The following is a 72089-nucleotide window of genomic DNA, read 5'->3' as shown; positions in this document are numbered from 1 at the left end:
TTTCAAAGAATTATCAATTTGCAATATTAATCTCATCCACAGTTAGTAAAGTTACAGCGTATGCTGATGACATTGTCTTTTACGACGCAAGTTCAGAAAATTAAAAAAAACTGTATTAACTGGTGCAACACTCCAGAATAAAAGAATTAAAAATAATGTATTTATCATTTTACATGATGATATTAAAATCCCACAACATTATCTTGTGCATTCTTATCGAAATCTTCTTGCCGTGGCAACTGGACTTGAATTTCTTCATTCGAAAACATTTCTTCAAGCCCCAACCCTAGCAGTTTTATTTGGAAATTCCTCACAGGTCATTAAAAGTGAAGAAATTCAAGTCCAGTTACCACGACAATAAGATTTTGACAAGACCTCACCGTGACCTAGATGACTGGGAACCTCCACAGAAGTTATTTTGTGGAGTTACTATTTCAAATATGGGAAATTACAAGAAATGTCTCTATATCCTGCTAAAAAGCCTACCACGAAAAATAAATACAAAACAAAAAAGGTGAGATATATTGCTCAAAAAAGATAAAGGGAATCACTTAATCAACATAATTTAACTCCAAGTCAATTACAATTGTGTGAAATCAAACCGGAAGCAACGCTGATTTGTTTTGACTTGTTTTAAGGACAATATATCAACATTGGATCAACCTGTCGTGTGTTTTTACACTTTCATTTTGACTCCAAATCCAAACCTCCACATTTTCATACATTTGATTTCCATTGATCATTTTTGTGTGATTTTGTTGTCATATTTCAACCATTCAGATCTAGAATGTGTTATTTTCATGTTCCCTTTATTTTTTTGAGCAGTGTATATTTTGTGCTTCCTTTATCCAACAAAATAAATAGCAAAGCCTCAACACAACTGAATGTTTAATTATATTTATTTTTTTACACATGGAGTCCCTCGGTGGTCCATTTTGGATCTGCTCTTATTTTCCATTCTCACCGAACGATTGCGGAGTATGTCAACGGGCTGATTTTCTGCTATCATTTTATGCTCCATTTAGCTGGGGAAAAAAAAAAAAAAACGCCTGAAAAATACAAAAGCTGTTTTTTTTTGCGTTCTGCTCTAACAACCAGGAAAATTCACAATAGTAAAAAACAAAATGGTTGTCATTTATCTGATCTTACCTTTATCTAACATGAAAAATGGCAGCAAAAGCAGCACTAATGCAGGGGTTATCGCAAAAGACGTATGTTGGAGTCTAAATTCATTTTGTTATATCCTTAATTTTCCTTTTTTTGTCTCTCTCTCTCTTTTACCACCATATAATCCCCCATCCCACCCACTGTGTTTCCAAATGTCAGCTATCTGCAGCGGGAAGAAATAAAACCTATCTTATCTTATCCAAAGAAATAAATCTCAGCCCGGGATTGTTATTTCCAGGGTCTCCGGGTCAAGGATTTCAGTGTTTTGAAGCACTTTTACGCTCAAAGTTTTCTCTTTGCAAACCGAGGAGGTTTTATGTCCTTGTTACGACCTCTGAAAAACTTATCAGAAAAGATGGGATCGCTGAAGAGTGGAAAAACTGCAGTGTTGATCCAAATAGAAACCCCAGAAATGGACAAGAATGACTTGACATGTGGGGATAAAACAAAAACAAATATTTGAAGTGAAATGACATGAAATTAGGAACAACTGAGCCACAAATTACCTGAATAGAAAAAAAAAAGTGTTTTTTTTTTTTAAAAGTGAAACAAAAGCGAGTGCCCACCACTAGGGGGCAGAGTCACTCCGTCCCCCGATTGGACCTTTTCAAAACGCCTCGCTCAGTCAGGTCTGACCTTTACGGCCTGCAGTGGCGGCGTCTTCGACGCGGAGTGGACGATCCCTGCCGAGTTCCTGAAGATGACCTCGGTCCCGAATCCACGCCATGGATTGAAATGGCACGTTTGAGACCCGACTGAGAGGAATAAAAGATTTCAGTGTTAGGATTCTTCTCCGTCATCGTTATCATCAATTAATTAATATTGCATTTTTTGAAAATGTCTGCATACTAAGACAGTTCGGGAGTGGGGAATGTCAAAGTCAGCATTTTGGGGAATTTCTCCACAGATATATACAAAGGAATCTAGAAGATGTCTCTCACTCTCCCATGGTGACATGGAATGAATAAAATTATAATAATAAAGTGCACATTAACGGTAACGTGCACACAGATATAATCTACTTGCAGTGACGTGTAGTCAGTAGAGGCAGGGGAGGCCGAGCCTCACCTGTTATCATGGAAAGAAAAAAATTAAAATAAAAAAATGAAAAAAATATTATATTTATTCAGTGATTTGTACTATAAAGTTATTTTCCACTTAACTTCCCCATTTTTAGTTTTTTTTTTTCATAATCGCTGAAAAAAATTTTCCTTTTAGCGTTCAAATATGAAGAAGAGACGTGCGGTGACACAGCAACCAGCCAAGCCTCACTTTGGATTGCACAATGATTCTGCTAATTGTGCTGGCATGCTATTAAAATTTTCAAACACTTTTATTGTATGAACTAAATTTCCATAGTTTAGCTGATGTGTATAATGTTTTTCGTCAACGACTGTAACCTGTTTCTTGTGCTGACCAATCATAAAACGACTGCAAAGAGACATTAAGTGAGGCACGCAGTGACGCTGCCTCATGTTAGGGGGCACCGCTGATCCCAGGGATCCTTTTTACTACTTGGCTACAGAAAAAATAGAATTAGCAATTGGAAGCTACAGTAAACGTCAGTGCCTCACCAACCATGAACCTCACCACACGTCACTGTTTACTGGTACTGAGGTGAAAAGATGACAGATCTAATTGTATAAAAACCTGAAATGTATGAATATATGTCATTTGTCATTCTGTACTCTTTAGTAAGTAATACCACACAATAGCAGGTGAGAAAATCAAGTGGAATTAAATGCATTAAAAGTCAGTATATAGAATGTAGTACAATGGCAGCATGATGGATTTCACGGAGACTGTGCAAAAATAGCAATAGTGCAATATATTGTCAGATATGTAATATAAAGTAAACTATTTTTGATAGTATTGATTGATTAAAGGTTTTATTCATTCATTATCTATAACGCTTATTCCAGCTGTCACTGGGCGAGAGGTGGGGTACACCCTTAGCCTGTCACCAGTCATTGTCATTAAGAACAACAATGATAATACTATTAATAATAAAGATCATATTATTAGATAATTAGAGGTTTAAAGTCTCTGTCCTCTGATTACAAGCTGTTGCCATCCAGCCGTAAGTACACAGTCCCAAATTGTAGGACAAATGGGAACCGACACTCATTTATAACCAAATTTATCAGCCGCCTCAACAGATTATTATAGATGAGTCAAAAGCCAAACATGTCTCGCGTGCACCTCATCCCTCGCTTGAAAGTATATGTGTTCCTGTGATGGATTTGTTGCTGCTTTGTTGTTTTCCCTGTTTTTCCTGCTGGCTGTAAAACAAATCGCCCCTCACGGGGACAATAAAGTTCAACTTTAACTTTAAATCAGGTGGATTTTTAAACCTACATGTTGATAAGTTCAAGTCAAACAATCTAATTTGATAATCATGGATTTTATTAAGAAAAAAAATTATAGGAGCTCTCAATCATTATATTTACAAAGTCAGTAAATGATCCTTCAAAGTGTGCGCTGGTTGGTTTTGTCTTTTTGGAAAGGGGTGTCACATGTGAAACCCCTGCGGTCCCCTACAGGGGGAGGGGAGCATTGGTGCCGGCGTGGCGTTTTCCTGTGCATGGAGACCCTACAAGTCCAGTAACAACTCGCGTTTTGATCGCCATTACCCTGGGAAATGTAGTCTTACTTGACTCCCGCCTCCATCTACGCTGGCACACAGCAGAGGTCTGAGCTCAGGTTGGACCGATTTTGCCCCAAAGACACAGTGCAGCTGCTGGGAACAGGGTCAATGTTGGCTGTGTTAGCCAAAATTAATTTACAGCTCAATGCCAATTTATCCTTCACGTGATTTACTTCCTTGTTTTTGGTAAACACGGACGCGTACCTGACTCAGTCTACACTGTCATGTTGTTCTGATCTTGGTCCCTTACCATCATGGTCGTGGTCTTCTATTGGTCGTCATGTTAGGACTTGGTGGTCTTGACCAGCTCTTACTGTAATAACAGAGTACAGATCCACCACATAGGAGCAAATGACCTTCCAGGTCTTTTGTTCTCCTGTCAGATATTTGTTGGAACTCTGTAAGTGCATTTTTGGCAGCTTTTGTATAAGTAACGTTTCATCTGCGGTAGTCACAAGTCAACATACCCAAGAGAAAGAGCCGCCTCGAGCCAATCAGAAATAAGGCGACCTCTGCTTGAGAGACATGGACCGGTTTTGGGGGATGTCTTAAAAAAAAAAAACGTTGGGCTTGAAACGCAGTTCATCTGGGCGACTTATCAGGTTGGGTGATTGTGAGGATGCTGTGAGGGGAAGTTGAGCTCCCTGGTGTGAAAAGAGGAAGACGTATCTACAAAGACCAACTGCTCACTTGGGAAGCGACGCTGGGAGCTATCAGGCTACTAAGTGGCGCCGCTCACCAAGACAGACAGGAGCAATTTGGGAGTAGTTAGCTCGAGCCTCGCTTTCTGTGCAGGAGTCTCCATGTTCTCCCCCCTGCCCACGTAGGTTCTCTGGCTCCCTCCCAGACCAAGAACATACTTTAGGTAGATTGAAGTGGTTGTAAATGAGTGACGGGTCAGATGCCTCTCACTTGACAAGTGACCGGCCCAGAGTGAACCTGGCCCCTGGAGCAGTTTTACTTCACATGTATGCTCAACTCAAACTCATGCTGCATTAAAACTACTTTTACAAGGACGATTGATCCAAAATTTACTTTAGAAAATAGAATTTGTCTGTACCTTCCCATGTGTGAGAACCTGCTTGAGAAATGAGAGGTCTACCTGTCCCCTCAGTCTCTTCTGGTCTGAGAACGTGACATGAGGTGGATCGACAGATGCTTGAATACGGCATTGTCAAAAGACATATCATTGGATGATGTCATGGCCCTCACCAGCTGCTCCACCGAGTCAAACTCCATGAAGACGTCCTTGATCACAGCCTTGATCACGTTTTCCATCTTGGTCAGTGACTGAATGGCATCCAAGAAGGGGAAGGTGATCCCCACAAGTGCCTTGTCCGACAGGCGTATGATGAGTGTGAAAATGTCACTTATTTGGAGGGATTGTTTATATTTCTTTGGTAGCCCGGAGACCAGTTTCATGATCAAGGTGTGCATGAGGTTGTTTGCAGATTTCCTCCTGGTGGGTTTGGTGTGCTCGAGGGACGTCGAGGATGTCGCGGTTTCTCTCGGGGTCTCTCTCGCGGTCTCTCTCGCGGCTCGCTGGGTTGTTTTTGCCGCCGGCGTCCCCCTCCTTGACGATTTGTATGACAAGCTCTTCCGCTCAGAGTATTTTTTGATCAGCTGCCTTTTAGGCAGAGACATACATGGAGCTAGAGTGGATTTCTGAGGATATTTCTTCACACTGTCCATCTGCACTTGTATGTTTTTATGACTCATAGTCTTTGGACTCAACAGTTGTTTTTGTTGTGATGTGGCGAGATCGTGGGAGGACTCCGGCATGATGGCAGCCTCGGGAGATTCTGCGACAGTAGGTAAAGATGACACTGGCCCAAGGGTGTCCATGCCATCAGGTAAAGTCAAAGCCTCTGGGAAATCTATCCCCGTGGTGTCCATGTCACTGCACAAATCAATAGATTCAGAGGACTCAGAGGATGTGATGCTGTCTTCAGGGGACTGAAGCTGTGGTTTTGGCTCATCATCATCAGCTGAATCCTTGAGCTCGATGGCATCAGAATCATCGGGCAAGAGCGACGCCTCGGGGGACAGTGGAGGAATTTTGTACAAATCATCAGGACAGATGAAATTGTCTAAAGATTCTGATATGATGGTTTCCAAGCCTTCGGCCAAGGAGTCAGGAGATTCTGGATCTGTGAGTACCAAACATTCAGAGGATGAAAGATCATCAGTGGCCTGCACTCCAATGCTGGATCTATCCTTAGGGGACTCTGGCTTGAGAATGTCCGAATCTGCTGATGATAACTCCTCAAGGGACTCTGACTTGAGACTGTCCAACTCTACTGGAGAAGTTACATCCTCAGGGGACTCTGGCTGGTGAGTTTCCGGCTCTGTTGGAGGTGTGACATCATCAGGAGACTCTGACTTGGGAATATCCAACTCTACTGGAGATGTTGCATCCTCAGGGGACTCTGGCTGAATAGTCTCCAGGTCTAATGGTGTCAAATCCTCTAGAGATTTCCCAATGCCATTAGAGTCTTCAAACAAGGTCAATGTTTCAGGTGACAGGTGCCCTTCAACTTCCAATTCAAGCGTTGTCAAAGCCTCAGGAGACTGTTTATCAACAATGTCCAATTCTTCCGGAGAGATCAAAGCTTCAGGGGACTCTGGCTCAATTGTGTCTGTATCAGCGGGTATGACAATAGCTTCAAGATCCTCGGAGTCAGAACTGACACCCTCAGGGGACACTGACCTAAGTCTTTCTGAATCTATTTGTCCCATGAACTCAGTGTCGGAAGCAAGTTCCTCAACTTCAGGGCATTCTAACTTATATGTTTCCAAGATTTCAAGCATGGCCAAGTCCTCAGAAGATTTTGTTCCTGTGGTTTCCAAGTCTTCAGATGATTCAGAGGACTGTGGTTCAAGGGTATCCACATCTGGAGATAATGTTAAAGTGTCGGGGGACTCTGGTCTGATGGTTTCTAAATGTTCATCAGATATCAAATCTTCCTGAGCATCTAGGTTAACAGTTCCCGAGACTTCAGATAAGATCAGTGAAGGGAGGCAGGGGGACTCAGGCCTAATGGCATCCATGTTTTCCGTAGCCTCTGTCTGGATGGTGTCAAAACATTCATGTTCAGGGGACTCAGGCTGAATGACATCTGAGTCCTCCGGCAAGGTTGAACCTTCAGGGGATTTTGGTGGAGTGGCTCCCAAGTCTTCAGTCGTGTTCAAAGAATCAGGAGACTGTGGGTGGATTTGATCCAGTTCTTCACGCAAGTCCACACCTTCTGTGCATGAGTCTTCAGCCAAAGAAACATGGAATTGTGATTTTGTTGTTTCCATGTCTGGAGCCAGCTCTTCTAATTTAATGGGGACTGAGTCTTCAAGCAATGACAAACCGTCAGTGGAAAGTGGTACTGGGGCTTCCAAGGCTTCATGGGCAGCTGTCTCCAAAGGTCTGTCAGTAGTCTTACTTTCCAAGCATTCAGTCAAACCTTCCGAGACATTCAGCTCAGAAGTTTCAGGAGACTGTGGCCCAACGGTTTCTGAGACTTCAGGTAACGTCAGACATTCAGGAATCTGTTGTTCAGTGTCTTTTAGGCATTCAGGCATGGCCCCAGAGTCAGGAATTTGTGGGCCAGCTGTGTCCAAATCTTCAGGAAAAATTAAATCTTTGGGGATTGTTTCCAGATCCTCAGTCAAAGTCAAATCATCTGGGGCCTGTGGCACTTCAATGTCCATCTCAATCGGCAGGTCAAATGATTCAGGGGAGTCCGGTTTGGTGGAATCCGAGTCTTCGAGTAACGTTAGACTTCCACGGGACTGCGAGCTGGCAGAGTCCAAGTCTTCAGAGGAGCTCGAGTCCTTGTAAGACTCCTGCCTGTTGGATTCTGCGGGTTCAGAAGAACTCAGAAACTCCGAGGACTCTGGTGTGACGGTTGGGAACAGTTGCCTCGTGTTGTACCCGTCGAAAGAGATATCCAAAGTTCCTTCGGAGTCCAATTCATCATCGGTGATTAGATTTTTAAGCGCACGTTGACTGCCGATAAGGTCCATGGGCAGGTCGAAGGTTCCCGAGGATTCCGTGATGGTTGTTACCAAGGAATCAGTCAAGGCCGAAGCCTCGGCTTGTTTGGCGACACGCTTTTTATAAGTCCTCTGTTTGCGTAATGACCTGATTTTAGCTTTGTGAGACTGACGCGATGCGTGAACGGCCCTGTTCCAGACGCCGGCCCAGTTGTCGATCATTTTGATGCTTCGTTGAACGCTGTCCTGGATCACGTCTTTTTTCCCCATCTTCCTTCTCTTGGCCTCTCGCGGGTTTTCGGCGAATCTGTCGTCGCTCTCGGCGTGGAGCTGCTGTTGCTTACCCCCCTTCGTGCTCTTGAGGGCCTCCTGCGTCGGCAGCTCCTTTTGGGAGATTTTTATCTCCTCGCTGTTTGTCGCCCCCGATGATGGTTGTCTGCTCTTTTTTACTATTTGTTCGGTGCCCGTTCCGGTTGCCAGGCGAATAGGCGGCACTTCGTATGTGTTCGATGTCTGCGGCTTGGGGTGATGACCGCCGTCATCTTCACACCGATCACTGTCCCTTTGCTTGCTCTTCTTCATTTCAGGGGGTTTCACATTCAAGCGGACTTGCTTGCGTTTTTTTTCTCCAAATAGCAACTTAAAAAACAAACTTGTTTCACTCCTGCCCGAGTGTCGCAAGTCAGCGACGGTACCTTTTATTGCCGTCCGTCCAAAAAGACTCTTGTGTGAAGATGGGATACTGCAGGAGCGTCCTTATACGTCCTACCTTAAATCCCCGCCGTTTCGTCTGTGTTCCGAAGTGGGGGGGGCCCGCCGACGCAGCTGTGACATCACTGTGATGTCACAGCCTGATGGCGATCGACCTTCTCCGGGTGAGGCCACCAAACGCTGCGTGTTTTCCCTAAATTCGTCATCACAGGTGTGAACAAAAACGCATGATAGCGTGTCCAGGCTTCCCCTATGACATCATACTCTACACTTTTATGGTGTGTGTGTGCATGTGGAGGTAGCTCGGTGGAGCATCAGAGCGTCCACTGTCATACACCCCCACAACACACACACACACACACACACACACAAAGGTGAAGTCCCGTGGCTGTCAATTAATGTCCGTCTTCATGAGGGAGCGAGTCATCTGACCATGCCTAGAAGTTTGCTCAGTTACAAGTCAAAAATAAACTTCTTCCAACTTCTTGACTAATTCTTTTCTGATATTTCAAAGGTACTTTTAAGTAATTTCTTGCCACTTTTGGAGAACTTTCCTTTCTAGCCTTGTCATTGTTACGAACCCCAACCCCCTCGAGGGAGCAGCCAATCATGTCGGACATATGTCCAACCAGCCATCCTCTCACGCACAACCAAAAAAATCTTCATCGAACCCGCTGAAGACGAAGCAACCAGGTAGGAGAACATGGAAACTCTACACGGACGGAGCGTCTAAATCCAAAACCAAGCATGAAAAGTTTTCATGTTTTTCTTCCTCCCACAGTCCAAAAACACGAGGGTTCATCGGAAACCCTAAATTGTCTGGACGTGCAAATGACACGGTGAATGATTGTATTTCTATATGCAGGTAAATGAATGAGGGGATGGTTGTACGTTACTTATATGTACTTAAGATTATACTTAAGACCTTAAAACACTCTATAGCCTTGACTTTGAGATGAGATGAGATGAGAACAACTTTATTAATCCCGAAGGAAATTGTTGTGCCAGAGTTTCAAGTAAAAACACAACAGTAATAGACAATAGTGGAAAGGAGGAAGAATAAGAAATATAATGAAATATAAATTGTCTTAGCTGTGAGCAGTAACTACAAAGATTGAAGATTCCCTGATGACGCTTTTGACACTTTATAATTTTATTTGTATTTATTCATTTATTTATCTATTTACCTATTTATTTATTTATCTATTATTTTTTATTAATTTTCTTATGTATTTCTCGTTATTTGTATTTCTTAATCTCCCCCCCTTCTCCCCCCCTTTTTTTTTTTGTTTATACAATTTCCCACTATTATTTATTATTGTTATGTTTTACTTGAACTCTGGCACAACAATTTCCTTCGGGATAAATAAAGTTGTTGTTATTCTTATTCTCATTCTTATATATGACCCTGGTATATAGACTGCTGATTGGTCCATGGTGAACCCCGTCTGTCACCCAATCACAGCTGGGATAGGCTCTAGCGTCCCCGTGACCCTTCGTGCAGGATAAACGGTGCGGCTGATGAATGAATGAATTGAAGATGCTCACATGCTGGGATGGAGGTGTGGGAGTGTCGGCGTCCACCAGGGGGCAGAGTGACTCCATCTTGGAGCGACCGGCTCGTTTCCCTCCCGTGCTGCCGTTTCAATGTCATTCACTCAATCGGGTTCGACCTTTCCGGCCCGCCGTGGCAGCATCCCCGGTCACGGAGCGGCGTGGCGCGATTCCCACGGAGTTCCCGAAGAGGACGTTCGGAATAAGCGACTTCGGTCCGGAATCTACAGCGGGAGAGGAAAAACAAAAAAAAAAAAAAAAGGCTCTTCGTCACCTCGGTGTTTGTGGCTCGGAGCACATAAAAACCCGCGTGTGGACGGAATGTATAAACGGCTGGTCGCCGTGGCAACCACTTTACGTGCGCAAATACGCCGACGATGTCGACGAGATGCATCGGCGGCGCATTAATAAATCCAAAGCGGTCCAATTCCGGCGGAAAGTATTAAATCCATGCGGAGAATCAGTTGTTCTCCACATCCATCTCTTCTGATCGAACGGACCGAAAAGTCATTTTTTTTCTTTTCGTTCTCTTTCTTCGACATGATTATCTCCGGAAAAGAACAGGAGCTGGAAGGAAAATGACCTGAAGGTAAAGGGCACAAAAAATCTCACAAAAAGCTAAATATCAGAAGGAATATCTTAAGGTCAGAGAATGGGGTCAATATAAATTCATTCATTCATTCATTCATTCATCCTTAATGCTTATCCTGCACCAAGGCTACGGGTATCACCCTCTCATTGGCCTGGACAATTAAAAGACTCCGATGAAGCTCCTGTGTGTTTGCGGCGGAAGGATACGCTGCGTCACGGCGCATCGCGGAGCCTTCAAGGGAAGTCCTGTGAGCCTGTTATTCTTTAGCTTAGCATGAACGGGTTCATACTTACAGCAGCTTTCACACGTTAACTGAACATTAAATCCTGCGAACGGAACACGCCTGTGTCGGGTCAGCAACCCTAACCCAAAATCCCGACGCCCGCATTGGAAAAGTCGGCTCGGACCGGGTGGTCTAATGGGCCGCGATGAAACGAGCCGACCTCTGACTTGTACGCAGCGAGCGCGGCCGTCGGGGTCGAGGCGGGGGTCGTGGGCTGGGCGGGGGGGGTCAAAGGTCGACCGGAGAGGGGAAGATTTAAGTGGCGGGGTCCCGCTCAGTCAGCATCGATAACCGGGGCCGTTAATCTGGATCGCTCGCAGGGAGACGGACCCAATCGATAGTTCGACGACATCAATCAGAGTCGCTGCAGGTGGAAACCTGCCCGGCAACAAGGGGGCGGAACCTAATTTCGAGATGTTATCCAACTTTTGTTTTGGCTTGCTTTATTTTCAGGTCAGTTCTTGCAGATCTTTCAAAAATAATTATTTTCAGATAATTAGTATTATTATTTCCCGCTAATAATTCTACCGCTCATTACGGGGTTATTAGATCGTCGTTTAAATCCTTAAATTACAGAGATTTAAATCTTTTGAATTGAATTTCCAACACATTAAATCAACTTTTAGATGAATTGTTAAAGGAATAAGAGATTATTCAGATCATAAGCAACCTGCTTATTGTCAAAGACCGAGAATTTTTGTTTTCCTTTTTTGGGAGGCTTTGAGGTCTCATTTCTCCCACATGCATGTGAAATCAAGTTAATTCTTTATAAATAAAAGGGTCTATCGCCTTCAGTTTTCAAGTCAATTTAAAATATTCCATTTGAATGCACTGGAGTCTGTGCGCAGCGACGTGCACGTGCTTTATCTCTGCACATATCCGCCCCAGAACTGTTGTTTGCAGTGATTGACAGCAGGTGTACCCAGCGGTAGAAATAGCGTACGACGGCGACAAAGTAGGACCTGCTCCTGACGGCAGAGGGCCTCTAATCCAATTCTGCTTTTTTAATCTCCGGGAATCTAATCCCGGACGCCGGTCGAGACGTCGCGCGAGCCATAGACTCATTATGGTCTGTTCAGGGACATCGGCATGAATGGAGGCCAATTAAGCCGCGAGTCGGCGCCTCTTTCAGCTCCTCACATGAAAGGAGGCGAAAACGATACCCTTTCAGCTCCCGCCGATTCAAAGGCTGCCGCCGCCAATTCATCCGCTACCTTTTCTCTCCCCGCCACGTCTGCCTCAGACGCTTTGAATGTTTTTGTGTTCCTGATTATTCCTCTGCTGAGAACATCTGAACAGCTTGTCCCCTTTCCAACTTCTCCTACTGTCTCTGTAGCCTCAACCAGCAGTACCCTAATTTCTACTAGGGGAGATATCAACTTAAATTCTTCTAAAATGTTCAACAAATTAAAAAAAATAATAAATCAGATCGTTTGCATCAAGTAGTCAAGAAGTGGATCATTGCATCGAGAAGTGTTTCCAACATGTCTTCCATGTCAAACTGCAAGCTTAGACCATTTTACCTCAAAGCGCCATTGGGGTAAAATGTAGCCACCAACAGAACGCATTGATTTTAAAGCTGCACGATTTGTTCGCTGATCATCCCAGAATTTAGGACACACACACCTAACAGGCTTGGTCAGGATGTTCTGGATCGGTTATCTCCTTGTGCTTTGAAAGGAACTAAAAGATAGCGTGGATACATTTACGATCTGATGCGCCCGTTAGCTTGGAAGCTAGCAAGCCTTCTGTGGCGATCGGCTGGCGCTTTTGTCAAGAATGCAAGGGCTGGAGGTCAACATCCAAGCGGAGGGCCAGAAGGCCTCCATTTTTCAAGGACGCTCTCGATCTCCTTCAGAGGTGGACGTCAACGAGCCCGGAGAGCACCTTGACGTTAGCGCAGGCGACGCTACTCTTCAATTGTTGAAAATAGAAAATGCAACGCCCCAACTTTCATCCCTGCGTTTTTTCCTTCTCTCCGCATTGGCAGTAGAGTTTGAGATTCGTGGAGCGGCTCTGTCACATACAGCGGTCGGGAAAAAAAATATGTTGCCGTAGCAACAGATGATGTTTCAATCTGTAAGCGCAAAAAAAATTGCGCAAAAGTCACTGTATTCTAGAGGCGGCACAATGAGGAAGAAAAAAATTAAAAAAAATAAAAGAAAGGAAATAAAATAAAAAATGTATATAAAAATAAAATAAAAACTTATATACTTAAAAATAAGTAAAGAAAAATAAAAATGAGACTGTGTCATGTGACTGAGGGACTCATGCGTCATGTGACCCTCCAATTTCTACAGAAATATTAATGCTGGAACCGAGTTCAGCTTGACCTTCCTGTTTTCTTTAGGCCCGCAAATGTGTTGCTGGACGGAGGAGCTGTGTACAACTGTGTGTGTGTGTGTGTGTGTGTGTGTGTGTGTGCGCACTGCAGCCTCGAGCAGGTTGGAGGGGTGAACATCCCTAATGTGGAATGACAGCTGTAAAGAGAATGGGCTGCCAGTTGCATGGCCTGCGTGTGTGTGTGTGTGTGTGTGTGTGTGTGTGGTTGTGCGAGTGAATCTGCGCGCGTGGCAGGGTGATAATGTGTTGACTTGTCGATGCTAGCCGCGAGCTAAGAAGGGAGGCTTTCTAATGAGGAGACAGAGCGGGAGGAAAGTTTGGCTACTGCCTCACCGGCAGCGCGAGAGGTCAAGTGACAGAGAAATGTTTGCCGTCAGGACGACGCCCAAACAGGAAGTTCAAAAGTCAGCAAAAGTTTAATGTCAAACCTCTGACATCCTGCATGATCACAGAGGAGAAAGACGGATGTTGGCATCTAAACAAAGCTGTCAGAAGCTAACGATTTCCGCGGTTCAGCGCATGGACATTCAGTATTCAGAACCCTTGGACCCAAGTGGTAAAACGACGACAATGCACCTTTTTTTTTCAGTCATTGGATCCGAAATGTACTCAAGTAACGCCGTCACAACCCAAACCGGCTCTCTGAAAAGATCCTCTTGGCCTGGCGATAATTTGAAGTTAAAATAAATAAAGATGACAGCCTCAATTAGCCGTGGTGCTAACCCGGCAGCTAGCTTTGGATCGTACCGTGGACTTCCTGAGACTCTGACCAATAGTTTTGCATCATGTGACCTTCAGCAGCCTCTCACAGGGATAAAACAAGGCTCCGCCCCCAACATCTCTGTATCCAATCATATTACACAGCCGTAATCTGTTGGCAAGTAGCGCATCTTGCAAAAACATGTAACCAAAACATTTTTAACAACTTAATTTCTTGATTAGTTGTTGCTTTTATTCTACAGATTTAAATGTTTTTTAACCCCGCCCTGATTTTATGGTAATTATTCAATAAATTTGTGCAACTTTTTTGTGAAAACAAAAGAAAATAATAACATAATAACATAATAACAATAACGTACATTAGCATGAAATTGCAGCCTGAGCTTGCGAGACCCCACGCCGCCTTTTCCGGTTTCCAGGAGGCCGTTTCTTCAAACCAGGTCCGTCAGCCTACGTTTCTGCTATGCAGTCAGCGATGTTGTGTTTTTTTTTCTCTTAAAATCCTGACAGGACACACTCTGCCGCCGGGGCGGCCGCGGTTTGGCTGCAAATGACTCCACCTGCCCGGACAGACACGCGAGAAGCGTCTCGCAGAGCAAACACTGGACATAATCCCTCCTTCCCGGCTAAGACTCGCTGGCTCTGACATCTCACCGTCTCTCCCGCGACTTGCCTTCACCCTCCCCAACGCCGCTCCTTCATTCCTCCGCTCACCTTCCTCCCCCTTTCTTCAAGCCTCTCCCTGTAGCCTTCCCCTGTCCATCACACCCTCCCCAGTCACCTCACCTTGCCCCGAGTATCAGCTGGATGAAAAATAAATCAAACAAGTTTAGCTCCGGATCCCGAGGCTTTTATGCGTGCGTGTCTGGGTTGTTTTTCGGTAAGGCCTCGGCCGCCTAGCTGACGGTGGCGCGCGGGGGGGGGGGGGGGGGGCAGAACCCGGCCTGCAACCCAACATCAAGGTACGAACCTGGGTGCCGACGGCAAACGCCACGTGAGTCTTCGGAGGTTGTGAAATAATCATGGCATGACAGGATTTAACGCTAGAAAATGCACAGGAAAATTAGCCAGCTGCTAAATCAGCCAAATACAAGAAGACGATATACCGTTCTAACCCCCTTGGCCACCCAAGCCAAGCCTTTTATACAAGTCGAAACAAAGTTGTCAGATATCTTTCTATCTTCACACAAGCGTCCTTGTCAACCTGACGCCCAGAAGCTGTTGGAGCCCAACGGTTCCAGTGGCCGCACGTCAAAAGAGGGCAGTGCGTCCTACTTTATCCTTCCTCCAGACGTTGTCGTCAGTCGCGTTAAAATTGTTTATTTGGTCCAAAGTGTTGACAGGAACTATAAAAAGATGGCAGTTTGTTTTGGGCACAATCAGGTCTGATGGTTTGAAACGTTGCCCGAGTGGATCCAGACTGGACCAGGGGTGGGGCTGGAGGGGGGGGGGGGGGCGCGGCCACATTTCCGCCCGTTTCAGACAAAGGCAGATAAAATGTCGCTGCCAAAGGAGTTGGTGATTGATGGAAAAAAAAGTTAGAGAGACTCTGAAAGTGAAATTCTGCTGAACAGATTCTTTCTTTTTGCCCAGTTCAGCCCCGAACACGAAAAGGGTGGAAGAATCGATGGATGAATCGCGTCTCCACTTGTTGTCGGGCCGTCGTATATCAAACTTTATTTTGTTTCATAAACAGCGGAGCTTTCTTCATTCCACCTTTTACATCCAACTCTTTAAGACCATTTGTCCAATTGGTCGCTCCCTAAAGCTACCCAATTAGCATTAACGTTAGCTCAAATAACGTATAATCCACATCGAGAAATACATATAATACTGGTGGGTAGAGCAGGAACACAAACAGATGCTAACATAAAAAAGCGAGGCTATGCTATGCTAAACCACGCTAGAAAAGTACGACTAACAACCCCAATGAAGCTAAAGAGCTAACCAAAGTAAGAATCAAGGTGAGCGAAAAACAATCACTACCAAAAAAACAAATATTTTGATCGGGGTAAGTATTAGCATAGCACGATAACAGCTAGTAAAACACAACCCACGAGAAACTGCACGGTTGTGATACATCAGTGTGCCATTTGGGGGCCTCCACTACGCAAAACAACGCATTCCCAGAGAGCCGCTGATCAGCGAGAATGTTGTTTGACTTCTGCTAAACATGACACTCGCACCTCTCGACCGGCCTCCCTAGCGGCGCCCCTGCGGCTCTGTCCGCCGCCCGGAGTTTGTCTGACACCGATTTGACGGCCCGCTAAGCCGGCCACGACGACTCAGCTGCTCTGAAACGTCGGGAGAGATGAGCGAGGATGACGAGGAGCGGACAAGACAAGCCACTTCCGTAATGAGGCGATGACACAATTAAGTACTTCCACCCTGCTGGCTCCGGCTCGCCGCCGCCGCCGTCACCATGTCCGAGCCCTCTTTTTTTCTCTCTCGTGCGCTTTCCTCCGTAGCCGACGCTCGCCGCGATCGTGCCGGGAGATCCTGACGCGGAGCTTTTCATGACAATGTCTCGGGTTGTGACGTTCATGCTGTGTGACATTTGTTTTCCCGGCTGAAAAACGTGAGGTTCCCGTCCAGGAAACAAGGCGAGGGTTGGAGTATAAATGAAGCCCGAGGCGAGTTTTTCACGCCGCGGTTCAAAGTTTCCGCACTTCTGACCTGAATGGCCCTGACAGGGCGTCGGGCAGCGACCTTCGCCCGCGGTTTGTGCCGCACGTCTCGCACGGCTGCATCCAGGTTACTCTGACCCGTCACGTCGCAGGAGAACGTCGTTATTTTTCTCTTAAAATAGCACGCAGAAGCGCTCCGAAGTCATCTGACTTCATTTCAACGGATGCTAAATCTTTGTAGAAAGCTTTTCCAAATGGGCGTCACGGTGACGCTTTCACCTCACAGCCCGAAAACACACAGAAGTTTCATCGGAGACCCCGAATCGTCCGGATGTGAAGAATGAATGAATTATTAACCCTCTTGCGATCTTAACATTGTGTTCACTCCCCTTGTCCTACGGGTCAAAAATGACCCATAAGACAATCTTTGTACCCTAGTGGTGTACAACCCACATGGAAACATAAACAAAAAAGAAGTATCACTTTTTCTAATTATGGGGTCTCTTTAGGAAAAGTCATAAAATTTCAAGTTGGAAAAAAATAGGTTAAGGTGTTTTTTCTACAGCTAAACATGGTAGTGGGTCACTTTTGACCCGCAAGGCAACACAAGGGTTAGTTCTCTTTACTTTTCCAAATTTCTATTAACTAAAGCATCAATCATTCATTTAAAAAAAAAAATCATCGCTCTGTGTCCAAGCATTTACGGACGACATGATGTCACGCAACTCCATCGACCTTTTCCCTCGTGGAGGTCGGCGATCAGACGGCGAAAGCCGGGGAAAAGGAGCAGAAGTGACAGCGAACGCGAACCTTTGAGCGTCGGGGCTAAGAGACGGTGTCGGTCCGTCACATGTCAGTCGCGCTGATGGTTTTTGACAGCTGCACATTGCGTTAGCTTTGCTTGACAAGGCCCGAGTGTGCGTGTGCAGCATGTGGGAAATTAAATCACACACACACATTCACACATGCTAAGCGATCCGATCTGTCGGGTTGGCCGTGTGTTCGGACTGGATAAATCTAATTTGAATTGGGCTGATTATTTTCTTTCTGTCTGCACTTGCAAATATTCAAAACGAATGCTACTTCCTTGAGATGCCACTATTAAATTAGCTATGGTTGCTATGGTTACTGACACAAGTGACAGTTACTGCTTGTGCCGTTGTGGAAATCATGCGCCTTTTTCGCGTTTTTCATGCGCCTTATTTTCACGAAAGGCTCGAACGGAAAACATCACATCGTCTGCAAACAAATGCAGAGTTTGAAAAGTGTGGAATTTATTTGGAGCAGGCCAAAATGGAAAACAAGTCTGTCAAAAATTAGTCCTTCACCTTTTAGTTCTATATTTTGACATCTCAGGTGAGAATTTGATCTTTGTCCAAAAGCTGCCAAAGCAAATCTCTTGTTCGGCTGACTGTCCGACGCTGCAACTCCCGTTTGTCTTCGGACGGATCCGACTTCGAGCAGCTGTCGGGGAGCGCGGGAAGCTCTTGAGGCATCCGGTGCTCCGGAGGGAAGGGGATCCAGAGCCTCCCAGAACATCTGCCGAATCGCAGCTCAGATGGTCCGGAGCATCTCCGGAGCAGCGCGTTAACAAGTGCTGGTCTAGGGGTTAAACGTCCTGGATGATCCCGAACAGGAAACAGCTTTGGATTCCCTGAACACGAAGGCCGTCCGCCATGACGGATTTTTTTCGAATTAAGAAAACTTCCACAAGCCCTCCTGTAAGAGCCAGTAAAGTGACCATCCGCTTGCGTATTTTTTTCAAAGCAGAACAAAGATGGCGGCACCGGGGCGAGTGTCAGTTTCCTTCCGCGCGTTGTTTTGTTGACGACACTTTGAGCTAGCATCCCATGGGCTAGTCATGTGACTCAGAACCAGCAAGCTTACATTTTACCATCGTGCCTAAAATCTGATCGCAGCTCTGCTGTGCTGGAGTAGAACTTATTCCAGGACAGGTGGAATTAGATTAAAAATCCAAAGAAGAGGTTAGACCCTTGCAGAAATCGTATCTCGATTCCAACGCCAAACTGAGGGGAAGCGGAATCATAGACAGATCCCCTGAAGGCAGAACGTCCAGGGAATACACGCTGGCGCGGACGTCAAGTTATTCTCCCCGTGTTGAGATTCTGAGGATATTTCCTAAGATGAATTAAAAAAAAATCACCCGCACAAAAGTTCATCCTGGGTTCTTTCACGCACCGTTCTCATTTCAAGGCTGAGACCATCCCGGGGGATCGATACGTTCCCCGGCCGAACAAAGGCGACCGTCTCGCAAAGCACTCGGATAGCGATCGGAGCTGATCGCCCCGGGAGATGCTCAGGTTTTTCTCAAACATTCGCGTGTGCGATACACTTCCAGTTTGGGTCTCGGCGCGTATCTTTGAGCAGAAAGACGTGCATGTGTGAATGCACATGCCGCTCCGTTAGCATTAAAATGTGCTAGTTAAATGTACCTACATGAAATGGAGCATGGCAGGCCAATGGAGAGAGGTGTGGGAAGGGGCGAGGTTCAATTTGATATAAAAGTGTGATTTGGTGGGGAGAATAATCCTGAGACTTTTTTTTTTATGCCAGCTGTTTTGGGTTCTACATGTGGTTTCTTGGTTGAGACTCAGGGTTTCCTGTCGGTGAAAAGGGAATCAGGGCTATAAGAATTACTGTATTTTCTGCACTATAAGGCGCACCGTATTATAAGGCGCACCTTCAATGAATGGCCTATTTTCAAAAAAAATTCATATATAAGGCATTATAAGGCGCATATAATAGAAGCTACAGTAGTGGCTGGGGTTGTGTTATGCATCCACTAAATGGAGCTGCGCTAAACAGTCAGATAAGTCAGTCAAACTTTATTAATCGAATACAAACCAACGTTCTGACAACTCCGTTCACTCCCAAAACAAGAGTGCATTCACAATACGGTTCCGTACGTACCGGTAGCTCTCACCGGTATTTGCGCCGCCTTCGTTGACAACAATGTATTTCCAACTCCATTTATCACAGTTCAAGACGTTTCATAAAACGAAAGCACCAAGAAGGACCGCCTCTAAATTCATTGATGTTCATGTCGCTAACTAGCGCTGTTGCCTTCATTGGAACAGTGACTGTAGAGACGCTTCTACTTGCTGCTCTCTGCTCTACAAATGGAAATGAAAATGCGCGCTTCGCGCAGTCATATCCCAGCTAGCACTGCACGCTACTTCTTCTAAGGGAGAAAACGGAGTCAGTGGCTGCTTCCCGTAGTTGTTAGACCTCTTGCGGCTCAATATTGATCCATATATAAGGCGCACTGGATTATAAGGCGCAGTGTCGGTTTTTGAGAAAATTAAAGGCTTTACGGTACTTCATGATTCAAGAACTTTTTGGGGGGTGAGAATTCAAGTTCTGCCCAAAACGAACTGGAGTTCATACAGTGAGAAAAACTCGGTCGATTATATCCCAAGATCCGATTCCTGACCTTCGGCAGACGACACGCAGACCGGAGACCCTGAAGACGATGGTCCAGTGTTTCTTACAGTCCGTCTAGAACCAGTTGAGGGAGGATGAGGATGCAGGTGACATCGTCAGGAAGGGATGTCGAGGACAGGGAGGTTTACCTGAATTGAAATAGAGCAACAAGGATCTGAAAAATTACAACTCAAATCGGTGGAAAAATATTAAAAAAGACAAGATAGCATGATAGCGGGGAGTTTACAGGAGCGGCAGGAAGGTGAGTGGAGGGGCGGGATGCTAGCTGCAGGAGCGAGAAGTTAGCTGGGGAAGAAGGAAGCTTATCGGAGGAGCGGGAAAGGACCCGAGCCGAGTCAGGAGAAACAAAACAGGATATCGAACGCTGCACAGAAACGCTTCAAAATAAACGGGGAACCCTGCAGAACCTCAGACCTGCACTGGCAGAGATCTACTTCCCCCTCTTCCAGACTGCAGCTGGAGTCACGCCTATCAGAGCAAAACACGCCATCGGTGATCGGGCTTTTTGGAACCGGTTCTCAGCCGGAGCCGGTTTCTCTCGGTCTTGTCCCGGGAAGGCACGCTGGTTGCCATGGAGACAAGTGAACAGCGATGTCTAATGTGTACCCTTTGGCGACGCTGCGCTAATGTAGGATATTAGGCCATCGGTCTTTTCCATTCCAGAGTTGATACTTGGTTTGTGTTTGTGTCTGGGGGTGTGTGAGTGATGCAAGGGCACGGTAAAGCAGTTTGTTTTTCTGTTCATCGTCAACACCACTTATCCTGCTAACAGGGTCGAGACCAGCAGGAGCCAATCACAGCAGGAGGCGGGGTTTAACCCGGACAGCTCGTCCGTCAATCACAGCGCCACATATGGCGACGTCCAACCGTTAACCTTTTCACTCGAGCCTACGGACCCATGAGGACAACAGGAGAATCCAGACAGGCGGATGGAGAACATGGAGACGCCACAAATAGAGAACGGGCGGTAACTTGGGAACGCAAATGTAAACATAAGATGAATGCGAGCAGCCAATGGGACGCCTCGGAAGTCAGTCACGTGACCTCGGTCAGCTGTGAAGCCGAGCGGCACTTCTCAGCACTTTTTTTTCCACCTAACTTCACCAACTTTTCCCGCCGAGGGAAGCCAGAGATTAATGGCGGCGGGAGTTTGTGAGCGTCCTGCGAGCGACAGACGGTTCCTCGACGATTAGCGCGAAATCTAATCCCGGTTTCATTTGTTGGTGTTTTTATTTCCGATTTTCTTCTTACCAAAGTTTTAAAAAGTTCTTTCGAGGTGTTTAGTGGGGGTATTTACTTGTGTGAAGTTGAACTACCTGACCGCGGCTGGAGAATCACACCTGCGACGTTTGCACGACTGCATCGCCACCGCAGCGTTACTTGCAATAACACACTTCAGCTCATGTGTGTGTGTGTGTGTGTGTGAGATGCACTCATAAACTTCCCCCTCCGGAAAACGTGCATATATTTCCCCGCGTTGTTATTGCTCGCAAATAAAAACGTAATAAAAACAGCCCTTTTAAAAAATTCATGTGATGGTGTGGGGTGCGTGTGTGTGCGTGTGTGCACGTTACGTGTGTGTGAGGGGGTGTAGGTATGCAGCTTTATTTTAAATTATTCTGGTCATTAAGCTGCATCAGCACCTGTGTGTCTCAGTCAGTGTGTTTTGTTTCCTCAGCGTAAAATGCATTTGTATGTGCTCGTGTGCGCATGTTTGTGTGTGTATGTGTGTGTGTGTGTGTGTGTGTGTGAGCACACACGCATGAAGCAGAAGCAGACGCAGACAGATCTGTCTTCTGGGCCGGTGGAGGAAACTTGGCTGACTGATTGACTGAATGTAGGATGCGGACAGATAACTGGCTGTTGTGACCGCTGCAGGAAACACCAAAAAGAAAAAGAAAAAGTTCCTGCGGGTTTTCCGCATTTAGTCTCCAGTTAGTCAAGCTCAGTCAGGCTCTGAAAGCACGAAACGGGATTGTCCGAGACGCACCTCAACGCAGCAAAGGGGCCAGTAACGTCCGTTTTTTTCAACTCAGAGCCCTCGTTCAGCAGGCGGGAGTGAAATGGTGAATGGATCGGCATCCCGGTAGCCGCCCGCATCAAGTTCCAGACCCTGGTGCTCGCCTGCCGGGCGGTGAATGGGACAGCGCCGTCTTATAATAATAATAATAATACATGGGATTTTTATAGCGCTTTTCATGACACTCAAAGACGCTTCACAAGTAAAAACAGAAGGAACAGAACATACACAGAATTAATGGGAAGACGTCCATAATTGCAGAGTGTGGCGATGAGCGCCAGTCCAGGGACAAGCTGGAGGAGCTTCGCCGGTGTGCAGCTGAGTGTCGCGCTGCTGTGAGGAGGCAAGTGTTGGAGCTGGATGTCGGAGATGGATTTTTGGTGGAGGGAGAGATGGTGGAGCAGGAGGAGCAAGAAGATTTCGGTCGATGGAAATGCCGTCTTGCTAGGCGCCATCGGGATCCGGAGTTTCGAGAGGCTAGCTAGCCAGCCAGCCCGCCTGCTCAGGTCACCGTCGGGATCCGGAGTTTCGAGAGCCCAGCTAGCCAGCCAGCCGGCTCAGGTTGCCGGCTAGCTAGCTAGCCAGCCAGCTCAGGTCACCGTCGAGATCCAGAGTTTCGAGAGGCTAGCCGGCTAGCTAGCCAGCCAGCCCGCCTGCTCAGGTCACCGTCGGGATCCGGAGTTTCGAGAGCCCAGCTAGCCAGCCAGCCGACTCAGGTCGCCGGCTAGCTAGCTAGCCAGCCAGCTCAGGTCACCGTCGAGATCCAGAGTTTCGAGAGGCTAGCCGGCTAGCTAGCCAGCCAGCCAGCCTGCTCAGGTCGGCAAGCTAGTTTGGTAGCTTGCTGGAGATTGTCCAGGTGAGCCTTTGTCTTTGGTTTGGTTGATTGGTTGGAGAGCGGGAAGCGGCAGCCAAACGCGCCAGCGTCCTCCCGCCTGCCATCTTGCCAAAAAAAAAAAAAAAAAAATTATTATCTCCGGGATACGGTCGAGCCACATGTCCCGACCCGTCCCCTCCGATCCGGCGACCGTCCACCCTGTCGCTCAGAGCCCCCGGCCGCCGCGCGAACCGGTCTTGGCTTTTCTCGGCTCCTCAGTGGTGGAACGAACTCCCGAAAAAGGTCAGAACAGCAGCCCATCTTCCGCCGTGAGCGAAAACATACCTCTTCACCAAGCACTACCCCACTAATCGCACTTAGTCCCCCCACAAGAAAAAAAACAAAGAAATAAATGTATGTATGTATATGGTCTTGAGATGGCTATTTGGTAGATTGGTCACTCCTGACTATCTGACTACTGGTACTTTGGATCTTCAGTGACTGAATGGCACTTTTTGTAAGTCGCTTTTGATACAAGCGTCTGCCAAATGACTGGAATGTAATGTAAAAGTTCCTCCTTTTTGTGCAACTTCCTGTCTGAACAGGAAATGGATGTGAAACGCCGCCAATCGCCGTCGCGGTTAGCGGCGGCCATCATCGGAATATGACCGGCTTGCCGACCCCCGAGCTTTAACTTCCACATCCGGCTCTGCTTCTAAATTGGGGAAAAAAAAAAAAAAAAGCCCATTAAATCCCGACGCCCCTCGGACACGCGCCATAACTCCCCGTCTCCATTACGGCCCTGACGATAGCGGCCGCGTGCCGGCAGCGGGGCATCTTTATAGGGCGGCGTTGATGTATGTGTGGGGGCGCGGCGGGCGGGGTGACAGAATGAGGTTGGGGAAGGATGGACGGAGGGGGGGAGGTGAGGAAAGCGTGGAGACCAAATAAAGGGCAGGAACACTTGTTCGGGAAAGCGAGAAGATCGTCCGTTTCTAAAACGTCGTGACGTCAACAGAATGGATGATTGACGGCTGACCAGCTCAGGTGAAACCCCGCCTCTCGCCCCAGTCAGCCGGCATTGGCTCCGCCCCCGACCCCCACTACACCGGGGGAAGGACGGCAAACACGGTAAATGGCCGACTCCGTTTAAAATATCTGATTGGTTGATGGACAGAATGAAGAGCTGTGGCGAAAAGATCTGATTGGTTGATGGAAAAGGGAGGAAGGGGAGTAAATTAATCGAAACTATGGAGGGAGGAGGAGGCAAAGGAAGGTGTCAAATCTAGATTACCTGATTTCCTCTCAGCTTGGAAACGGACCGACGGCTAATTAGCCCGAGGGTGTTGCCGTGACGACGATCTGCCATCGATCGTTCTCTAAAACTTTGGCCGCGGCCGGGGGGGGAGGAGGATAAATGGCGAGCGGAGCCGCCGTCGCCATCGATCGGTCAAACGGCGGAGCGCCCCCCCGGACAAGTCGGATTGGATTATAATCCAGATTAAGAATGTCGTCTCCCTGGCGACGACCTCCAGGGGGCGCCGCGGATGACAAGAGAGAACACAAACTGGAAAGAAAGGACGGAAAATGCTAAGAAGTGAATGGAACGGTAACATTATGACCACTACTAGTACCATTGGAATGAATATAAAATAAACCTAGTTTTGCATGATTTGTTGAAAACCCAGAAACCAACACCTTCCTGACTTCCTCCTCCACTTCCCGCACGTCCTCCGCTGCGCTTCCTGTTCACCGCCAGTCCCCGTCCTTGAGGTTTTTATCTGTCGGCCGTCCTGTTGTTGACCAACCCCCACCTCCTCCTCGCCATCCCAAACCCTATAAATTCTCCCGTGCCGAGGTTACAGCCTTTATCGCCAGCCGGCAGCCGGCGGCTCCGGGAGGTTTCGGGGGTTCTCCCTCCTCCTCATCCTCCTCATCCTTCAGGATAATAAAACTCCGTGCATTCAGAGCACCGCGGCGAAATGCGAAGCTTTCACCTGCAAGAAACAAAATGACACGAATGTTGCCTGATCATCCAGGAGAGGATGGTTGAAGAAACGGGAGAAAATCTGAGGCAGAAGCGCTAACCACCCCGCTGCCCATTAGAAAATATATTTTTTCAATTCCAGTTTAAATATCTGTTTACTTGAGTTCAACGCCGATCTTGATTTGGTGTTGGTCTAATCCTGCAATGCCACACTCCGGCCTCCAGGGAAGTCCGTTTGTCCGAAACCTCCTTCTTCTTCTCTGCTGAATCCGCTAAAATTTGATTTCGGGAAGACGCCGGATGGAAGGATGAGAAGAAAAACAACAGAGTTTTTTTTTTTTAAAAAAGAAAATTGACAAAAAAAAGGCAAATATTTGTGGTATTTGTATAAAAATAAAAGAAAACGTCAAACATGAAATAAAGCCAGATTTTAATAGAATTATTTGATTTACGAAAACAAGAGTGCCAAATGCCACTATTTGTTGCCACTGTTATTTTTTTAATACATTTTTAAAATTAATAATTATAGTATTATATGTCTTTGTTGAGTTAATTTGAATATCATTTAAAGTATACGTTAAAATCATAATCATGTTCAAAAGATAAAGAGGGTAAAAAACAAGCTATTTTATGATAACAGCTTATCTTAACAAGCCGTATTATTATTATTACATTACTAAAGTTATTCTTGTTAAATATTTACTGATTTTAAATTTTTTTCATCTTATTAAATGATCACCTTTATCTCGTAAAATCTTTTTCCAGATCCTTTACCAATACATTACCACGAACGTCTGCCTTTATACTGGTAATATTCTCCTTTTTATATGAAGGTGTAATTCTTTCTTGTTATATTATGACATAAGTCCATTTATCTCAATTACTAGATGAGACTTTCGTCTCAGATTTATTCTTCGTGACTTAATACCGATAATTTTTTAAAAGACAATCGTGGTTGTTTCCCTCGGAGACCTGGGTGATTATAGTACTACGACCCGTGTACACGATCGCAGTATTAACACTTTGTACTATGATGGAGCATTTTGGGACAACGTGGCGTTCGTCCGGCCATCGTCTCGTCACAAACTCCAATTTTTTTGCAGAAAACCGCAACTTTTGCCGAAGGAAAGCGTCGCTCATCGGATCCATCCCGATATTAATACATTCACGCTGCACCGCCATCGCCCCCTTTCCCCCCCCCCCTCCGGTATTCGATAGCTATATTGTCTCTGCCTTGGCAGCACTTCTTCCCACCTTCCACCACCCCGGTCACCGCTAGGGTCACGTGGACATTTGTTGTGCTGTCAGCAGAGTGCGGCCCTCACCTCCGACCCCCCCACCTCCAACCCGCCACGGAGCGTTGGTCCGCCGGGCCTCCCGCGATGGAAATAAATCACACTTCCATAGATTAAAACCCACTTTACATTACAAAGTGCAACGGCGTCTTGGAGGACCCCCCCGATTTACCTCGGCGCTTGATGAATTCTCTCTCACCCCACCCTCAAACAACCCTCCCACACCCCCCCTGGGGGGGGATTTATCTCCCGGCGTGGACCACTCCGAAGGCCCAATAAATTACCTCCCCCTGCATGAATTAGTAAGCAGTCTAATCTATACAGGGGACATTAACCCCCCCCCTCCCCTGCCCAGGAGCTCCCCCTGGGTCCTTCTCCTTCTCCTCGCCGTGCTAAATCTCCAGGCAGAGCGAGTCAGCATCAGTCACTTCATTTATTCATGGGGGGGATGGAGGGGAGGGTCCCGGGGGCGGTGGCCCGACATGGACGAGTGGAAGGGGTTTATTAACGCGGCGTCGGGATTCGAAAGAAGATACTGTGATTAACAACCATCCGGGATGGGGTCGGGGCGGTTGGAGGGAAGGGGAGGCCGTTAAGACCCCCACTTTAGAGGCCGTAACATGGTGGGCGGGATAAATGGGTTAAAACGGGTAAAGTACCTCAGGGAAAAAAAAAAAAAAGGCTAATGCGTCAGTGAGGATTGTTAATGTGAAAACCGGCGTTCTGATCTGATCTGGGAGAACCTGGACTCTCTCTGGGTTCCCCACTTTCGGCCATAAACAGTCATCGGGTTTATTGGAGACTCCAAAATTGTCAGGGGTGATTGGATGCGGCACCTGTGATTGACAGGTGAGCCGTCACCAGATTAAACCCCGCCTCTATTTGCTAGCGACTTCTGGGATTGGCTGCCGTCTGTGATTTATGTGGACGTAGCAAATGTGTGTTTGAGCGAGTGTCCCTGTTACCGTGGTGACAGCTTTTTGTGGGAGGCTCGAATGGTCACCGGGGGTTCTTGTGCGTTTCACAAAACGCGCCAGCTCACGTTTTTTAGCATTGTGGTCGCGGGAGCTGTGCTAGCTAGCTGCCGCCCGACGTCACAGCGCGGCTAAAAAGCAAAACGCCGTTGCTCACGGTGAGACGAGTTCACGGAGTGAAAGATCACCATGGGAACGGGGGTCACGGCGACACCTTTTCTGCGGCGCCTTGTTTGTCGATGCGGAATTTCAGGTGTCGTCATAGTGACGACTCCCCACGGAGGGAATCAGCTGAACAGCATCCCTGCATCCCACCGCCCCGGCGTCCATAACTCCAGTTTCATCTCTTTTTACTGGTTTCTTTTTACGAGGATATCGCCGTCACGCCGCACAGAACTGATGTCCTGGGACTTTTTTTTTTTTTACGAGAACATTCCTCGTTTTTATGCGTTGCGGTTTTTTTTTTTCCGTTTCCGAGCCGTCTCATTGGTCACCGTGGAAACTCCCCCTCCCCCCGCTAACGTGATGCCGCATAAGGTGACATAGCAACAGCTGCCCGCTGCCGCTCGTCCATCATCGCCGCTGACGGTTTTGCTGCTATGTTTCCGGAAAAAAAAAAACAAACCCCGCCAGATGCGGTCGTGTTTGACGGCGGAACACGGGGAAGGTTCGGCGAGCGACGATAAATCCTGGCGGTAACGAGACGGAGAAGCCCGGGTAGGCGCGTGCACGCTGACGGAGGATCCTTCACGCTGGCGGCGTCGTTAATGGTCGCAGTCATTACAGCGTTCGCAGCAGCCGCCAGGCCATGTGACTACATTATAACGATGTGTTCATGTACGGCGAGCTGTTAGAGAGGCGGCGGCGTCACCTGCTTCGTTCCATCACTCCAATGGAAGACAGTTTACATCAGATGGCTCTCAACGCAAACAAACGAAAACAGTATTCAATGCTATGGAATTGTACACTTAATGAAACTGTTATATTTGACTGGAATGATCAAAACTTGCTACATGCTAATTGTTAGCATGTAGCACACAGCAAGATGCTACGAGCAACACACTACAGCAGGGGTCGGGTACCTTTTTGACTGGGAGAGCCATAGAAACAAATATTTCTAAATATATTTATCGAGAGCCATATAGTATTTTTAAAGTAAAATAGATTAAATATGTCTTACTTTTAATGCGACCTCTGGTGCTGCATTCGAAGTGCCGCTTTATGTTTGACCGTTTCATCGATGCCATTCTATCATTGTATATAAGTCATATCTCAGATCCAAATGCAAATTCCTCCAAGGAATTTGGAAATTCAAGGAAATTCCATCCAAGCAGCCTGGAATGCATGGTAATCATCGTCTTATACTCTTTTCACCATCTTTTCGGTTACAAGGATAAACTAGTTGGCTATCTAGCAAAATTGATTTCTTCACCTTTACAATGATCCGGACGTGCTCGGAAGCCGACCCGACCGACGGGTGACCCGTGAAATTTATCTTCAAATCTAATTTTGATTTATTTTCAAATGACTCAGTGTTATGAAGAAATATCACAAGTATTTTTTTAACGCAAAATTGTATGGGAGCCATATAAGTCATCCAAAGAGCCAAAGGTTCCCGACCGCTGCACTACGGGCAGCATACAGTGGGTGACAAGCAACAACAATGTGCTACAGGTGAAACCCTATTGCCGGATGTGAGCATCCTGGATGACATGCTAGGAGCGACACGCTAGGCGTGAAATCATACATACGTTGCTGTGGCAAGATCAGCCACCGACAGGTCTGCCGGTGCCCTGCGACCCACGGGGAGAGATCTACAGCTCAGACCAGGTCCTGGAGACGCTCGCCTGAGCCTCAGCCTAAGTGAACAAAGGGACATATTAACCTTACAGCTACCCGTTCAGATTCCTACTCAGATGAGTCCATGGAATTCGAACCTCAGTTCCCAACACCTTGCCATAACTACAATTCAACCAGTTACCAGGAAAATTCAACAACGATTGACCGGGACCTGGAAGACTGAGAACCTTCACAGACATGCTATGAGTAACATCTTGCAAAAGTTGCCACAAAGCAACATGCTCGATGAAGCACTCTTGAACCGACAGGCTAGTGCAACGTCCTTTGGATGTTTCGGGCACTGCGCGTGAGCTTGACTCCGATAGCCGGCAAAGGAAGCTGATGACTGGCTTAGAGTGAGTGGAATCATGACTTGAGAAAAATAAGAGCTAGCATGGGGAATATTTGATGCAGCCATGAAATCACTCAATAAGACAACAATCAAAAGTCAACAAAAACAAATCATCTCATTTAGGATCGATTAACCTCCTGCAGTAGCCGAACAGGGTGCTCCCCTCCTGGTGTACCTCTATTTTGGTCTGAAGCTAGTGGTCAAAATCGACCAATTTTACCAATTTTCGTCAAAATTGTGGTGCAACTGATTTCTAAATAGTACTTGGAGGACATGTATTGTTTAGGTGCTACTTGGAGGACAGTCATTGTATAGATGGTACTTGGAGAACATATATTGTCTAGAAGGAACTTGGGGGGCCTGTATTGTATGGATGGTACTCAGAGGACATTTATTGTTTAGATGGCACTTGGAGAACATTTATTGTTTAGCTGGTACTTGGAGGATATACATTGTATAGCTGGTACTCAGAGGACAAATATTTCTAAGACGGTACATAGAGAGGCGGATAATTTATTGTTACTGATCCGGTCACCGCAAGGCCACCATGTTAGCCGCCTTGCTCAGGGCTGACATGTTGCAGTGTGTTACAGGGGTCTGCGGCACTTCACTTCACACCAGCTGGTTTCTTCTCTTCCACCTGAGCAGATATAAGCAGCTTTGTTGGCTTCGATGATCATTTCAGTCTATTTGAGACGGGGGTGCTAACAGGCTGCTTATAAAAAAAAAAAAAAAAAAAACATGTTAGGTTTACGCACGAACCACAGGGGAGTCCAGTCCAGCTTATCTTCAAACAAAAGCTAGCACAGCGCGAGCAAAGGTTAGATTTCACATCCAGCGTAAAAAGAGGTCATAGCTTGAGAGACGACGGACGGACTTGTCATCTGCAGCTTGTCGGCGCTATGCATTGGAGGAGACAGTTTGTGTATAAATATTTGGCCCAGTGAGTCTGTGGAGGGGATGGGAGGGAAAGATGTCGGGGGTGATGGTGGTGGTGGGGATGGGGAGTTGAGAAAAGTGCTCACATGTTGGGAAAGGAGCGGCGGCGGAGCTAATGGGCGTATTGATTGCTTTTCTATCGGAGCGCCGGCAGCCGCGCAAATGAGATGTTTCCAGCAGCTCCATTTATCATCGGAGAGGTGGCTGTCGTGACGGCCGGGGGGGGGGGGGGGGGGGGGGTAGGAGGGGGGGGGGTTGGTCAGGAAACAACAAGTCGCACTTGTCCGACGCCATCCGGCTGGGGTGGGGGGGGGACAGTTGCCCTTTCTGTAGGTTCTGGATTGTTAGTCGGGACATTCATTCAAGGGGTGGGACGGTGATACAGTGGTTGGCACTTCTGCCTCGAGGCAAGAAGGTCCCTGTTTGGATTCCCAAAGGGGAACCTTTCCATGTGGGGTCTCCATGTTCCTCTGCCGGGTTCCCCTTCCAGTCCAAAAACATGCAGAAGGGTCTCTGGAAACACTAAATTACCCGGAAATGTGAACGAATGGGTGAACGGTTGAATGTCTGACTGTCAATCGGTCCAGGGTGAACCCCAGCTTTCGGCCAATGACAGTTGAGATACCCTCAGTTTAGGATATGGTATAGATAACGGTATAGTATACAATTATATATATTGCGATGTATGTATATATAATTTCAATGATAATTGCAGGAAAAAAAGTCATGTCAATAGGATCAGTAAACCGAGGCACCCGAGTACCTAATATAAAACATGAAAGTGATTGCAGAAAGAGTCAATGAAAGAATGAACAAATTCATGATTGAATAACTTGAAAACAAGGAACATTTCCAGATGGGGGAGGTGTGGAGTGCCGAGCGATCGAGAGTTATGGCGTTAGCTTGCTAAGCTAACGTGGCAGCTCAGGGGGCTAGTTAGCCACCAGGCTAACTTTTTCACCAGTAGAAATATCCAGAATGGAAACAACAAATTTCAATTAAGACAATTGAATGCCATCATTTCATTCCACCTTACCTTTTCGGTTCTTGTTTTCAGTTCTCCCCCACCATCGGAGTTCAGGGACGGGATTCTGTCCACGAGTTTAGACCTTGACTCCTGACCTTTCATCAAAAACTTTACGTCCTTGATCAGCAAGATCGCGTGAGAGCAAACAGGAAGTTCTTGGGTCGTTCCCTGATACCTGATTCCCAAAGAGTAAGACGACTGGCGGCGGAGAAAACGATCGGATCAATGATCGGGGCGGCGCACGGGTGCCGAACCGGAGCACGTGCTTCATTCTCAAGAGCCGGAATTTTTTTTAATCAAATTCTAATTAAAACATTCATCTTAACAGGTTCTTCCTCGCCACCGTCTATCAGGGAATGAAGCTAATTAATGAGTCTGATTTATCTGAAGGCAGGATTCAATCGACACTCCCGTGTGTGTGTGTGTGTGTGTGTGTGTGTAACCCTTTTAGCACATCTTGTATCACCGTTGATCTGCACGGCTCATCTTAGCTCCGGCTGGATGATGGTTGATGTCATCCGTCACTCGGGCAGGAGGCGGGGCTTATCCTTGACTCGCCACCTGTCAATCACAAGGTCACGTATCAAAATATCGAACTACATCGACATTTCTTACACGTGTATTTAGGTGATTTATTGAACTCCTGCTCGAGTATGCCATGAGTTTGAGAGAACACACAAGCACGCACAAAAGTTTTGTGCGGGAAATAACAAGAGCGGAATCGTGGCTGATGGAGTTTTGTGTCTTGAGGTTGAAACAACATTGGCGAGTTTGATCCGGGAGGTGAAGCGTCTCCGAACGGCAGGCGTGCTGGCGTTTTGACAGCAGTGGGCGGGAGAGTTTGACGAGCCCTGGGAGGAGAGGCCGCGTCTTGGTGTGAAACGGACGGACCGCCTCCTCGCCGGCCGGCCGCCTCGCTTCCTGAACCTCGGGGGGGAGGGGAGGGAAGCTTGTTTACCAGAGCGGTGAAACCGCATCACCTGGATCCGAACGCTTTTGCACAAAACTTTATTTCCCCGGAAAAAGTTCAGAGACGAGGTGCCAACTAGACATTTACTCAGACGAGTGGAGCCTGGATCATCCGCCTGTCGATCACGGGGTGACCTGCCGATCGCAAGGTCACACACTGAGACATCCAGCCATTCACCCCTGCGGACGATTTAGGCTCAGTTTGCATAACAACGCCTGTAAACGTTATGATGCGAAAAATGTCATCAAGATGGAAAGACTTGAAAACGCCTCCAACTCCATGGAGACGACAAAAATGCGACAACCGCTGCCTCCAGAGAGCTGCTCGTGCCCCTCACTCTATTAAACAGGAAGATTTGCTTAAACGAGAAAACTACCTCACCTTAATTTACATGAACCAAAACATTACACATTACCTGTTACACTTCGCTTGAATGTGTATTTATTAGGCTAATGCTTATTTTGTTTCACATAGTTTATTCATATTGAACCCATCTGTTGTGCAAATTTCGCATATATCTTTATTTTATTTCATCTTGTATTGCTGCTACTGGCTGTTTACAGGGTCTCAAGTACAGCAACTGAAAACAAAACTTTTTTTTTTATGTGTTTATCATTTTGAGATTTTTTTTTTTTATTTGTAACTGTTCCCAGGGAAAATATTTTTCCAAAAAAAAATTGAATTTTGAGAGTTTTGAGGGGTTTAGAATTACACCCCAGAATTAAACGATATTAGCCATATTTAACATGTATATATGTTAAATAAGTAAATACATGTTTGTTTTGGAAATTGTTTGAATGTGGTGACACCAGCGGCCACAAGGGGGCGCCGCAAGCTGACGCTCAGGTAAGAAGGGCAGGCGACTCCCCGCCAGCAGGGGCATCTTGGCTTTTTTACGAGCCAAAATAATGGAAAGAGGAATAATGGACTCTGTGGGAGATGTGAACCCGGCCGGGAGTACGAGTGTGTTTCACACACACAACACACACACACACAAACACACACACACAGCCAATATCTCCACATGCTGAGAGCAACAAAAGCAGGGAATGGATGCCAGAAATGTATGATGAGGGAAATTAATTTCTGCTGCCGAAGCCTAATGGTGGAGTCGTGCTGGATAGGTTGCTGCAGACCCGAGGGGGAGCAGCAGTTTCAGGACTGCGGTACAAGGATCCGGAGCCGCGAGCCCATGAGGAGCTACTTGTTGGGATTGAGGAATGGCATTGGAATTCTGTTTTTTTTTTTTTTTTTCATGGATGTGGAAGGAGCCAAAAGTTGAAGGGCATTTTTCTGTTCATAAAAAAATCTGCAAACTCAATCTCCAAAAACTAGTAAGAAAAAAAAAAAAATCCTGAATTTTCGCTTGGAAAGCAACTTAAAAAGGAAACGAAAACAAACAAAAACTCAAAAAAATCTCATTGAATGATTACAATAATAACGATAATAAGAACGTAGCAAAACAAAATTACAGGAAAATCAAGCAATTAAAGAACTCTGTATTTTAGTGCTGCCACAGGCTGAGTGTTGCACTGCGATGTGGTGAACTGCTCACCTGCTCGGCATATGGTGGCGGTTTCCGACAGATGGCCTGGTTGGTTCCACTGGCGCGAACCGGGGGGAACGCGCTCTTTGCGCCGCTGAGCATCTTTAATCATCGATAAGCTGTTGTTTCTATGACACCTCGGGTTAATAACAGCCAGCAAATGAGCTGCGGCGGGAACGATTAGCAACATCTTCGTCACTTCCTGTTTCCCTCATGGGGGAGGTGCATTCATTGTTTAATTTTATTGCGATTGAAAGCTTTTGGGTTCAATCACGTTTCTGTTTACACTTTAAACAACCAGCGCCATCAAACATGCTGAAGAAATCAATCATCGCTGACTCATCGCCATGGCAACAGAAGCCCGGAAAACCGTAGCGGTGGGTTTTGCGCTTTTGTTACGGAGTTTTTTGTTTATTTTCGCACAGCTGTCGGCAGATTCTGCACATTCGGTCCACCCGACTAAGGTTGACGTGGACAAAAACTGGAAAGAATAAAAATAAAATAAAATTCCTGAGCATTGGCTCAGGTTCTAGCGACCGCTTGACCAGAAAATCCAATCCTCGAACCATCCCGAGTCATTCTCAACAACATCAAGAACATAGAACAGCTAATGCAACATTTCCATGAGCTTTGACATGAGTGTCACCAATCATATCCATGCAGCATTCACTATAATACCATAATTTCTGGACTATTGGGCGCACCTGAGTATAAGCCGCACTGGCTGAAAATAAAACAAATAAATATATGTATACATATATCGGCCGCACTTCTCTATAAGCCGCAGGTGTCCACGTTGTATCATGCGATATTTACACAAAAAAAAAACATTTTTTTCCTTTTGATTAAATACATATTGGTAACATCCAGTAATACATACTGGAAATGCTTTTTTCCGAACAGTGCCTGAAAAAGACGAATAAGAAATCACATAAGGAAAAGTCCATCCATCCATCTATTTTCTATCCACGGTTTGCCCTCCTCCAGCTGATCGCTACCTTGGCCTTCCTCCTGCGCAATAAAACCATTAAAGTTGTCGTCTTTGGTGTTTAAATTGAACGGCCTCAGAATATTTCTGGTCATTTCATTGGTCCGATGTGACGAGGCTAAATGTTTTGGTGGCATGAAGCTCGCTAGCCCCAAAAAATACATAAATTAGCTGCATCATCATTTAAGCCGCAGTGTTGAAAGTATACGGTATACACACACATATAAATACATAAACACAAACTCACTGAGTCAGTGACACAGACACAAAATGACACAGACACATGAAGACACATGCACAAACACACACACTCACACACACCCTCACAAGATACAAATACATATACACAAACACATATCATGTTATGTATATGTATATATGACACGGTTCAGACCTTACTGGCTGCTGGTGAGCAGTTTGTGTGTGGGTGTGTGTGTGTGTGTGTGTGTGTGTGTGTGTGTTCCTGATGGAACTGGACCCGGTAGTGTGATTAATGGCTGCGCTAATGGTTTAGTCAGTGCAGCGTATGAGTCCGGCCAGCGGCCCGGCGCCTGCCGCTGATCGAAGCCGACGTGGAGTTACCTCCACGACCCCTGACACACACACACACACACACACACACACACACACACACACACACACACACACACACACACACACACACACACACACACACACACACTTCGTGATAGTCTGCGGTGGCTGTCAGGGCCTTGTTCCTTTGTTTTCCGGGTTGTTCTGTGTGACACTGTCTGAAGGACAAACTCAAAGGCAAAAAAAAGCAGATGTAAACTAAGACAGACTGAAAGACTGAAACTTGGAAAACCGATGTGACTGAGGTTTGTCAGATTTAGTCAGAACTTTCCTGAAAATCGGCTAGAAATGTCCTTAAAAATAAAAAAAAAGGCATAAATAACCTGCAACCATTGATCTTTTTTGAGAAACTATTTCATCCATAAATCACAAATCCAAAAAATAGCAAGAAGGAAAACTTACATGTAATTTATATGAGCTTTTTTTGAATGGAATGACAAGAGGTCATTTGCTAAAATGTCACCAAATCTAAAAATCTGCTTATCAAAAGAAAGCCTTAGAATCTTAAATGTTTTTAAGAGATGTTTTAAATCTTTTGATCAAAATGGAAAACAAGAATGAACAAAACAATATCCTCCTCCTTTAGGCTGCTGCCTTCAGCCCACAGTCAATGATCTTTCTCCATCGAACTCTGCATCCTCTCCTTTCACACCAATAAATGTCATGTCCTTTTTCTCTCCACAATAATAATTATTAATAATAATATATCCTTTACTCATCCCTGTGAGGAAATTATTTCTCAGCAATTAACCCATCATAGATGAACCATGAGCAGGGTTTTCAGTATCTTGCTCAACAACCAAGAATGTTCGGTTCCAAAGACGATTGCGCAACCTCCTGCGCCACGTCGCCCCAAATACCGTCAACCTCCTCTCTGGTCTTCCTGCCTGGCAGCTCCATCTCAGCATTCTCCTACCCGGGTCTTCACCATCCCTCCTCTGTTCCATGTCCAAACCTTCTCTGTCTGGCTTGAACATCTAACATGTGCTGTCCCTCTGATGGACTCGGCCCTGGTTCTGTCCATCTTCTACACCTTCAGCTCCGCCATGTCTTCACCTCAGTGTCTCTGAACCAGGCAACATGGCTGCTCTCACTTCCCCACCTTTCCCTTCTTTCTAGCTTAAACTCTTTTGTCACACCTGACACTTTTCTTAGTAGTACTTAAAACGCTTTACCTTCTTTATCTCCACCCCCTGTAGCCTTGCTGCTGCTAACCTTCATTCCTTTCCTTTCCAGAGCATACCTTCACCTCTCTAGATCTCCCTCCACCCGTTCCCTTGCTCCCAACACAGATCACAATGTCATCTGCATACATCGTAGTCCATTGTAATTTGTCCAGCAACAGAAACATCCTGTTGTTATATGTTCCCGGGCCAGTTGAGAGAACCCCCGGGAACTCCTACAGGTGGGACGTGCCCAAACACCTCACCAGGAAAGTGTTCAGGTGGCATCCTGACCAGATGTCCCAACCACCTCATCTGGCATCTCTGAGTTTAGAGGAGCAGCAGATCTATTCTGAGCTCCCCCAAGATGACAGAGGTTCTCACCCCATCTCTCAGATCGATTCCTTTCGGTTCCCCTAAAGTTGAACCCACTGTCAAAATGACAGGGCTACTTTATCAATTTCCTACATTTTCCATCATTTACTGTACACTGCTCTTCATATTTGCGGGAGTCAGGATTAGTGCTGGATTGATATGTGATACTGGGGTGCATATCTCAGTAAAGTATGTTACTACATATCTCAAATATTTAATACAATTTATCGACAAACTGCAACACTGAGTCTGTTTCCTTCATGGTTTTAAACCCCAAGACCTTCCACGCCTCATTGACACATGAGGCTCAATATTTTGCTTCCATAACAAACTTCATTTTCACTTCATCCACTGGGAAGGCACCATACCCTTCCCTACCCTACCCTACCGTACCGTACCCTAACGTACCCTACCCTACCATACGGTGAGGTGCAATATGATATGGGTATTCTTCATCCTAAACGACTGACCGTCACTTATGTTTGGCAGACATGACCCCTGCCCCCCCAGCCCCCCCCCCCCCACTGTGAAAGAGAAAGCTGCGACGTCACAAGGAGAAAGTGTACAACCTGTGATGTCACAGCTAATTCACAACGAGCCTCCCCCAAGCAGCCACTTGCTGCACAAGTGGAGCCGAATACTTCGTCAGGTGCCGTGGAGTAAGTTCTCTTATTTGGGTCCAGATGCTGGCAGCACAATGAAACTACTGTCATATGGTACGGTCTGAAGAGGCGCTCACTCTGCAAACATTGCTCGTCAGCAGCGAAATATCGGATCTTCAGCAGGTCCTGATGAAGTTACCCTTTGTATTTCGTAAATGTTAGGATCACATTTTCCTTTTTACTTGTTGTACACAGCGCCGCGGGATGTCTGTGGTGCAGTGTAGGACGTATGACATCACACAATATTTGTTACGCCACCTCTTTCATGTCTGTGTGCCACACAGACGCAGTGACATCGTTCTGAACCCATGAATAAGGGTGTGCGCGTGTTTGTTCAAGCAGAGACAAAAATGCAAAACAGATATGTGTGTTGTATTGATATTTATATGATGAATACTGGAATCTAATTTTTTTTTTGGAAAATGAAGTAAGTCCGCTTGAATGGTATGAAAGCAAATATGACTAACAAAAAAAAGGGGGAGGATAAGGTGAGACCGCAGGACAGGTATGACAACGAACCAAATCAGCTGAATAGATCACATGCGGCAGAGACGTATGAGATACCACCTGTTCGTCTGGCGACTGGAATAGGCACCGAACAAATTAAAAAAAAAGACAGAAAGACACCATTTCCAGCCAGCACTGCTGTACAACATGTTGAGGAAGAGAAAGTGTCATATGGCAAACAGCATTCGAACGGTACTAAGTCTCATTTTCAAGAGACCCCAAAGGACAAGAGGGAGTATACAAGGCATCGGGTACATTGTGACCATGATGCGAAATGCCTGAAAGACCTGAGGGACAAAACGAAAGAATTTAATGACGTCATTCAAAGAAGCATCACAATGATTGACTCTTGGGCTGGTGTCTGGGGCAGGATTGGGAACCCGATGCATACTACATTTAAAAACAAGACATTGGGTAAAAAGAAGCCATCCACCAAAAAGAGTCCGCCTCAGACTGATCAAATTTCCGACACCTCCAGTGACCTGGCCTCACTTGAAGACTTGTACAACTTCAAGATAGTGTCAACTGATGAGCCTCCAGTCATCATAGAGAGCTCAGAGACCGCCTGGACTGATTCCCCTGGTGAGGTATCCTCTTCTGATGAAGATGACATAATGCCAGAGGAAGAAGAATTCAGTTCCCCCGAGTCCCCCCAAGATTTGACACCTCCGGAAGAACCCGCCACTTCTGAAGAGTCGTCTTCAACTGATGAATTGGACATAGTTGAGTCAGAGTCCCCTGAAGTTGAGGAGGACATTCAGGAGGACATCAAACCTCAATCTCCTGAAATTTTGGAGACAACAGTTGACAAAGATGTTGGAAAACAACCTGAAATCCTGTCCCTACCTGAAAGTTTGGAAACCATCAAGACAGAGACCCCTGAAACTATATCCTCTTCTGAAGAGGTGGCATCTGAAGAACCAGCCTCTCCAGAAAAGCCTCCTGAAGATCTTGAGCCCCCTGAACCTGTGGCACCTAAACCTCAGTCTCCTGATGTTGTCTCCCTCCCTGAATCCTCTATAGATCTGACCTCACCTGAAAAAGTAACTTCTGAAGATTTGGTCTCTTCTGAAGAGTCATTCATGTCATCGTCTGAACTGTCGGAATCCTCTCCTGAAATAGACACAGCAGCAGACACAGAGTCTGCAGAGGAGTTGATCTTGACTGTGGGCGATGACACCCTGAAGGCAGACTCCCCCGGGTATTTTACCCCTAGTGAAGTTTCGGACATAGACGCCCCTGAGATTCCAGATTTCGAAACTTCAAGATTCATTGGCTATGAGGCACACTTCTCACAGGGTTTCGCAACGCCCGAGGGTTTGGAAGCCGGACAATATCTGCCCTCGGAATATTTGACAATCTCTGAATGTCCGGGCGCCATCACACAAGAGTCACATGGGGGTTTCCCCTCTTCTGAAAATTTGAAAACAATCACGGCGATGTCGGCTAAAACTTTAATCCCGCCTCAAGTCTTGGTTAGCGCCATGCCAAAGTCTTCTGAAGACCTGCCTATTGACAGTTATACCGCCGCAGTCCAGTCGTCAAAGACTTTGGCCTTGCCTCAAGGCTTGGAGGCCGCAAGAGATGAGGCTTTGGTGCCTTTTGATCTGGGCACACCCGAGACACGATCCACTGACACTTCAACCCTCCCTGAACACTTGGATACCATCAAGATGAAATCCTCTTTGGAGTTAATAGCTTTAATGCAAAAATCCCCAAAACCTTTCAGTCTGCCGCCCGGCATTGATACACTTGCACGAGATCCCACAGAGGCTCTGGCCTTGCCTCAAGGCTTGGACACCACAAAACTTCAGTTCCCTGTGGCCCTGGATTTGGACACGATGACTGCTGCAGACATCGCTGTGATGCAATACCCTGAGGCCTCCACCCACCCTGAATTCTTGCATACCATCACGACCAAAGCTGCTGAGAAGTTGAGACCTAGAAGGCCACGGCGTCCCAAATTTCCCGCACATGAAATACAGTTAGAAGGGACTTTCATTGTAGGTTTGGAAAACTTCAGGCCAGATTCCCCAGAGAACCACTTGACCGCTTCTGACTATACAGACACCTCGTCCTCTGAATCTCTTGACCTGCCGGTTGTGGACTCCATCAGTACTCAGCCAGAAACCCCCGAGAGTTTGACCTTGGACTCAGTCACCAGTGAGCCAGAAGTTCCTGTGAAACCAGAAATTATTAAAAAACCAATCCCAACCAAGACATATCAGAGGGGGCATTCACGGTGCAGGGTACATTGTGCCAGTGATGAGGGCTGCATTGAAAAACTCAAAAGAAAGTCAGTGGAAACGTCAATGGTTCGGACCAGGGCTAATCATCAATGTCAATTTTCTCAAAGTCAAAGTCAGTCTCTGCCCTGTAAGAAAACAGACAGGACGCAATCGACACAATCCAGTATTAAATCTTTCCGGCAGTCGAGGGAATCTTGTAAAGAGAAGGGGATTAAACAACAGCAGGTAAAGACTGACAGTGATGAGAAAAGCCCGGAAACCCTTCTGAACCAAAGCAAACAAGAACCACAGCAGGAAACCAAGGATGAGGAAAAGGATCCAAATGTTTAGCGACACATGCTGCTCCGCAAAATAGCTGGCAAATTGTTCTGTATTTTTCAGTGCAAAGTACTGAAAATAACTAAACCAACACGACAGAGGAAAGAGGCTTCTGGCTAACCACAGGCTTCAAAATCAACAGGCCGGATTCTTTTCCATTTTTTAACACTGTCCTATGATTGGACACTAACAGCCGTCCTCAGGACGACTTGCTTCCTTCCCTATAAGAAATCCATTTTTGCCTCTGGGATAAAATCCTCTTACCTTCAGCCGGAAAGACAAGCACACATTGAGATTACTTGACTCATGCGGAGGTTTACTGTCTTGTTTGGTCCAACGACTCCCTGTTTGCAATAAAAAGGAGAGATGTGATGACCGAAGCACCAGAGAAAAAGTCCGGTAGCGAATCCAAAAACAGAAAAAAACCTTGCCAAGAGTGGAATTTCTTCTCGGGGTGCCACCCGTTCATGTCCTTCCTTTGACTACAAGAAATTTGGTTTCAAAGCGCGTTTTCTGAGTTTTCTGCCCTTCAGTCAATCCTGAAAGAAAGGTTCGATTAAGAAGTTTAGCCCAAGGAGCCTAGTTTCACGGGCTTACTTAACAGAATAGTAAACCAAAAAGGGGAACTCCCTCTGAATGGACTATGCTGTACATTTACAAAGAATTAAAAAAAAACAGCTTCATGGCTTTTTTCCTTGTTAATAACAGTGAAGAAAGTATTTTGAAAGTGAAAGTAAAGTGCGGTCTGTACTGATAAGGGGATAGAGAAAGTGATCTGGCAAGAAGTTGCAGATCTGTAAGAGTATCTCTGGTTTCAGCCAACCATTGGCTGATAAGTATTTTTATCTACTACAGCAGTTTTATAGCGAGTGATGAGTACATGGACTCAGACCGAGCTAAGCATGTTCACCATGTGATGTCTAGCGGTGTTTGATGTATTTTGTAAACACTATGTCATAATACCTTATGCCTTGTTGGAGCTTAAGGCTTGTATTAAATTCCTTGATGCAGCTATTTGTAGTCCCTTTATTCGCTCATTCAATGTCTTCACCACTTATTCTTCTAACAGGGTTAAAAGCTACTGGAGTTAATCCCAACATGTACTGGGCAAAAGGCAGGGTTTAACTTCTAAGGACTTCTTCAGTTACCCTATTTGTTTGTGTACTGTGGGAGGAAGACAGAGAACCCGAACAGGCAAGATGACCCTTCAAAGAAAGACCTTAATCAGAGCTGAGCTAAGAATCTTCTTGGTAACCAGCACTGCTAACCCATACTTTCCAAGAGTGTTGAAATCCTCAACAGAGGCTTAATAATAGCATGCCGCCAACAAAAAACAGGGGGGCACTCCAAGAGATAAGACTTTTTTTTCACTTCTGTTTAACTTGTTCCTCATCTTGTTGCTGCCCTCACCCATGGTGGCCCAAACCGTGGCCTCTGATTCGGAGGAGCTGACTCATCCCAACACACTCATCTGGAGCCCCTGTCTGAGTTCATAGCTGACGCTACCATTCCAAACTAATGTATGTAAAACTATATTACACGCTATTTCAGTCAACTCCTGCCCTTCTGCAAGCAAGTCTGAACCTGGATGACTTCTGTTGGCATAAACAGTTCCAAGTCATCAAACTGCCCCTCTCGTTGATCGCTGTCGGCGATGGCCTCTCCGGCAGATTAAATATTTGATTATCAGGGATGTGAAGTAGTGGTTAAATACCAGGAATGGAAACAGTATCTAGGGTAAAAATTGTTTCAGAAAGATTAGGGATTATATCTCAAATTTGAGGCGTTTCACGAGCACATACACATTCAGCTTAAAAGGTCACATTAGAGAGGGGTGTCCAGGTGGGACTGTCTGCCCCCTGCTTTACATTTGACATCACTCACTTCAGTTTTTCTTTTTAGTTTTTCTTCCAACCCGGTTTGTTTCAAATTCTTTTAGATTTATGATTTCACGGTGTCTTCCTGTTTTGGGTCCATCTTTGTTTGTGTTTATTTTTTTTCTTGTTATTCTTGCTTTCTGCTTGTTTCCATGTCTTCTGTCGCCTGTCATTGAATTAGACCCTATCAGCATGGCCTCTTATTTGTTTTTGTCCAATCCCCTCCTGACTTCTAATCATGCGATAACACTTGTTTCAGGGTGTCTAATTAGTTCAGCTTGCATTTGAGGCCCCTTTTACACGTCGATGTTCCGTTCCATTTGCCATTCTCGAATAGCTCTGCGTGCAAAGGGCAATGTTTTGTAAGCAAACTCCGGGCACACCGGACTGTAAGAAACACCAGAAGTGCTGTAATACACGTCAGGTCAGCAGTTGGTGGTGTGATTTTGTGCATAGATATACTTCCTGTCTGCGCAATAAATAAACATGGGTATTAAAGCAGGTGTAAACATCAACAATGGCGAGCAATCATGTATCCGTATGGACCGACGACAAGGGGGAGTCCGTGCTTTGGGTGACCCTGAACACCTAAACAACAAATAGTTAATCCATACTTTATCAAAGACACATTGATAGAGCGAGGAACAAGAGCAGTACTCCGGAGGTCCCCATTGTTTTTATGGGCAACGCAACCTCAATGTGTAGAGATACTCCTTGTTCAGAGAGTGAAGAGCACGAACAGTACTCTGGAGTCTGCTTTTGTTGTTATGGTCCTCCAACCCTTGCTTGTCAACTGAATGCAACCTTGCGAAGTGTTGCATTTTCCCTGTCTACACAGAGACGGGGGGCACTTTCGAAGCTTTCTAAGCGCCACAAACGCCGTTCTTGTGTAGACAGATGACCATAACATGATTAGAGTTTTGCGTTGTCAACCAAAAACATCACCGAGTAAACCAGAAGCCTTTGACTTGGTCAGTTTCTTGTGTTGTTTGCCTCATTTTCATCTTGAAGTCATCAAGTTTAGCGCCTGCCTTGTTGAACAATGAAATACAAACTTTTCCTATGAATCTCTTTAATAAGACACAGCAGAGTCCAGGCAAGTTCTTTTTCTACAATAGCATGATTTCAATACTAAAATAAAAGAGTAGTGGCCCATACCACAGCGTGAGCCATTTCCTGCGCCAGCTCTCCTCTTCTGGCTGCTGACTGAGGGCCAAAAGTGTGGCAGCGTAATGGACCGACCACAGATGGAGGCACGGAGTTGACACAGGTGGAGGTTCCAGATGAAAACGGTCAAAGGGGTGAGAGGACCAGGAGAGTTTGCAGGGGAAGCAGCAGCCAACACCTCTTAATTGAGAAATCAAAGTAAGCAACATACAGAAATGGTAAATAACAAGGCAACCATAGATGCTTTTTGTAGGATTAATAAAAACATGAGAGACTGGGACAAACATCAACATTATCTCTGCTCGTGATGATGGATGGAATAAATTTAGTTTGGAGAGGGAGTCACGAATAGAAACATCAACATGCTGGACACGGTAGATAAGTGCTACATTGGCAAGGAGAATGAATTAATGGATAATGATAATAAAAAAATGAGTCATTATGAAATTACACTACAGACAACTAGCTATTCCTAAATAACACGGAGGAAAGAATTGATCGGTTAGTCACAGAACAAATTCAATATATTAGTTACACAGAAAATAAGTTGCTAGATGATTAAAGATGCTGGTAGCCTTTTAATTTGAAGCTACATCAGCAGGAAGTGGCCATATTGTTACACAATGGGGTTATTTGCACCACTGGTCAGATTGTAGTTGTCAGATATGATTTTGAGCTGGAGATTCCAGACAATAAACAACAAACACAGGAATGGAAGAAAAAAAAACATGAAAGTGGGATGTTTAAATTTTGTGAAGCAAAAAGCCAAAATATTTTCCAGATCATGAGCATTTGTTGTGGCAAGGTCAAATTTCTGTGAGGAATTATTCACAACTGCGCAATTGTTTTCCCAGTGCCTCACCCTAATTTGGAGAAACACAATATATGCTGTCATGTATGGGTATCCCTGGTAACTGAAGCTGAGACAAGCTGTGATGCCGATAAAACATTAGCTTCCACAAGCTATAAAAGGGTAGTTTAAAATTTCACCAAGAACCCTGAAGCCAAGGGATGGGTTTCAGATTAGAACCTAAGGTAGCTTTTTTGAAAAGCGACAAACCTTGAGGGAACAAACTTAGGCAGAGAGGGCTTATTTTTGTTGGATAAAGAACAGTAGAGTGGTTTGGGCCTGTGGTGCATGTTTTGCCAGGTAGCTACCTAGCTAAATAAACAAAAATGGGATGGTAGGCATCTTACCTTTATATCTCCACTTAAATTCAAGATTCGGCAGCATGTTGCACAAACTCGAGTTCTTGACCAAAAACCGACGGATAAGCGTAAAAGCTCATGCCAGAAAAAGACGAGTTGTTGCTTGGTAGAAATGGTAATGGTAAAGACCTGACAGTCCAGCAGTAGATCAAGAACCCGAGGTGTGATTGGATGCTGCTGAATGGAATGTTAAAAATGAAGGGATGCGATTGGACGACAACAGATGGCAATGCTGAGCCATGCCTTCATTAGGGGAGCTTGTCATTTGATAGTTTAAACAGTGGCTCCCACTGTTTACTTTGAATGACATTTGGTTCTCATTATCTGATAATTAGTTCATTTGGACAACATCATCATCATCATCATCAAAACTTTTAATTGTTACTTCAACCTCATCGGCAAGACAACTGTGTTTTTGACAAACAATTTTCAAGCAAAAAAAGGAAAAAAAAAAAAAATGAAACAATTCACATTTGATGCTGAAAATCATTTAAATCACTCAAAGACTGCCTTTTTTTTTTCCGGAACGAATGTTTGAATTTAGATATGATTACATAGTTCACAGCCAATTCTGTACAGTGATGTCGCTTCGCTGTTGGGACGCTTAATTCAGACTAAGTTCCGCGTACAACCCACGTTCACATGAACCAGCTGTTGTCGGAGCTTTCCCTCCCTTTCACAGGGCACCTGTGGACCTCCGGGTTGAGCGCCATATTGACTTCATAGCCCGTATGCAAGGGCCATGCAAAAAAACACAGACTCCCTCTAGCAACGGCATCACAGATGGCGGTGACCCCCTGTTGTGACATGAGAGCCTCCCATTTCACAGTGCTCTCATAGGCAACGCGAGTCCCCTGTGTGACATCGCAGATTCCCCCCCCCCCTTTCACAGCGGTGGGGTAATCCTGACGGGGATTTCTCTCCACGGGAATGACACTGGATTTAGAAGATAATCAATATTCACACTAACAATCAGAACTTTTTGGGTACTTTAGTTCAGCCCTTGTCATGCCGTCTTCTAGAACTATTTTATCAAATTGTAAAGGTGGATTTTTAGATTATTGTCATTGACACCAAGCCCCTGGCATTACTTGTTTTCGGGTATGCGCATTATAAGTAGTATGCCGAGTCATAGGTCTTTAGTTTTCCCTTTGCGTGAAACTCCAGATGTACTGGATATTAGGTACCGCCACTACCTGTACATATGGAAGGCCTGCAAAGCAATGCAATGATGTCATATACTACTTATCATAAGTATACTGTTAAGTCTGTGTGTTTGACTTCCATAAAACCTCATAGAAGAAGAAGAAGATGAAGAAATCTGTGTGACACACAGGCATTGTGACATCACTCAGTATTTGAGCAATGTGTATAAGGGCATCCTTGTGATGTTAGATTTCACACAAATGTGTTTTAGTGAAGACAACTATAAGAGATACGTGCCTTAGTTTAGAAAAATATATAGTGTCAGATACAAGTGTGACTAGTGTATTTTTAAAAAAAGGAGGAGGCAGGACAGCTTGAGTAGCAATCTCTCTGACAAGGAAATGAAGAGGAAAAAACAGGGGGACGATGAAGCTAGACAGCATGATAAAGATGAAGATCAAGGAATGCCGCTTGCTAAAATGCCGGCGGCTGATGCATTCGACGTGCCACCTGTTCGCCTGGCAACTGGAACGGGCACTGAACAAATTAAAAGAAAGGACAGAAGACCGGCAATGCCAGCCAGTACTGGGGAAGTCAAAACATCCCATAAAGAACCTATGCAGATGCAGATGCAAATGCAAATGCAGATGCAGATGCAGAAAACCCCCAAGCACGAGAAAGGAACTAAGCAACTTCAGCTACAGCTACACTCTGACACCGATGAGAAGTGCATCGTTCACTTGAGGGGCAAAGATGAAATGCAGGTTGCCATTCAGCGGAAAATGATTACAATGATTGACAACTGGGCTAGTGTCTGGAACAGGGTTGGTAACCCATTTTATCCTCAGCAGAAGTCATTGCGCAAAAAAAGAACTGATACAACAACACCCTCCAAGACTGAGCTCCTACAAAATGAAGCTGAGTCCTCCGAGGATTTGACTTCTCTTGAAGATTTGTACACCTTGAAGCCGGAGTCCCCCGAGACTTTGGAACTACCCTCAGACATTGACACCACACCGACACGGTCCACAGAGGCTGTAGCCTCGAGTGAAAGTGTGGAATCGTGGTCAGCTTCGCTTGGAGATGAAACTTCTGAGGAGGATACCGTTGAGCCAGAATCTGAACCTGAACTTTTTATTTCACCTGAAGAATTTGAGGAGCTGGGGCCACCATCTCCAGAGCCTTTACCTGAAGAAATCAAGCCAGAATCTCCTGCGAAGTTAACGTGTCCTGAGGAATTGGAACCATCGCCACCACAGTCGCCTGAAGTTTTGCAGCTGTCTAGCGAAATGGAGTATATCAAGTCACCATCCCCCGAACATTTGACGTCCCCCGAACACTTGGAGTCAGAGTCACCAGAGGAATCAGCCACTCCTGAGGAGAGTATAAAATCGGAGTCTCCTGAAACTTTGACCCAGGAAGAGTCAGAGTCTCCTGAAGATGGAGAACTTACACCGGATGGTGAGAGTGAATCAACGTCCAAAGAGGATGGGGGTGAAGACTTGGAAAGCTTGAAGTCAGAGTCCCCTGAGGTTTTAAGATCTGTTGAAGATTTGGACACTGCCCAAACAGAGTCCCCTGAAATTTTGTCCCCTATTGTTACTGAAACATCCGCAGCTGTGTCCCCTGAAGCTTTTAGCAGTCCTGAACACTTGAAAGAGTCTCCTGAGGGTTCAGCTTCTCCTGGGGATGCTAAAACCGAGAGCAGCTTGACAAAGTCTCCTGAAAGTGTGACTTCTTCTCCAGATGTAGATGACATCGTACCAGAGTCCCGTGTGCCAGAGCACGACATTGCAGGAACAGAGTCTCCTGAGGGGACTCAAGAGACTGTGGCCTTGCAAGAGTTCCCTCCTAGTCAAGATTTGGATGCCACTGGCCAGAAATCCCCTGAGGCTTTGGCCATACCTGAAGAACTCACTGGACCTAAATCCCCAGAAGTTTCCCTCTCACCTAAGGAGACACAAGTTGATCAAGATGATAAATTGAGTACAACCGAGTCCAGTGAAGTATCAGCTGTTACAACACCACCAACTCCACCAGGACCACCCCAACCCCCACCCCCACCACCTCCACCACTGCCACCACTGCCACCGCCACCACCACCACCACCACCACCATCAACACCAACACCAACACCAACACCAACACCAACACCACCAACACAACCAAGAACACCAACACCAACACCACCACCAAAACCAACAACACCACCAACACCACCAAAAAGGCCCAAACCATCAGAAACACCAACTAAAGAGGAAGAAAAACTGCAAATAGAGATTATAAAGGTCGAAAAGGTATATAAGCGACTACGGGTACACTGTGAGAATGACGAGAAGTGCCTAGAAAGACTGAAAGAGAGAGGCGAAGACAAGTACGAAATAATTCAAAGATTTGTCCCGATGCCCGATGCTCGAGCTGTCACTGGAGGCAGGGCTGATCGCACCTCTCATCCTTTCAGACAGAGAAGTGACAAAACGTCACCTAACAAACAGTTTGTACCACCAATTAAGAAGCCTACAAAGACTGAAAAGGGGGCTAAACAACCATGGTTACAGAGGGTCAGTGATAGGATAACTCCGGAAAAATGTGTCAAAAGATTAAGCAACAGATTTCCATTCCCAACTCCTCGTACTCAAATGTTATCTAGACAGGCAACGGAGAAAAAACCATACGGCCCAGAGGGAAGGAAGCCAATGGGTACTGAGACTGACACTGCCAAGTCAGACACCTCTGATGCTTTGGAGGAAACCTCGGAAACCGCCAAGACACAGACCCTTGAGGATGGGGTCTTGCCTCAAGACCTAAGCACAATCAAACCAGTGTGGTCTCATGATGGGGACCGAGCTACTGAAACTGCTGAAACCATGCGTCAGCATCCCTCAGAAGATATGATGATTCAAAAAGGCTTGGAAACAACCAAGATAGATATGGCACCTGTTGAAGATTTGGACGCTATCACACCAAGTGAGCCTAAACCCTTGGAAGTCCCTATGGATGAAGACCACAGAGGAGAGGTTTTGACTCTGGCTGATGCCTTGGAAACAGCTGAGACAGAATCTCTCGCAAAGACTTCAGACGAACAAGCAGCACCTTTGACCTTGACTGTAGGTTTGGAAAACATTAAGCCAGACTCTCCTCTTTATTTGAGCCCACATGAAGATTTTGAAACCATGAGGTCAAAGTCCCCTGAAACTTACAAATTAACTGAGGGCATCAGGACTACAGAAGCACAGCCCCATGAAGCTTCCACCTTGACTGAAAGCATTGATTTTGTACAACCACATTCAGCTGAGGCTTTGCCCTTGCCTGAAGGTTTAGCAATTATCAAGCCAGGGCCCCATGAGGTTTTGCCCTGCCATGAAGATGTGGAACCCATTCGCATTGAGACACAAGATTTAACTTTGACAGAACGTTTTGAGACTGCCGATCTAAAGTCATCTGAAGGTTTGGAAATGCCTGTTGACATGGACACACAAGGGATACAACCACTCGAAACCAAGGCCTCCTCTGAATGCATGGAGGCCATTGAGACAGAGTCTCAGAAAAGTTCAATTTTGCCTGAAAGCTGTGATCCCCCAAGACCACAACACCCCGAGACTTCAGACGTACTTGATCACAGTGTAAGCCCGACTTGTCAGGAACCACTGAATACCATTAGCCCGCAATCTGGTGAAGCTTTAACACTGTCTACAGACTCTGAAGGTGTGACCATGCTCGACAGCTTGGAAGCCTCAAGTCCTCGCACACCTGAAGTTTTGCACCTGCCTGTTGATGAGGGCACCCCCAAGAGAGAATATTCTGAAGCTTTGACCTTCCCAGAACCTTTGGACACCATTCAACATGGGCTCCCTGATGTTGGCACCTCGCCTGAAGGATTGGCAATAACTGTCTATCCATCCCCAGAGCCCTCAACCATGTCTGAAGGCTTTGAGGCACCTGGAAAACTGCCCCCCGAAGTTGTGAAAATAGCTACAGGCTTGGAAGCTACAATGCCTCAGTCATCAGAAGATTTGGACTTGACTGAAGAAATGGGAATCATCGGACCACACTCCTCAGAGGATTTGCCCATTCGTGAAGCTTTGGATACTGCCATCCCACAGTCTTTACAAGATTTAACAATGACTCGTGGCTCAGATGCCACAAAACATCAGTACCCCGAGGCTTTAACTATGCCTGACACACAATGGCCTGATGTCTTGAGCATGCCTATTCATGTTGCAGGTACGCAATCCCCCGAGGTCCCTTTCCTCTCTTTGCCTGAAGGTTCCAACATTACAGGAGAACAGGTTCATGAACCTATCATCTTTACTGAGGGCAGTGATGTTCGAGCATCACAGTCGCCTGAGACTTTTGCCTTGCCTCATGCCTTGACGTTTGTCTCACGGCCTGAAGACTTGGCCACTGTCGACATCCAAAGAAGTGAAGGAGTGGAAGCTACAGAATTCCAATCCAATGACATTTTGGAATTGTCTACCTACAGTGAGGCGACTGGGAAAGAGCGGGATGAAGATATGGCAATTCCTGAAAGCTTGGACACCATGAGGACCCCTGAGGATTTGAGTTCTCTTGAAACTTTGGACATAATCAAGTTCCCTAAAACGATAGATTCACCTATTGACAGCGATGTCCCTGTATCACAATCTACTTGGGCATCGGCCTCGACTGAAGGCTTGGAATCCACAAGACAAGTATCTCTTAGTGACATTTCCATTCAAAAAGATCTGGACACAATTGCGCCCCCGTCCCCCGAAAATTTGAAAGCCACTGGCCAGCAGTCCCCTGAGTCCGTTACCATGTTTCAAGTTTTGGGAGGACGAGAGTCCACTGAGGATATGGGTTTATCTTCTGATTTGGTCACTACCTCGACACCGCTCCCTGAAGCTTTGATACCCCCTGAATGCCTTGGTACAATCAAACCAAAGTCTGCTGAGTATCTGACCCCTCTTGAAGATTTGGGAACCACATCTCCAGTGTTGTCTGAAGCTTTAACTTTGTCTGAGGAATTTGAGGCCGCAGGACAACAGTCCCTGCCAATTCCAACTGTCCCTGAATATTTTGACATTATTACAACACAAGCCTCTGAAGATCTGACTTCTTCTGAAGATTGGGACATGTTAAGGCCACAGTCTGCTGCAGTTTCAACAACAGAGTCCCCTGAAATTTTACATTTGTCTGAACTCTTCCCAGAGTCCCCTACAGCACCGGCCTTGTCTCAGGGCATTAAATTCGGACCAGAGTATGCAGAGGATGCGAGAACCCTTGAAGAATCACGATCATCTGTCTCAGTGTCCCAAGAAAGTTTAATTTTGCCAAAGGGCTATGATATGACAACTCCACCATCCCCTGAAAGTTCGATTTTGCCAAAGCACTTGGCCGGCTGCCAAGAATTTATCGACAGTTTGACTTCTGAAGATTCGTCCAGATTTGTGCCTGAATCCATAGAAGCCATCACACCAGAGTCCCCCAAAGACCTGACTTCTGAATATTTTGACATCATCACACCAAGGCCTATGGTCGACTATATGACCCCTACTGAAGGTCTAGACACCCAAGAGCTCCCAGAAGCTTTAACTTCGCCCATAGGCTTACCATCCGAAGCAATACATCCTACTGAGCTGTTCCACACACCTGATGTCTTGGAAGCCACTCGAGCCCAATCTTCTGAAAGTTTCACCTCACCCAAAGATTTAATGACGATTGGGCATGAAGAAACATCTCTTGATAATGTGCCTGCAAGTGAGTCATGTGCCGTACCAACCATACCAACTGTTAGCTTGCCACTTGCAAGCAGCAGTGAATTTGATTATGATGATGCTGAGAAACACCAGGAAAGACTGAGAGAGAGACAAACAGTGGAAATTCAGGATGAAATGCAAAGTACCATTACAACAAGAGAATATAGTCCTCATCTTCTGCAGGCTACAAGTCTGTTAGCGCCTCAACAGAGAGTGGATGTTCAACTGCAGGAACAGCGTGAGAGTGATGAAAAGTCCCCCTATGAAGTCCTGGCAGAAAGCACAGATGAAGAACTGCAGCGTAAATTGCAGGAAAGTATCAAAAGTGATAGCCCCGGTTTTGATCTCCCAACTACTTACTCTCAAGGTGGAGCTATTACATCGCCCAGGGAAGTAATGGATGAAACTAAATCCATCCAGGATGTAAGTGAACAGATGCGGCAACAAACTTTGAAAGAGAAAAGAAAAGAACCACCGACAGCAAGATGGGGGCGGCCAGCTAGTAAAGAGTCATCCCAAGATACTCCTGCCTCACATCATTTGCAAACAGAGAAGAAGGAGAAGGGGGTTAAGCATTCGCAGGGACGGCGGCACAAGAATAAGAAATCCCTCGAAAGCCGCCAGAACAAAAGAAAAGTGGAACAATTGTACAAAATAGAACAGGAGAAAATCACAATTGACAAATGGCCAGGTTTTTCAAAGAGCATCCCTTCTGCAACATGTCGTCCGCACAGTGCAAGTCCATCTATCCCCAGACGGGCAACTGAAGAACAATACTCTGAGGAAGAGAAGGCTATCATACACTCGGAATACACTCGGGGTTTGACCTCTCGTGAAGAGTTGATCAAAACTCGGCCAGACTCCCAAGACACTCTTACCTTACCTCGGGGCCCAGACACCACCATGCCAGAGTCCCTTGTATTTCCAGATCTATCTATCGGCACAGCAGTACAATCTCCTGAAGCTTTACTCATGCCTGAGCTCTTCGAAGACATCAAGGCAGTTTCTCCTGATGTTCCGTACCTCCCCACTGACATGGGCATTGCAGTTAAACATTCTCCAGAGGCTTTCTATGAAGGCTTGGCGACCATTACGCCAGAATCCACTAGCTATTTGACTCCCGAAAATGTATATGCCATCACCCCAAGGTCCCCTGAGGCTCTGTCTCTTCCTGAATCCTTGGAAGCCTCTGTATCTAAACTCCAAGCAGCTTTATCCCTGCCTATTCACAGGGCCAGTGTGCCTGAGGATTTGCAGGTCAGACAACCGTCTCTAGAGGAATTTGAATTGTTAAAATCTCCATCGCGACAGTACCCTGAAGCTTTAAGTTTACCTCAGCAATTGGACACTATCAAACTACAGTACCCTGATGGTCTGAGATTGCCTTCGGACATCACTGGACCAAGCGAGCCAGTAACTTTGACCTTAAGAGAAGACTTGGAAACGGAGTCCCATGAACGTTTCATTCCAAGTGAAGATTTTTCCAGCCTCACTCGACAGTCCTTTCATGGTTTGCTTTTGTCTGAACGGTTTGACACTACTGGACCGGAGACTACTGAGGCTAGGACCATAGCTGAAGACTTGGGAGCCACAGGACCACAGCCAACCGAGGGAGTGAGCTCGGGTGAAATCTCTGACATCAAACTGGTGTCAGCTAAGGTTTCTGACCCTCTTTTTGACATTGACACCACTCTGCAACTGTCTCCCAAAGCTTCAACCGTCCCTGAATGCTTGGACACTATCAAGCCACAGTCTACTATGGATTTGCCAGAAACTTTATCTTTTCTTCAAGACTTGCAACCAGAGTCTATGGCCGTGCCCGAGACCATTCAAACTATCTTTCCGATGGCGCTTCACACTTTGACAATGCCCCATCATGTGGACACTATGAGGCTGCAGTCACTCGATTCTGGCTTACCAGCTGTCACCAGTTCTGCCGAGGTCACGGTCATGGCAGAGTCCTCTGATGTTATGACCATGTCACTCGAGCAACAGCAGATGAAGAGGACCCCTGAGAGTAAGGAGGAGGATAAAGAGCTAGTGCTGCATGACAGTGACAAGAGACATCTTGAACAAACCACTGAAATTGTGGGTGTATCTCCAACCGGACAAGAAAAAGACGGTGTTCAACCCACCAAAAAACATCTAGAGGGGAAGAAGCCGAAGCATAAAAAGAAGAGAAAGGGTCCATCCGTGGTAAAGACAGCTGGTAAGAGTTCTCAAGCCTCTAAGTTGCTTGAGCACACCAAACTTACCAGACGAAAAGCAGCAAGTAACCTGATGCACACTTTGATCATGAAACTTGTGTCTGGCCTCTCGAAGAAATACAAAAAATCCCTCCAGATAACTGACATTTTTAAGGTCATTGAACGTTTGTCCGAAAAGGCGTTGCAGGAGATCAGCTTCCCCCTGGTGGATGCAATCCAATCTCTAGCCAAGATGGAAAGTATTATCGAGGCAGTGATCAAGGACATCATTCTACATTTCGACTCACTAGACAACCTAGTAAAGGCAATGATGTCATTGGACGATCCGTCATTTGACGACATTTTATTCAAGCATTTGGAAATCCGCCTCAGTGTCCCGTCTGACGCTCAAATGAAAAAAGACTGTAAGATCAGTAGAGTTTTTACATCTGTGAGCAAATCTTTATCAAAGTCCTTCACACTGTTTAAGAGAAGCCATAAAGTTACCCCCTTTGCTAGTCAGACATAGCGATGTACCCACACCGAGACAAAAACACTTCGCTTCTGTATATAATATTTGTATATGCGTAAGGTTGATTCTCTGGGTGTATTGTTTTTCCCTCCCTCATTTATAAATATGTCCTTAGTACTTTGCACCTGAAGCAAAAAAAAAAAAAAGACCTGTGGACTCAACTTTGCTTCCTACAATCCAGGAATTACCAAGTCTTTGGTTCCATGTATAAATATTAGCATGTGAATAAGACTGTACAACTCTGTACTACTACTACTCTGGTGTGTTGCTACACCCAGAGCTAGCTTGTGTATATTGGTTTGTGTGTATGCATATGTGTTTGTATAAACTATGGGTTGGAGATGCAAGTAAAAAAGCTTGTTTATACCGTATTTTTTGAAGGTGTGAGTTTGAATTTGCGGGTCAAATTCATGCAGGTGTATGACAAGGGGCTGCTTTGACGCCTCTCCGGTGTGGGTGAAGTGTTAGCTGTGGCATAGCAGGACGTGTACTCATGTTGACCATATTTGAATCCCAGATTGCTGTGATGGAAAGGGGTTGGATTTGCTGCGAGTCAAAATTGTGTGAATGTTTGCAGGAGGCACCAGAACACCAGAAGTACTGGGGTGATAGTTATTCCGGAGTCTTGTTTTGGGGTTTCCTACATTGCATTTAGCTTGTCTCCTGAGTCCTTCGCAAATCAGTTAAAGAACTCCTGTTCTTTGTCTTCTAAGTGCAATGTGTTTATATTGAATCGTGTCTAGAAATGGCTGTGTACATTATTTATTGAATTATTGTATCTCACTGGGCATTGGCATATTCCTTTGTTTTTTTTTCCTTTTTGTCTGTTATAACCTGTTGTTCTGGAAAGTTTCAGGCTGTGTTGTTTTCAAATGTAGTATAAATAAATTCAACTTGACCGTGTTGTTTTAAAAACTGATTCCTAGTCTTGCTTCATTGGATCAGAAAGCTGACACCATTGTATAATATGCCAAGAATAATGGATGTTCATAGTTTTGGTTAAGCAGGACGTAGAATTTGGGTGTAGTTGATTTAAGCAATAGCATGTCAACATACAATCCTGATGAAACCTACATTTTGAGCTTTCGGCCTGGTGCACAGCTATTTTTTTCATCATCAGTTTCATATAAGTGAGGATGATACTACAGAAAAATTTCAAATGTAAAACCTGCGGAAAAGAAGGTTTAAATTGGTTTCCGATCAATAATTACTCCTTCGCTGAGCCAAAAGTTTAAACTATCCAGAAACCGATTTCAAGTCATCTGATCAAATCCCAGTGGATTCGTCCCCGGGGCCGTTTCTAAAATGCCACATCATGGCTGGTGTTGTTTCAGAGTGGCTGAGAAAATTGACTGAGGCCAGCGGCGTAATTTCCTCCGCAGGTCAAAAACACACAGGATCTGCCGGGGTAATGTAGCCGAGGCGTTAATCTCACAAATTCCCCAGATTGAACCCAAACAAACCTGATAATATCCCAACCACGGCGCCGAAATTGACTGACACGGTGACATTCCAATCCTGTGTCCACAGCTCAAGAGTCTTGACAGATAAACCTCCTCAACGTGACTAACAGCTGCTGGAGAGTCTCGGGTATTCGCTATTTATCTTTGTTCAAATATCCAACCGTCTATTCAGTTCCAAGGTGCTCTGGCCAAGGTGGGCTATAAAATCCCTCCAGAGTGTTCTGGGTTTACCTGCAATAAGTTGAACGGGCCGGGAGCATCTCTAAGGGTAGCAGGCGCCCCAAACCCCTCAGCTTGGACACCAAGGAGCAGCGGCACTACTCTGCGATGCTAACGTTACGCAAGGCTAAGCAAGGACGCCCTGTGGGCCAAAGGTCAATTTCGCCCGCTTGGGTCACAATCTAGAGCATGTGACCACAGATGAGGACTTCAAGGAGCTCCTCCTCCTCCTTGAAGCTCAGCTCAAAAACATTAAGCTTATTTATCTTCTTCTCTCTGCTTTTCCCTTCAGGGGTCGCCACAGCGAATCAACCTCCATCTAACCCTAATCTCTGTATCCTCCTCTCTCAACACCAACTACCTTCATATCCTCTCTCACTACGTCCATAAATCTTCTTTTTGGTCTTCCTCGAGATCTCCTCCCTGGCAGCTACAATTCCAGCATCTGTCTACCAATATATTCACTATCCCTCCTCTGTCCAATGATGAACCATCTCAGTCTGGGATCTCTGACTTTCTCTCCAAAACATCTAACATGTGCCTTTCCTCTGATAGACTCATTCCTGATCCTATCCATCCTGGTCACTCCCTCAGAGAACCTTAGCATCTTCATCTCTGTGACCTCTAGCTCTGCCTCCTGTCTTTTTGTCATTGTCACTGTTTCTAGTCCATACAGCATCGCTGGTCTCACCACTGTCTTGTACACCTTTCCTTGCATTCTGGCTGATAGTCTTCGATCTGATAGTACCCCTGACACTTTTCTCCACCCACTCCAACCTGCTCGAACCCGTCTCTTCACCTCTTTTCCACACTCTGGACTGTTGACCCCAAGTACCTGAAATCCTCCAACTTCCTGATCTCCACTCCCCGTAGCCTCAACGTTCCACCAGGGTTCCTGTCATTCACACACATATACTCTGCCTTGCCGTGACTAACCTTCATTCCTCTCCTTTCCGGCGCATACCTTCACCTCTCTAGATTTTCCTCAACCTCAACTTAAACTTATTTACGATATAATTAATTAACTCCAGATTACGTATTCACTGGCCTCTCCATCACGTGTGTTGCAGCCATCTCTGGGCTTTCAGTCCCGCGGTTGATGTTAGCCGGCATCAACCCCGAAAAAAAATAGCATCCCGGCAATCATTTCACTCTCTGCCTCCAAGTAGATGGCATAAATTAGAGGCACTCAGCTGTAACCAGAGACTCCCCTCTCAGATTAGATCTCCCCCCCCCACTGCATAAGCGTGTTTGCCCTTGACTCCGTCGGCTTGCACAAGCTATGAATGAGAATGTCTGCCAATTGGTATGTATGAGAGCCTAAGGTGAGATACCGAGCCAGCAGCCAGCGACACCCAGGCCATTATATTCAAACACCAGAGGGATAAGCTGTCAAATGCAATTGTCACCCTGATACTATGTCTCACACACTCACTCGCTCTATCTCTCTTCAACACTCACACGCGATTCTTTCTCCTTAATTTCCTTGCTCAGTCCCCATTTAATTCCATTTCGCTCACACACACACACACGTTCGTGTTATTGAGTGCAAACTGAATATCAGCAACACCTGGAAAATTCACACACGCATTTTTAATGAGGCCGACACTGGACCGACGTAAGACTCTTTTGGGCACAGGGGGGTGTAGTCGTTGTTTTTCGTGCAGATTGTGGCAATTTTTGTTGCCATGGTTACTCGAAACATGACCGAAAGTCATTCCGGGCGAGAGCCAGGATACATTTTGGTAGAAACAATCTTTGGCTGATGCAGAACTGCAATTGGGACTCGTCCCCTGGAACCATTCATTCAGCCATTCATCATCTGAGCCACTGTTCCAGCTCACGCTTGTCAAAGTGGACTGGGAGCCAAACATGGCTGACACTGGAGTAAAGGGCGGGGTTTAACCCAGCTGTCAATCAAAGGGCCACATTCGGACACATCCAACCATTGACTCTCACACCTACGGACAAATCAACGAACCTCCTGACTGTTTTTGGACTAAGAGGTAAGGAAAGAACCTGGAGACTCCACTCAGTAAGAACCTTGTCAAGCAGCTGATAAGAAGAATGGAATAGAAGAATAGGATGTTCCTTGATTGTCCAACATTGGGGAAATTTCAATTCGACATACAGCAGAAAGTGGGTGATATATTCTTCTACTTTTGGGGAATTTTTGGTGAAAATCTTCTTGTCAAGGCAACTGGACTTGAATTTCTTCACTTGCAGATGTTCACTTGAAGACTGACTCAGACTAATCCAGGTAAATCTCAAAAGCTTGTGGGGGTTCTCAGTGCTCCAAAATTCAAGTCCAGCTGCCACAACAAGTGGATTTTCAACAAGAATTCCCCAAAAGTTGTACCTCCGTACCCACCTAATGACACCCCCATTAGCATAACACCCCCTTCGACCTAGTTTCAGCCAATCAACTCTCCCGCTGGCTTAACGAGCCGTCGTAACCTCGACCTGCCCACAACCCAGGCAGTTACTGTATATCTGGAAACTCCCAACAGGTTAGTAGAACTGGAGAAGCCTCTCGGATGAAGGCTGAAACATCTTCAAGTGGAGAAATACAAGTCCTGTTGCCGCGGCAGGAAGATTTTGGTGGACGGATGCCGGAACTGGAGCTGCCAAGCAGGAGGTCTCGGGGAAGACCAAGGAGAAGATTTACAGACGTAGTGAGAGAGGATATGAAGGTAGTCGGTGTGAGAAAGGAGGACACAGAGAATTTGGTTAGATGGAGAAAGTTGATTTGTTGTGGCGACCCCTGAAGGGAAGAGCTGAAAGGAGGAGAAGAAGAAGAAGATTAACAGATGTCTGCGGAGGTTCTCAGTCATCCAGGTCATGGGGAATTCTTGGAAAAATCTTCAGAACTGAATCTTCAGAAGTGAAGAAATACAAGTCCTGTTGCCACCACAAGAAGATTTTAGCAAGAATTCACATTGACCTGGATGACTGAGAACCTCCACAAAGTGGCTGATGCAGTGGAGGTAGTTCTTCCTGTGAGGTGGGGGTGCAAACCAATAAAAGAACCAACAAAGAGGAAAAAAAATGATTGATTTATGACAACCGGCTTGAGTGAGAACCGACGGTAAACGGGTATAAGCCGGAAAAAAAATGCATATTTCGCAGATTTGCTTCACTGAACGTGCAACATGGAACGTTTAGATTCTCCTGAAGCGCCTGGGGAGATACAAGAACATGCTCAGGCTGTCGTCGCCTCTTTTGCTGAGGTTTTATGATGAGATCATTTTTCCTCTCTGCTGAATATCTCGCCGTCATCTCTCGATTCCAGTTACTCAGCATTCAGTTCCTCGCTGTTACACTTGTGCATTTTTTTTCCTTTTTCTTGTGTAATTAATATTGCCGCTCCTGTATCTGAGCAATATGTCTCCATGCCTCAGGTTTGAAATATATATTTTTTTGGCCCGTGGTAACTCCGCCTTCCCTCAGGACTCTCCGTGGATGACGTCACAAAGAGAGCGGGAACCCTTTCACACTAATTACCGCTGTGTGCTGTATTTGACCCTGTCGTCTTCGACTCCTGAGCACACACACCCATCCCAAGGCTCGGTTTTAGACAGTGAATTGTGGGTGAACTGGCATGAGGAACAGATCTGTACTTGGAGTCAAACCCATAATATGGGAGAAGCCGAAGAAGAAGAACCAGACACGCCCGTCTATTAGTTGAAACTGCCAGAAAAGACGCATTTACGAGTCAACGTCACAAGAGAAGTTGCGGAAGCTGAGGTTTGTGCGTACACCAGGTGTAACATGAATGTGAATCGGAGGCTTTCCTCCGGATTATCTTGATCCTCACGACTTCACATGACACCAGCATCAATCACTACGCACAATGACATTTAAAAAGCAAGTGTGCCAGGAATGTACAAAAGAAGCTGTTGACTGCATGCAGCAAAGCTATGTTAGCTAACTGTCCAGCTAACTGTCCGGACCAACTGTCCTCTTTCACTTCATCCATAAATCTTATCTTTGGTCGTCCTCTAGGCCTCCTGCCTGGAACTTCCAACTCAGCATCCTTCTGCCGATACATTGACTAACCCCCTTCTGTAAATCAGAATCAGAAAAACTTCATTTGCCCCTGAGGGGTAATTGGGAGGCACGTGGTAGCAGCATCAAATTGTAAACATTCACTAAATATATGGATGAATATATAAGGTATAGACAAGAATATGTAAATATAGACAAGAGGCATCTCAGTCTGGCCTCTGCGATCGAATCTCAAAAACACCTAACATGTGCTCTCCCACATCTAATGTGTTGTTAGCTTTCTGCCAGATGGCCTTCCTGGCACGACCCTTTGCTTGGGCTCAAAAAAAAATCTCCCAAGGCTGCATTAACATAATCTTCGCTAAATCAAATGAAGTCCATAAATGTGCTACCTGGACTTCGATTTGACAGTTTGCATTTGAAATGCAAAATCTCGATTCATCGAGAACCAAAAAAAAATATCGGATCCAAACCGGGCCAGGGGAGACAGACAAGCATCAAGTTGCCATGAAAATAGAGCGCGTTGATTGTCAAGGATTTCGGAGAACGTGTCCGACCTGATGTTACGTCAGCTGTCTTTCACACACAAACACACACCCGTCCACAAATCCAGACGAATCCAGGAACAGCCGAAAGATCTACTTTAGAAAACGTCTATTATTGAGAGTCCGCTTGCATTCGTATCAGGACCCGGGTGACTTCAGCCTGTCTGAAAGGTGCTTGAGATAAGTGGAAAAGCTTTAAAATGTGGAGTGAGCCTTTTAACGGGGATGTTAGCTGTGTGTTGGAAACAACCCCCTTCCCACCACTTCTGAGTGCCGTCCCCGCGTGGCCTGTTTGTTGCTGACAGGCAGACACTGGATCACGGCCTAATAATAATTACAATGTGCCGGCTTCTCGGGGCGCAGAGGCTCTCAGCATGCAGCTGGCCGACCACTGTACATATTTCACTGATTACAAACGTGCCGTCTCGGCTGATAAACACCGGCACCGCTCGCTGGGCTCCTTCCATAAAGCTGATTGAGTTCTGGGAAGCCTTGAGGTTATGCCCAAGGCAGCGCCGGCAATAGATCACCGTTACTCATCCGGGTGGAGGCATTTTGATTTGATCTCGGGATGTTTTATGCCGTGGTGTGGCGGCGGAGGCGGGGCCGGCGGGGCCCGGCCGAGAGGGTGGGGTCGGCGACGGGGGAGGGGGGGGGCGATCACAGCCATGTTGAAGGTGATAAATGGTTATTAAAGCTTCTTTTGCATTGGTTTCCTCTCACTGTGATTTTTATTGAATTACTTCGTTGTTCACTCTCTTCTTCTACCTTCCAGTTCACCGGGCGCAGCTTCTTTTTACAAAGATGGATGGATGCTAGCAATTTTCATGTCAAGGCAGGAATCACTATATACCCGATATTGTTATTTTTGCACCACTGCAGAACAGGACAACTGCCGCCTGCATAAAAGCGAGGCCCTTATAATAAAACAAAAGTGAAATGATGCACATCTTCTACACGTTGCTGACAAAGGAGCTTTTTATTGAGCAAGCAAATAATCCTCCATTTTGTAGCCAACGCTAACACGGGCAAGAAGAACCGACCAATCATATACTCCGTTTAGAGAGCCAAAGGAAGTTTTGCAATTCGGGGAATACGGGTCAAAACATCCCAGAGATACCAGGAGTGGGGTTCGAACCCACGAGGACTTTTGTCCATTGGATCTTAAGTCCAACGCCTTAACCACTCGGCCATCCTGGTACAGAAATATCTGAAAAAAACATTGAACAAAAATAGCCGCCAGCCAAAAACATTTTAACAACCCAAGCTCCTGATTCTGAGTAGCAAGTGTGTCTGACTGTGAGCACAGGTACGTGTGCACACTCACACACACACATGCACGGGACTAAGCTTGCAAACTCTTCAGGTCACTACTCTCAAAATAGAGATGCAAAGGCTCAGGGGTCCCGTCAACCAGGAAGCAGTTGACGCTCACAAACGTGCACTAAAGCAGGTTAGTCTGTGTCATTTTATTTTTGTTGCAATGGCTGGTGGAGGGATATAGCAGATGAACGAATTAATGAAAAGGTGTTTGTCAAAAATAAAAAATACAGACCCTGTTGGAATGACTATTATCACAATATGTGTGTGTGTGTCTGTGTGTGTGTGCGCGTGTGTGTGGTGAAAATTTGGTGATTGATGACATGTGATATTTGCGTCTCCTCCCCGAGCCCAGCGGGAGCCCCGCTGCTGCCATGTGGCATCAGCATACAAACCCTGAAGTTTCATCTTACTTATATATTTAATTCTTAATATGCAGGTCATTTGAATGGTGCAACCTTTTCTCATCAAATTCCCTCTGACAGCAAAGACTCCTCGAGACTCGTCTCGTCTCGTCTCCGCTGCGCCGGGATTTTATACTTCGGTAACTCTGGATTACTTGAACGTGGGCAGGAAAAGAGCTGTAACGTATCAAGAATCACCTGCAATTGTTTTTTTTTTTTAATGTGTTTTGGAAAGAAATTGCTGGAAAATTGATAGTAAAACAAGGGAGATAAAGAAGAAAATGATTTCAATCACCAGCTTTTTGTATTTATATATATGAATAATACCTCTGTATCAAAGAGGGGGTCAATTAATAAGAAATCACATGAACATTATTATAAATTTCCTTAAATACAAGAAATGTCTTAAATGTCTGAAAAGTCATGAAATCTTTTTTTTGTTGTTGCACCTTTTAGGTGTCAGTTCTGGAATTATTTAGTGTTTATATTGATTCATATTTGATCACAGATCAGTAACACACACACACACACACACACACACACACACACACACAAACAAAGCCCTGCAGTTAAAGGCAAGAGTCAAAGAGTGAAAGCAAGAATAACATCAGAAGTTTTATTCTGCCCAAACTGGAAACTGCGTGTGTGTTACTGTAGCCGTTGGCAACTGCTGTCCTCACTGCGTATAACCATGCTACACTCCCTGGTGTGTGTCTGCGTGTGTGTGTGTGTGTGTGTGTGTGTACACCTGTAATCACGGCCTCCTCCGGGGATCTGCTCTGACAGTTGGGCCTCGCAGCAGCAGCAGCAGCTTCGGTCTCACGTAACACTGAGAACGAGGGAAGGCAGTATGTTTAGTGGACAGGCGCTCTCTCACACACACACACACACACACACACACACACCCTGCAGCGTCTTGGTTGTCAGATAATGTCGGGGGGAAGCGTCAAGGCTTTCCGGCGCACCTACATTAGCTCTCGGACTGCAGTGAAAACAAGAGTGAACCCCCAAATTAGAAAGGGGGAGAAAAAATAAACTTTGTCGTCCATCGGAAAATATTCAGTTCAATTAATTATTTGCTGCGTTTACAACGAGGCTGGATTTTACTACGACACATTTAAATGATAAAAATTGGGCACTTTCCCTTTTTTTTCCGGTGTTAAACATTAAAACATTACATTGAAAAGTACATGATTAAGGGTCTCGGGGATTGTGGAGAAAGTTATGTTTCATACTTAAATATCAGTTCATAAAAGTAGTAAAGGTTTATAACACATTTTATATATGAGTATATAGAGTTACCTACGAGATAAAAGAAACAGATCTGAAATAAATGGCCGACAAAATGATGAGGAAGAAATACATCTGATCTGGGGTCAGTGGCGGTGGGTCACATGGGTGGTTCTTCAAACAAACCTCAAACTAAAGACAGACCCAACGCTGTGTCTAATTTCTCACCAGAAAAAAATTCTCACAAAACCCATTTTGTCCACTACAGTCCACTTTTCTGAGAAGCACTTAAAAAGTCGAAGTTAGAATCAGCCTTATTGTCAATACAGAGGAATCAAGACATGAAATCAACAACAAAAAATGATAATAATAAGAGTGCAAATCAACAGTAAGGACACTGTTACATTAAACAGTATACATTTAACTATGCGGTATAAAGTATAAAGTGCACGCAGATACAGTCTGATATTTGAGAGAATAGCAGGATGGAATTTTTTTTGTACCGTTTAGTGCATAGGTTAGTAAAAACAATTGATGTTTGGCCAATCTGTCACAGCCAGGAAGTGCTGTGCCATGTGTAGTTATTTTTGTGAATGGATGTTTTGTGTGAAAAAACGTCACTTGATTGACAGCTGGGATCGGCGCCAGCATCCCTGCAACCCTTTGGAGGATAAGCAGTATATAATGGATGGGTTGATAATTTGAGTAGTTTTGTTGTTGTTTGGAAATCTGATTATTCGTTTAATTCATTAGGAATTTTAAGTTGTTGTTTTTATGCCATTTTTATTTTGAAATTCATTGTGTTTTTCTGTTGCTGGGTGACAGTTTGCAAACTATCAAACAAGAGAAGGGTATTCATGTTTATTGACTAGAATTTTCTGTCCTTGGTTTAATCTCTTTAGATATATTTCTTTTTATTGAAAGAGAGAGCTTGACAGTTGTGTATGCAGTGTTGTTAAAACTACAACTGTAGTCCTAACAATCAATATACATGCACATTGAGTAAGTTCAAATAAAAGGAATAATATTGACTACCCTGCAGGCTGTTGAGTCATCCTGGTTTTACAGAAAACACTGCCAGCTTCTGGAAAAATATACAAAAATAAATATGTAAATCAAATTAATCAAACACAGTGGAGTAATACAAATCTGAAATAATTAATAGTAATACTGCCATTGCTAGCAAAGCCACTAGCATAGTCGCTAGCATTGTCGTTAGCATTGTCGCTAGCATAACCACTAGCATAGCTGCTATAAGTAAAAGGCTAACAGTGACAACTGCGTTAGCACCACGCTAAAATGCCTTGGGACTTTACATTGACAAGCTAACAGGTAGTAGCACCGCAGCTCTGCAAATATGAAAAAGAACCTATCAATATCTTCACACCTTAACGGATTTATTTTCTTTAACTTGTCGAAACGAAGTGTTTGCTAGTATTTTCCTCTTCCTACTTCCGGTCACTGCTCGGCCGCTTTGTTGTAGCTTCGAGCGCCATCTAGTGGTGAAAAGAGGACACTGTTAAACCCCACAAAAACAACAAATTTAATTGATATTACCCTCAAAAAAAGCAATTCCAGATAATGCACATAAAGAAACTCGCAAAAACTACTATATTTTGGAGGTACTTTATATTTAAAACACACACACACACACACACACACACACACACACATACACACACTCATACACATTTAGTTTTATTGCCCTTCTGTTGTTGTTGTGTCTTAACCTCCAGCACCTTGAACATGCGCGACATGTCTGGTGTCCGTCCGGCGCGCCACAACCTCTCCATATTTAACTGTAATTTATTTCACCGCGGGCCCAAACATATTGGGCAGATAAGTGAAGAAAGGCGGTGCGTTATCTCTGCCTCTGTCTGGCCTCCAACACGAGAAGACTGCTAACAAAACAAAGCAATTTCCCGGCACAAAGGAGGCGAGAGAGCAATCTATCACAGGCCCCCGAGAGGTGGCGGGCCGAGCGGCAGCTTGAAAATGGGCAGGAAGCTCTTGTTTATTTTTGAAGCCCCGACTTCAATCTGTTGCAGTGATGTGGTGAAAACAAAAAAAAAAAAAAAAAAGGGAAGAAAAAAGTTTCGGTATGCAATAACTCGAAGGCTCAGCTCATACCTGGAGAGCATGAATTGCCTGTGAGAAGATACTAACTGTAATGTGCATATATTAAAGACGTGTTTAGAAATATTTCCATGAGACAGAAATCAAAAATTTGCTTTTAAAAGCTAAAAAATGACCTCCCCGAGGTTATACCGGTTATACCGATGACTAAAATCATATAAAAACAAAGCAAAAATCCATCTGAAAATTGAAAAATTGCCCTGGAAAGTACAAATAAAAAAATAATAATTTTACAGAAAATTGTTGAGAAATTACATAAAAAGGTATTGAGATTAATTTTATGAAAATTTTATCAAAAGTCAGTGTTGATCTTCAAATCGGAGAGGAAACCATCCCCTTGAAAAGCTGGAAAGTCGATTTATTAAAGTTGTTTACGGTGTCATCTGACCGCCCGCCAACAGATGTGGTGATATATTTGTAAATGTGAACAGCAGGATATTATTTAGGGCTCACGCTATTTCGGCCCTATGGGGCGGGAGGGGTATCAGTTAGTCCAGCAGGCCGATGGAATTCGTCTCGGCTCAGATCAATCAGTCAGACGCCTCGGAGAATATTTAAAGGGGCATTAGCTCATATTTTCCACGCCGCCTTGAGCGAAATGACGGCGGTACATCACACCTGCGGGGCTGATGGGATGTTGATCAATACCGACGACTCAGCACTTCCTGCCTGCGGACGTCCGTCTTCCCGCGATTTATAACACAGGGGTTCCACTAGCAAAGTGCCACCACACACAAATCCGTCTCAATTTGTCCTTAATTGAATTTATTCATTCATTCATTGACTAAACCGCTTATCCTGCATTCAGACAGCAGGAGTCTATCCCAGCTGTCACTTGGCTAGAGACAGAATTCATCCTGGACAACATGTAGACATACAACCATTCACCCTCTCAGTCACACATCATATAGAGAAACTTTTATTCACAATTCATTCATGAACGTCCTGCATGTTTTTGTAGTGTGGGAGGAACCCCATGTAGACAGAATATGGAGACTCCAAACAGAAATGCTGCTCTGTGAGGAGGAAAGTCTTTCCCCACCCCTGCAGGAGGGAATCTAAGATACAGCAAAAAGGTCTCACAATAGCTAGAAAATGATTCGAAACCAGGAATAAATTCCTAAAAAAAATCTGCAAAAAAATTGCTTGGATATCAGCCCAAATTTGGTAAGAAATCATATTATTAGCATCAAAAATAGTATTGGCATTGTAACACAAATTTTAAAGCTGTAGAATATTCTTACTTTATCATAATAATGATAAATATTGATTATTTCGGCAGTATTTTGAAATTAATTTTCAGGTATGTCACATGACCCGCTCGCAACGACTCGCTGGTTCTGATTGGCTGCTGTTCGGCAGGTCGAGACTTCACTTCCTGCCCCCCCCGAACCTGGATTAGTAGGGGAAGCACCATCTCATACGTCTCCTCTGGCATTCACCTTGTTCTGCTTAATGCATCCTTTCTACTCCCGCCCCCTCACTTGTTCACCGACACACACACACACACACACACACACACACACGCACACGAAGCTCTCAAAATAAAGGTGTGTGTGCACGGTGAGAGAACACCTTAACTGTATCATATCAAAGGAAATTTAAAATATATATAAGCCAAATATCCTTGTTTTCTTCCCCCAGTGGTTTTGACCTTCATCTCTGGAGACAAAGAAAAAACAAAAACATTAAACCGAGCACCGTTTTGTTTTGGACCCGTCAACTCCCGCGGAATCACAGAATCATTTTCTCGATTAATTAGAAAAGAAAATATAAATATAAATATCTGGTAAAATGGTTATTTGGTGTCGCTGATGCTTTTACGTTGTCGGGTTAAGCCTGAAATATATATTGACCCAAGGAGAGGGGGTTCATGATGTAAGATCACATGCGATTGCAATAAATTATGAATTGTCATTTTTATTATGTTTTTAGTTTAAATGAAACACATAAATGTATATTCAAAAGAAGAATGATAAATATTTTAAAAAAGAATGTCATGCTAAGGTCATTGTTGATCAGAAACAGGATAACCTGGCTAGCAACGACGCAACATAAATTTAGCCCCGGACACCATTTTAGCCGAATGCGCTGAGAAAACAGCTTCACCAAGGTGCATTGTTATTTTTCCAGACCTCATCACAATAAAATACATTTAAAATAAAGAAAATGATGTCATACGACCTTGTCTTGATACTATGTGACCCGCTTGTTGTTAGCTAACATCACCAGTTAGCGAAGCAGGCTATTAGCATCATTCCTGCTGATTCATGTGTGGCATTTAAGAGTCACAAGTTTACCAGATAAAAAAGCATAAAGGTTTTTTTTTCCAGGGGTTGTGAATGACCTAAACACACACACACAGACACACACACACACACGCACTCGCACGCACGCGCACATGGGCACGCGCGCACACGGACGTCAATAAAGTCCATTGAATTGAAGAAAAGAATTAATTGAAGCTGAAAGCGAGAGGGGAAGGAGGGACAGGGTGCAGGGGGGAGCAGGAGGGGGAAGCAGTGCGAGGGGGAAGGGGGGGCGTCAGCCAAGTGTGACAGCAGACTCGTATTTCTTCTTCTCTGAGCTGAATGCTGAGCGGCGTCCACTGCAGAGCTGGCGGACCGGAGGACGGACTGGGCCTGGTCCAGCACTGCAGGACACATTGTCCCTCCGGGCGCCAGTCAAAGCAAGGACATTAGCATGTAGCATGTAATGAATTGTGATGCGCGAGATTGCTGCGGACCCCCGGGGTGGGCGGCGTTTTGACGGGAACGCCGATTTGTGATCCAGAGTCGGGTTGGGGGGGGGGGGATGCGGCATGCGCTAACCGCTAACATCTGGTTTATCATCCCTGCTATTTAGCACAGATAGAATGCGTTTTAATCTCAGGATGTGATAGAAATGAATGAACGACGGCGTTATTTTTATTCTTATTCTTGTCTCGTGACCTCGAGTGAAACTACCCCCCCACCCGCAGCACCCTCCGCCATGCAATCATAATAGAGGATCTAATCTCTGCGCTCCGCCCAACCTTTGTGATGCGGAACCAGTTCTTAATTAACGGAAGGGCTTTAATAACTGCGACAGGAGGAGCCTATGGCGGCGGTGGGGGTTGAACGGAGAATGTGAAAAGGATGATTCACTGTGTTTCACCATGTAAATATGTATAAATTTGTTTCTGACCTTTGACCCGTGAACTCAACAAAAAACATCTCCATCTCCGAATTCAAATAAAGAAAACAACTTGTGTTTGAAGCTCAGGAACCAGTCAGATAACGGAAAAATCTGGACTGAACCAAGGGGATGTCAAGGCTTTTTACCAACTGCTTGTTGGACCAAACCATTCAATGGACTTAAAGGCTTCTAATCAAATGCTTGTTGGTCCAAATCAATGAATAGAAGTCAAAGCTTCTTTCCAACTGCATGTTGGACCAAACCATTAAACGGGTGTCACAGCTACTCACCAACTGTTTGTTGGACCGAACCATTACATAGACATCAATGCTTCTTACTAACTGCTTGTTGGACCAAATCATTAAACAGACATCGAGGTATTTTACCAATAGCTTGTTGGACTAAACCATTACATAGACGTTTAGGCTCCTCACCATCTATCGTTTGGGCCAAACCATTCGGACCAGATGACCATTCAACTTTAACCCCCGACAGAGCTGGAGGAGCGCCATCCCGATTCCATCCGTCCAATCAGGTTCCAGTTCGGCCTGATGGGTCGAAATCACATTTCGGACACAAAGTCTTTGTCGACGGTCTCTTTCCTGCAACTCGTTGCCGCGGCGCCATCGGCCCACGGTGCGAGACGCCCTAAAGTTAGCTCCTTCCGAACAGCTCACCGTTGGATCCGCGGCGGCCGGTCTTCGACCGCGCCGGGGGACGAGGACACGGAGGAGAAGGAGAACCTTCCGGGGATTCCGAACGTGATGTCACTGCTAATCCCGTCAGGAAGACGCCGCTCGGCCCGTCGCCGGCGGGACAAAGTCACACAGATAGTCCTTGGCAGCAGCCGCCGACGGTCGGGCTTAAAAATAGGAGCGCGGAGCGCCGGCCTCCGGTGCTGTCAGCGGGGGGAGGGGTGGCGTCAGACGACTCCCCCCTCCATCAGACGGGGGGGGAAAGGAGAGGAGAGGATTCCCCCCCTTCGCCCCCCCCCCCCCGGTGACTCAATTTAAAGAAATAAAATAAAGAGACACTCGTCTTGCTGGCTGCGAGGCACGGCGGCGGAGAAAGCGCCTCGGAGTCGGTGGCGCGCAGAGACGCCGTCGGGTGCCTCGACTCGCAAATATTTCTTCGTTCTGCGGGTTTTTTTTCGGTTCCGCTGGTGACGCGCGAAGTCGGGATGCGTACGTGGAGTTTTACCACCGAGGAGGAAGTTTAGAAAGGATATGGAGGCGATTTAAAGGCCGGTCTGTGGGATTTATGATGCCTATTAAGAACATTGTAATAACACATCAGGAAGTGTTATTACAAGTTTATAATTGATATGAAATTAAATAAAATTAAAATAATACAAGAGTACGAAATTTATCATAAGGTTTGACCGAGATACTCCATCTTCAGCAACCGCGTACATTTTATCTATTTATTTTTTTCATTTAATCGTTATTAAAAAAATAAATAAAAAATTTCACCATCTAGTTTCTGGATATTTTTCCAGATGTTTCTTAACTCCTGGTTCCAGGTTGGATTTTGACTGAAATGTTATTTCAAGCGATTCAAGAAGTGAGGCTGGGATTCCAGCCGGCTGCCACGGCAACCAGACTGACGGTGTGTTTAAGAACCGGCGTGGAGAACGTATCGTCTGGAGCGTGGATTATGTAGATGGAGGGGTGGTGGGGCAGAGAGGAAGAGGAACCTCTGGCGGGTTTAAACAGCAGGGTTTTTATCACACAGGGGTATGGATTACACACACTTACACACACACACACATGCACACACACACATGCAGATACAGATTCATACACATACAAACACAGAGACACTTAAGCAAAAGCATTCACACACACACATATAAATACACAAACAGGCAAAAAAAACACACATGAAGCCATCAGCTGCATGAACACACACGGGATGGAAGCGTGGTCATGTGTGTTCATGCAGCTAATGGCTGTGTGCATGTGTGTGTGTGTGTGTGTGTGTTCATGCCAGAGAGGGATTATGCTCAGAACAAACTCCACAGGAACGTCGTCTGTCAGAGGAGCAACGATTTCAGAGCTCAGAGAATATTTGTGCTCAATCTGGTGTGTGTGTGTATATGCGTGTGTGCGCGTGTGAGTGTGTGTGTGTGTGGTGGGTGGGTGGGGGGGGGGATTCAACCCTAATAGGGATGTGGCCTTCAAAATAAAAGCCTGAAAAATAAAAAATTACAATTTTCAAAATTATACACCTCCTAAAATTTTCCTCTGAGCAAATGACTCTTTTCATTGATTCTCACACACACACACACACACACACACACACCATACCCCCCTCTGCAGAGCCTGTGGATCCCAGCCCAGGCTGTTCTCCTGCAGAACCTGCGGCGCCCTGCAGCCGAGATGCGTTCAGGGACGCTCGTAAAAAAAAAAACAACAAAAAAAAAAAAAAGCAGCTGCAGTGGAGGCCACGCGGTTTCCCATCCGGGGCCGGAGCGCGGTGTCACGTCGGCACGCCGGACGTGGAGCTGAATAACAATGGGGACACAATGTCAGCCAATGACAGACGGCTCTCAGGGGGCCGGCTGTGTCACCCGGGAGCTGCGCGTGCACGGGCACGGGCATGTGCGCGTGACACGCATCGGGAGAAAACGGCGGATTTCAAGGCTCAAAACAAAAAGTGGGTCTTTTCGTCCGAGCGGCTCTTAGTCACCGGATGCTCTGTTGAGAAGGCGGTCGTATTTACACAAGGAAAATGTCCAATATTGACTGGATGGACCGAAATACAATTAACAGAAAAGACAGGGAAATTTTTAGAAATGTGTGGATACCCTCTCCTCTCCCAGTTTGATTTTTTTTTTAGGAAATTGTAAAAATAAAATTGTTTAAAATGATTTTATAAAAAAAAAAAAAAATGTAACGAATGATCGGAAAACAAACAACTGCGGGTAAAATCAGTCAGCCTTTTTCATTTCATATTAATCATAAAATCTGAAATAATCGTTACCGGAGGAAAAATCTGCTGTCGGACGCAACCGA

The 72089-nt window shown here is 45.5% G+C and overlaps 1 long non-coding RNA gene and 1 other non-coding gene across 2 annotated transcripts; both read right to left on the bottom strand.

The window, feature by feature from the left end:
- Nucleotides 1–43902: 43902 nt before the first annotated feature.
- Nucleotides 43903–65198, bottom strand: LOC147215629 (uncharacterized). The gene is made up of 3 exons (XR_015104185.1): nt 65147–65198; nt 63278–63358; nt 43903–43939 (listed from the first exon to the last, which is right to left on the bottom strand). It is a non-coding gene; the product is annotated as an uncharacterized LOC147215629 (long non-coding RNA).
- trnal-uaa (transfer RNA leucine (anticodon UAA)) lies at nt 61923–62005 on the bottom strand. Its single transcript has one exon. It is a non-coding gene; the product is annotated as a tRNA-Leu (tRNA).
- Nucleotides 65199–72089: the final 6891 nt, after the last annotated feature.

This window comes from Fistularia commersonii, chromosome 31 (assembly GCF_037954325.1).
Source record: "Fistularia commersonii isolate RoL2024-O1a breed Wild chromosome 31, RoL_Fcom_v1.0, whole genome shotgun sequence".
Taxonomy (NCBI): Eukaryota; Metazoa; Chordata; class Actinopteri; order Syngnathiformes; family Fistulariidae; genus Fistularia; species Fistularia commersonii.
Note: the sequence above shows the minus strand (reverse complement) of the source record. Positions and strands in the feature narration are given on the sequence as shown.